The 63,108-nt window shown below is 46.7% G+C and overlaps 1 protein-coding gene, 1 long non-coding RNA gene and 4 other non-coding genes across 6 annotated transcripts; 2 read left to right on the plus strand and 4 right to left on the minus strand.

Annotated features, from left to right (window-relative positions):
- Positions 1-183: 183 nt before the first annotated feature.
- On the plus strand, positions 184-256 carry TRNAK-UUU. The gene has a single exon. It is a non-coding gene; the product is annotated as a tRNA-Lys (tRNA).
- A 950-nt stretch (positions 257-1,206) lies between these two features.
- Positions 1,207-1,279, minus strand: TRNAF-GAA. The gene has a single exon. It is a non-coding gene; the product is annotated as a tRNA-Phe (tRNA).
- Positions 1,280-3,477: 2,198 nt separating this feature from the next.
- TRNAK-UUU lies at positions 3,478-3,550 on the minus strand. The gene has a single exon. It is a non-coding gene; the product is annotated as a tRNA-Lys (tRNA).
- Positions 3,551-6,882: 3,332 nt separating this feature from the next.
- On the minus strand, positions 6,883-6,955 carry TRNAF-GAA. Its single transcript has one exon. It is a non-coding gene; the product is annotated as a tRNA-Phe (tRNA).
- A 3,189-nt stretch (positions 6,956-10,144) lies between these two features.
- On the minus strand, positions 10,145-46,078 carry LOC123601737 (oxysterol binding protein). The gene is made up of 14 exons (XM_045485342.1): positions 45,602-46,078; positions 40,503-40,711; positions 37,563-37,813; positions 32,348-32,546; positions 31,990-32,092; positions 31,613-31,667; positions 31,303-31,434; positions 25,285-25,530; positions 24,887-25,007; positions 16,242-16,345; positions 14,894-14,989; positions 13,952-14,133; positions 12,935-13,155; positions 10,145-12,836 (listed from the first exon to the last, which is right to left on the minus strand). The coding sequence occupies exons 1-14, from the start codon at positions 45,955-45,957 to the stop codon at positions 12,694-12,696; spliced, it is 2,418 nt and encodes an 805-aa protein (XP_045341298.1). The 5' UTR covers positions 45,958-46,078; the 3' UTR covers positions 10,145-12,693.
- A 300-nt stretch (positions 46,079-46,378) lies between these two features.
- LOC123601738 lies at positions 46,379-54,484 on the plus strand. The gene is made up of 2 exons (XR_006714247.1): positions 46,379-47,678; positions 53,848-54,484. It is a non-coding gene; the product is annotated as an uncharacterized LOC123601738 (long non-coding RNA).
- The last annotated feature ends 8,624 nt before the right edge of the window (positions 54,485-63,108 follow it).

Below are 63,108 nucleotides of genomic sequence, written 5' to 3' on the forward strand. Positions count from 1 at the left end.
TAGTCTATCTCTGATGGGAGAGAAAACGATTCCATTCAGCCCAACACCCACTGGATCTTGATTTTGTAGTGTCACCTTCAGGAAATCAGTAAAAGGACTTAGGGTATTAATTGAGTGAGAAAAGAGTGCAGCCACATGGCCTATTTCACTGCGGATAGGGTTAGGAGAGGGCCTCCCTTGCGAGCCCGGATAGCTCAGTCGGTAGAGCATCAGACTTTTAATCTGAGGGTCCAGGGTTCAAGTCCCTGTTCGGGCGGAGGTTATTTTAAATTCCAGAAACAAATTTGAGATTGTTAACACGACACTTAGCGAACAGGTGAGGGATCATGCAAAGCCCACTGGGCTCCCTTCCTTGCTGGGCGGGAGGGGCACCACCCTGCGGGCCAGACTGGCCTCGGACTTCGCGCATGCGCACAGTTCCTGATTACGAGCCTTCCACGCTCAGGCTTGTCTCTTCCAACTTTGGAGTGTTCCGGTGTCTTCGGCTGCTTTTTTCCTTGAAACTTCTGTGTATTACTTTTATATACAAAAGTCTATAGACCCACAACCAATAAACTGCACCCCCGTCATTCCCGACAGCAATGCTCCTGACAGTAATTGCGCAGCGTTTGGCCAGGAGCACTTGTTGGCGCCCCGTTTCTTAAAGGCGCGGTGAGAAAACTGAGGTTCCAAAGATTCTTTCAGATAGAGACACGTGCTTCTGAGTCACATTTCCGGCTGGGAACCATCCTTTACCAGATTTCTGACGCGCCCACGAGGGTCCCTGGCTTTTGGGTCTGGCTTTGCAAAGGTTTTTGAAGGCACGTCTGTCGCCCAGGAGAAAAACTTATGAGCCTGGCGCGCTGACCACACTGGGAACTGCGAACAAACACTACGGAGCCTAGTGTGCGGTAGTGCGGCTAGGTGCGGGGCATTCCACGGCTCGGAGCTTCCCGACGAGGACTAACCCTCCGAACCTTCCCTGTAACACCGTAGCCTCCGCCAAGCGCGCGCGCTGAGACCCGCACGGCCGCTGCGCAAGCGCGAGCGTGAGCACGCGCGTGAGACCCGCTTCCCCGCAACAGACACACAACCGCTGCGCACGCGCAAGGGTTGGCTCGAGCTCTGAGACCAGCACCGGTGCTGCGCAGGCGCACGCGGGGGCCCTGGGCGGGGCTCTACGGAAATGAAAGCACCCTAAGTCCCATTGGGAGTCGGCAAAAACCCTGCCGAAACCCGGGATCGAACCAGGGACCTTTAGATCTTCAGTCTAACGCTCTCCCAACTGAGCTATTTCGGCGGAGGCAGGAGCCCTCGCTACCCTGTTAAGGAAATTTAACAGAAAGAAAGAAAAACACTTTCTCTTATTTCCTCTGACTTTCCATTTCCTAATTACGTTCTGAGGTTTGAAGAACAGTGAAAATTCATCCCTGTCATATGAGGAGCATTTCGCGTTCTTCCTAATGCTTTCTCTACCTCTCCCCAGAGCCCTAAAAAGAGTAAACGGCCACTTACTAACAAGTGCCTACTGTGTTCCCAGCCCATGACTTACGTGGTCTTATTCGATCCCCACCCGCCTCACCCCTGCCGTAAGGTTGATTTCTAAATGAAATAACTGATTCGCCTCAAATCATCCAGAATGGAACCAGAGCTGTCCAGCTCCAAAGCCCAAAAGGTCTTGGTCAAAACAGATGTTAGGGTTTGGGGGTTTTTTGTTTGGTTTTGGTTTTGGGTTTTTGTTTTTTTTTTTCTTTTTTCTTTTTTCTCACTTTCCCCCCTACGGGGAAAGGCAGAGGGAGTGAACTTGAGGAGGGAGGTAAGAACTAGGAGTCCTCAATGCTCTCCACCCCTGTCCTCTCCTTGCCTCAGCCTGCTCTATTCTTGTTCAGTCAGGAAATAATTGGAGCAAAGACACTTCACTTTTCAAGGTTGCCAAAAGTGCACTTGATCACTTTCCAAGGGACTCCCTCAGAGAGAAGAGGATAAATTCGAGTGTCTGCCACAGCTCCTCGCCTTCTTTCTCTCCCTGGGATGCCAGGTTGGCCCCATGATTCAATTTCTTCAAGAAAATAGCCTGACTGGCCCAACCAAACCACTCCGCTCTTGCCGTCCCTTCAGCACCTATCAACCAACACAAATCACATGAACATGTGCTTATGATCTTGGGCATAGTGGGAGTATGTTTCCTTGAAATGGTTCCTTAACGTGTTTCCATATGTATCCGTTTTTCCTCCCTAGATTGAAAACTCTTGGAAAGAAAAATAATGATGGTAACAGCTACAATATTGAATGCTTACCTTGGGGCAAAACTCTACCAAGCACTGTGCATCCTTGTTACTCATTTAATCACACGTTCGTAAGTTAGATGCTATTGCTCTGATTCCCTTCTGATGAAGCTGCGCTTTGGAGACGGAGCTAATTGTGGGTGTGTGTAGGCACAGCATAAGGCGCTCCAGCGTGAAGGGTGAAGGCCCTCCCTTCCTCTTGAGTGCTACCTCCATCCGGGTCCTGCTCCACTAATCAGGACTCCCTGGGGAGCACAGTCCATCAGCTGGGGGGGGGGGGGGGGAGGGGGGCAGCTGACTCAATCAACCTACACTCCCATCCTGCTAAGGAGATCAAGATGGACTTTCTTCCGTTGCCTGGCAGAGACAAGAAAGGCTCAATCTCTAATGAAGCAAGGACGTACCTTCCCCTCCACCTACCAGGGAAATTAGTTTTAGTCTTTCTCTTTTGTCCACAACCCAACTTCCTCAATACTTCTCAGGAGCCGAAGGCTTCCCTTGTTAGACTGTAGTCAGTGCGAGCTGACTTTTTTTGTCTTTGTGACACCAGGACTTGTCCCACCCCAGCCCCTTGAAGGCACTCTTTCCAACACGCACGTTCTTCCTCCCACGGCAATGCTGCCATCTCCGCCTCACTTTCTCCCCTGTGTTCAGGGTCACACTTGGGGTTGGGGAGGAGAGAGAAGACTTCATTTAGGCAGAAGACCGCTCTATTTGGTGTTTCGGTTTCTAAATGGCCTTCTCTTCCTTTTCAGCGTGCAGAAATATTCTCTAGAAGGGTAGTAAAGTGGCGTGTAGGTGCAGGAACCGTGCAGTAATCCCGGACACCTAGCAGGACGGAACCCCAGAGAGAGGGTCAGCTGGGACCGCCCTCAGGACAGCGAAGCAGGACGGTGACCGGGGGAGTCCAAGGGACGTCCTGAAGCATTCGTTCCCCCTTCCTGTGAATACCGTGGTAATTGGGACCTCTGCGGCCCCGCCGGTGGTTGCAGAATAAAGCAGTGTATTTAATTCCCTCGAACAATGCACTGCGAGCCTCCCAGGGGCCTTTGCACAAGGGTTTGCAATGTGTGTCCTCGCTGGGACGCGGCTTTTCCTCGCAGCCTACAAGCTCCAGGATTTTACTCGCTTCTCGGAAAGCACCCGGATAACGAAAGCTGATCCTGAACGCTTGTTCTTGTTTTTAAATTATTAGGAAAAAGTTTTGTTGTCGCGCCCGAACAGGGACTTGAACCCTGGACCCTCAGATTAAAAGTCTGATGCTCTACCGACTGAGCTATCCGGGCTCACGGGAAGTTCCTCCCTTCGGTGCCTGAAGACCCTGTTGTCGTTTGCGCTGCGAGCTAACAGCACCGCCCAGAACGAGCTCCCGGATTCGTCCTCTGCGTGTGACTAATCCAATTCCGGCCCACGGACCCCGCGGGGACGGGAGGTAAAAAGGAGAGCATGCGGGGATGGTGTCAGGTCGTTCTTTGGCAGCTGAATGCAGATTTCTTAAATATAACAAAATAAAACGGGCCCCCTTTTATTTAGAGACTCCTTGGCAAACATGAATCTTCAGTTCTGCAAAAACCTGAAGAGAGAGGGGAAGCCATTGCTTCACTGCACACACCCGTCCCTCCACCCCGGCCCACGCATGTCTTTGCCCTAAAAGCAAAGAGCACAGGCTCGGAGACCACGGTTCCCTGTTAAAGGTGGCAGGTGTCCCTTCTTCCGAGAAGCACCACGTTGCAGTCCCTTGTCCTCAGGTGCCCACCTCAAAAGAAGCGCGAAGCGGAGGAGCTGAAAGAGGTGACCAGGGCTCGGGAGAAAGCGCTAGCAGCCACCCTGGGCCTGGGCCCAGAGAGCGCGCCCCCGCCCCGCCCCCTCAGGCTCGGCCTCTGCGCACGCGTGCTCCGCCCTGCGGGGGCAAACCCGTCTCCCTTCACCAGGACACGCTAGTATTTGCACATTACAGATCCCCTGCTACCTTTCGGTCCTCTGGGTCTTTACACACGTTCCCTCCAACTGGCATGCTACCTTCCTTTCACTCCTTCCCCCTCGCCCGTCAGTTTAACTGCCGTCCTCCCTGGGTAGCACCTTCTGGTGACCAGCACCATCCCTAGTCTTCTCCTTCCCTGCCCTTGTGGATCTGATGGGGAAAAAAACCAAACCCTGCCCTTGAGAGGGAAAAATCATAAGATGGCCCACAGAACTGATAGGGAATTCCAGGCCCCTCCTGAAGACTCTCCTGGGGTCTTCTTCCTGCCCCGCTTGCCTCGCACCATATTGCCACTAATGCGGAAGTAGCAGACTTTGGTGGCTCGGCTCTTTGGAGAGACCCGTCTCCCCTGAGCCCATCGATGTAAATTAACCTCCGATCCTCCAAGCTCTCCGAGTGCCGCTTGGTTCTTCCGTCAGCGATCCAGCCTGGTTCCATAACAGATTTACTACACCCCAAACCTTTGGGAGCCTCATAACCAGTGCTTTAATAGAGGAATATTCAAGTGCTTTGGCAACACAGATGGACAATTAAAACGCGGGCAGAGTAGAACGTGGTAGGGAAAAAAAGACATTAACTGGGTAGGTGGATGCCACCAGGGCAAGAATGGTGATTCAGGCAGACACCCTGTATTCTCTGAGCGTCTTGCTTGGATCCCAAGTACTTCCCGCAGAGATCCTCCTTCTCTCCTCAGGCTGCAAACTGGGGAGGTCCACAGTGAAAAAGAGATTTTAAGAAATTGGCCCACAATTGTGGGGGCTGGCAAGTGAAAGGTGGTTAGGCCAGCAGACTGGAAATTCCAGTAAGAGTTGATGTTGTAGTCTTGAGTTTAACTTCAGGAAAGCAGCAAGCTGGAAGCCCAGGCAGGTTTTCTATTTACCAGCTTGCAGACAGTGCCTTCTTCATCAGGAGACCCCATTCTTAAAACCTTCAGATGACTGAACAGAGGCCCAGCCACATTCCAGAGCATCATCTGCTTTACTCGAAGTCTACTGATTTACATGTTAATCACACCTAAACATCTTCACAGCAAGCAACATCAGGACTGGTGTTTGGCTAAACAACCGCAGCTTAGCCAAGGTGACCTATAAAATTCCCTGTCACGCATGCCAATGTACATCATGCAAACTCTGAACTACCCAATTTATTAATACATCATTTTCTTTTCCTTCTTTTTGACCATCATTAGATTTCAAGAGTCCCTCATCAAAATGCATCCTTCCACCCAAGAACCCAAAGATGTGGGGGACAAAGCCCCTCATCAGCTAGCATATTGACACAGATGAACAGAAAGGGGAGGGCATATAAATAGGTTCCAAAGCAGTATTTCTCCATGTTGCCTTTCATCACATCTAGGGTTTTTAGAATATGAGAACTGAATCACCATTCTCTCTCTCTCCATGTCCCAGCCTGGCACCCAGCCCAAAAGAAGGCATGCCTAAGTGTATTTTGTTCCATTGCACTACCTTGAGTTGAGTGACTCATCATCTTAACAAGTTATATTAATAATAATAATGACTATCATCATCATCATCATCATCATCCAGCCCAGAGCCTCCAAATTCCTCCTCTCCTCCACCCCCATCCCAGGCTAGTGTAAACAACTCTGGAAGCCTGGGTCAGGTTGGACGGTTTGATTCCCTGTGTTTCCTGGGAATCCCTGCTATGGCCTCCTCTGATGGTGATGGTCGCAAACCCATTTTGTGCATTTCGAGATTTTGAGAATAAGGAACTACCAGTCTGTTGTGCAAATCCGGATCATCCTGAGTAGTTTCTCAGTATATTTGCGGGGGGCGCGGGGTGGGGGGGGGGGGGGGGGGCAGGGGGCGCATCGAGTTCAGAGCGTATATATGTGTATGTGATGTCCAACAGCGGTTTGTGATTTACCAAATAAAAATTTAGTTACATTTAAGCTTCTGGGACACGAGTGTGTACTTCGCATGATCCACGCAGTATTTGGAACATACTTATACTAAAAAACATTTGTCCTTTCTTTGAATTTCAAATTCAGTTGCGTGTCCTGGAATTTGATTTGGTAACCCTGCTGTAGACGTGAACCAGAGAGGGCTGCCATACCACCGCACCATCACCACCACCACCACCACCACCACCACCAAAAGCTGACCCAGGTGCTTGTTTCTGTTAAACCAGGTGGACCAAACCGAAATCGAAGGTTTCCTTGGCGGAGAGAGAGCCCGGGATGTCGGCATCCCCATCGAGCCCCGCGCGCTCCGCGCCCCCGCGCGTGGCAGCTGCGTGGCCGTCAAGCCCCCTGCGGAGCCCGGGCGCGCCAGGGGCTCTGACCCGCGGGGAAAGGTTCTACCTCCAGCAGCTCCCGGAACGTCGCTGGAAACAGGAAAGAAGAGAGAGGGCTAGACTGATCAAGCAAGCGAGAGTTGTGTAGTACGTGCGGACAGCGTGGTCTCAGCCAGATCCAAGGTCAGGGAAGGGACCCTGACTTTAAACTGAGCAGTTTAAAAGCAATGACATAAAAAAAGGCCAGTCCCTCCGCGCCTACACCCCAAGCTCGTGTGCGTGGAGGATGCCCCCCAGGGTGGCCGCCTGGGATTCTTTCATTAGAAGACGTGTACTGCTCCTTGGAAAGGAGCTGCCACTGACAGTGACCTCTAAAACCACTGCCGAAACCCGGGATCGAACCAGGGACCTTTAGATCTTCAGTCTAACGCTCTCCCAGCTGAGCTATTTCGGCAGCTTATAAAAGCTGCTTTCCGTATTTCCATAATAAAATAGTATTTGTTCCGTTGTCACAGAAGAGGTCAGAATAGATTCAGCTGGAGGTAAGCATCTAGCAAATATTATAGAGGTGATAAAGCAAAGCCTCCCCGTGTATAAGCTAGAAATGACAAATAATTTGACTTTTCTCAGTTGTTTGGACTCAAGAAACGTATGGAACTGAACAGGACGGCCATGTGTAAAATGTGACTCTTCAGTGTCACCTCCAGATGAGGTATGCGTAGAGTCGCGGCATCTGTGTGTTAATAGCATTGATTTGCCAAACCTAAGTCGTGAAAATATGCCTCCGTTTTTGTAACCCCACCTGGACATCTTTAAACTCTCAAATATACAGACGCTGTCAAAACATGGGATTGGCTGAGACTCTCTCAAACTCTAAGAAGCAAGCTGTGGTTTAATAATATCTCCTAATAGGTTAATTTTATTCCACCTATTTCATAACTTTGCATCCCTAACATTCACATATATAAAATTGAGCTAGCCCTAGCGCTAACTGAATCAGTCTCTCTGCAGAGGGGGCTCAGGACTGTGTACTTTGTAAATTGACCAGGTGAAATTTAATGTGCAGCCTCCCTCAGTCTCACAAAAACTATTACCAAGAGATCTACACTTTCAATCGCTTACCCAACCTCTTCATGGGGACATCCAGCTCAGAATGTCCAAAAATGAACCGTCTTTCCCTCTAAACTCACCTTTCTATCACCTTCTGTCTGTATTTCCTGAGGCAGAAAAACACAATTTCTTCCCTCTCTGCTCGCCACCCATAATCAGACCCAAGTGCTGTTCATTCAAGTTCAGTATTTCTGGACTCCCTGCACTTCTCTTCATCCTCACATCTTCCCCAACCTCCTCATTGATCTTCCCACCTGTAATTCATTTTCCACACTGGAACCCATCACCCTGCTTAAAAATCCTGCACAGGCTCCCTACTTGAGAGCAAAGATGAAGACTTCTTTCTTCAGATAGGATATAGCCTTCCAGAAGCCCCTTCCTCTCTCCAGCGCCAGATCAGTGCTTTCTCCTTGACTCTGAACTCCAGCGACTCACGCAGCCACCCAAGCTCAGGATGCTTTCCTACACTGCTCTTCATCTTCGTCCACGCAGTGTTCTGTACATTGCCCTTCCCTATTAAACCTGTGACTCTCATCTCAGATACATTCTCCTCCTTCTAGAATTCCTCTCTGACATGTCTCCGTCATCCCCCCGCCCCTGCAGGCTGGTGGCCCTTCTCCAGTGCTTTCACCAGCTCTTATTGCCTGTTTGTCAGAGCTCTTTCTCGCCACGTGTATCCTTAATGTATGCTACATAGCAGACTGAAGTCGATGCTGAAAGAGAAGGAAGAGAGAGAGGAGAGATAGGGAAGAGAAGAAAGAGAGAGAGAAAGCAAGCCATATCTCAGGGCCAATTGTTTTTTGTTTTTTTTTTTTAATGTTTTTATTTATTATTTTTGAGAGAGAGAAAAAGAGAGAGAGAGAGAGAGAGAGAGAGAGAGAGAGCATGACGGGGGAGGGGCAGAGAGACGGGAACAAAGCTTCCAAAGCAGGCTCTGTACTGACATCAGAGAGCCCAAGGCAGGGCTTGAGTTCATGAACCCCGAGCCACTAGATCATGACCTGAGCTGAAGTCAGATGCTCAACCGGCTGAGCCACCCAGGTCGCCCCCCCCCCCCGGTTCTTTATTAACTTTTAAAATCACCTGGTTAAACTCAGATGTGATCTCTGCAAGGTTGTTTATAGGAGATTCTGAGCTCTTTAGTTCTTACCTTGAAAGAGACATCATCTGGCCACCCTGCCTCCGTGAACTGAAAAGGTAGTAGGGAGGAAGGCCTGAGGAGAATAGAACTACCCATTACTTTATGAGCTTGGAAGGGAAAACCATGAGCGGCTTGGAATGCTTCCCACAGGGCAGGGCAGATCACTGGGCAAAAGCTTTATAAACTTTTAGAAGCAAGCTCTAAATTTTGACAGCAATCTTAGAGTTTCACAGGGTATACGCCTTATAGTGAAAAAATTCCAAAGAAGATTTTTCTACACCTCTTTTTAGGGTTGGTTTTCATTTATCTTGCTGAAGGTAGAGGAGGCCCTTGCAATGTGTGGGACCTCAGAGGTCCCTGACAAGTGTACTAATTTGTACTTTTCCTGGGTCATCATTTTGAAGCATCAGTATGGTAGACCCTTTGGGATCCACATCCCAGCCAATCAGGTCACAGTAGCCCATGAAAAGACTAAAGAAAGGATTGTTACTATGTTCCGGCTACATTTGCCCCTTTTGGATGAAATTGTGTAGCACAGTGCTATTCAAGATTGCCGGATGTAGGTCTCACAAGTGCAAGGGTCTACTGCAATGTTTTTAGCTTGCCAGAAAAAAACCTGGTAAGTTGCTGAATTACCGTCAAGCCCAGCAGTGTGAATCAGGCAAATGACTTGAACAGATGAGTGGCCTTCCCAAGAACCAGGCTAGAACAATCCCTGGAGACACAGCTCATTTTTGTGGACTTGAGAGCCTTGGGAAATCAAGGAGCCTGGAGGCTGAACCTCAAGGCTGCTCTTTCCTGCAGATCGACCTCCAAGGTGGCACTCTCCACATCACTAAGCCTCTGCATAATATGACCTAATCCAGGAGGAAATGACTTAACTGCCAGCTGCCTTCCAACCCACTTTCTCTTAGGACACAAAGTTGTAGGGGGTCACAGACTCGGTGGTCAGACAACCCAGCTTTGGATTCGAATGACTGTGCCCAACCATGCGCTGTGTGACCTTGGGTTTTGTTTTTTTTTTTTGTGCCTTTTCCCAGTGCCTTTCTTCATATTCAACACGACGATTCTAACATTTACCTCTTAAAATTGTGTGTGAGCCAGACAATGTTCAGAATCTCTAAGTCAGCCTGCTGGGCCCAGGAGCAGATGCCCAGTCACAGGGCAGGGCCTGAGCCTGCCCTGATGTGCAGCCCATCTGGGTCCTTTGATTCCTTTGCCCACCTCCCCACTGCCCTGAACTTTACAGTGAAAACCTAACGAAGCCTTTTCACAGTCCTAATGCTCTCCAAGGCCTTTAAATCAATCCTCCATTGCTTACGTTTCAAAGTACAGAATTGAATCCCTACATGAAACAGCTAAGAATCTGAGAATCTAAATGGGCAAGAGAAATTACATTCAAGAAAACTTTTATTTTTGGAGGTGAAACAGGCTCAACATCAAAAGCACTAGACACGATTCCCCTACAACCAAGGTGGGACACTGACAGTTACATGCCATCGAAGCGGAAGGGCCTGTTGAAACTACTCTGCTGTCCACGGGCCCTTGAGAATGTTGCCAAATGCTTGGAACGCCTAGAAACCCGTGCCCCATTCTTCTTTCAATTTCTTGCAAAGATCAGCTGCCCGCTTCCCAAGAACGAACCAGCACTGGGTCCGTCCTCCAGGCCCTCCTCCACCACTGCTTCCCTGGTGGGAGTACAAGTGAATCAGACAAACGATATGACTTTTTAAAAATTATTTAATTTAGTAGTTTTCTTGGAAAAAAAAAACAATAAGGCAAAAAAAAAAAAAAAAACGAAAATATATATAGTTTTGTTTCAATGTGACTTCATTTCACCTGAAGGACTCAAAGCTTCTCCATTAGCAGGAATCTGACTGGGGATCAGGCTGGAAATGTAGTGCAGATGGTGAAGGAAGAAGGGGAGGGGTGGGGGGGATAAAGCAGAGCTGTTCAGTTTGGTTGAGGAATCCCCGCTCTGGCTGAAGTCCCTTGATTAGGTCACAGCCTTTACAGGCCTCCTTGCAAGAAGGCCCAGCGCAACCCCGCGCTTACAGTGGGAATCAGGGTCTTAGAGGAAACTCCCCCGGCGGCTGCCCCTTTCTCAAGTGCATCACAGATAGGAAGGGAGGGATGGCGAGGAAGGAACAGAAGTACTAATTTGTCTAGTGTAAATCCCATTTCCGTGCAGGGATGGCTTCCTCTGGAATGATATTTCCCCCAGGACCCACACTGGCTGAGGCTCAGCAGTTAAGGAACAGAAACAAAAAACACTAACAAAAAGCATACAAGGAAGGCACCTCAATTTGTGATCCTCAACCAAGGGTGGGCTGCACAGGGGTAGATCTCTGAACAGGACAGCTAAAACAAATACAGAATACAAAATGAAGGAAGCCAAGGCCCGACAGGCGTGGTTCTCTCACCCACCCCAACATGACGGCACTTTCGGCCCCACGTCCTGGGAAGAAGTTTCTTTTGGGAATCAGCTGTGTGTGCTGCGATTTGGACAGAGGCGGAATTAAACTGGAAATCACCGTCCTCTCTACCCACGCTCTTCCTAACAGAAGAAGGAAAAAAGGCGGGAAGAGTTAGGATTTCATTTTCAAGAGTCAGGCAATCAGGAGAGCAGAATCTAGACAGCAGTGGGCAGGTACTCCATGACACAGACCAGGGATCGAGTCCCTGCTCAGTAACTGCCAGATGTGACCCTACACAGGTTCTGGATCTGCCTGCCCCTAAAAGACGGAAGACAGGGGAGGCCCCAGCCCACATCAGTGTGTCCAAGAGAGAGTCCCAGGGAGACAAATGATACCAAAAAACAAGATTCTTAATGGGAAGGAGGAAGATCAAACAAAAAAAAAATTAGATTTTTCTCTACATATATATAATATACAGGTATTTAACACATTATTCGAGAGGTGGCTCCAGTCCGTAGGGCTTGAGAGATGGTGAAAACTTTTGTTCCAAATTAAGTCCTTCTCTCAAATTCTGAAGGATGTCAGAATAGGGCAGGTAGTGCTTTGCTCCGCACGGGGGCCCAGACCCAAACTGGTATCGTGCTGAGAGAGAGGGAGATGGGGGTGGGGGCAAGAAAGGCGATGAAGGATGGGGATGAGGAGGAATGGGGACGGCAAAGTGACTAGCGGTCTCTTCCATCCTGCTTTGTGTTCTCAGAAGTTCTCGGCCTGACGAAGTCCAGAAAACTCCCTTATGAGGATAATGTGACCCTCCTACCAACCACCAAAGCGGCCTCCGGTCGCTGTCAAAGAGGGAGGACCGCAGAAGGGTATTTTACACAAGATAGAAACTTCTAAGAATGTCACTCTGAATATTCCAACCTTACAGAACAAGCCCCCTCACCAGCGTCCCGATACCGCAGTTACCTCTGGGTGGACACCCCATTAAACTGACCCCGTCTGTGACCCCGCCTCATAACGCCACGCCTAAGCTCCACTGCAGTCATTCACGATGCCTCCGTTGGTAAGTCTTATGTGCTTCCTCTTTGAAGGAACTTCTAAATTCAGCTCTTGCTCTGAACAGCACCAAAAATGCCCCTGAATCATAATCTCATGCGGACCTTGGCTGAGCAGGATACTACAGGGGAGGGTGAATGACGTCATCTTAAAATGGGGGCAGAGGGAGAAGGAAGAGTCGAGAGTACTTGACTTTGCAGAAGGGCTGTAACGCTAACTTTCAGCCACTCACCCCCCCCCCCCTTACAAACATAGGTATCTAGTATGTCGATTTCAGTTTCAATCAGCTAAGGCAACCAGCCAATCACCACCACTGGTGTCTGCTTCTGGTGATTGATTTGGAAAAAATGATTGGTTAAGACAGACAAACTGGAGGAAAGCGCTTGGTAAGAGTCACAAATGCCAGCTTTCCCGCACATCCTCTGTCATCTTCTCCTTTGGATCCTCCTCCTTTTTGTTGCTGCCATTTCAGAAAATGTCCGGGCATGAGGTCCAGTCCTGTTTTTCTTTACATTCCCAGTATCCTCCCCTATAAATATGGGTTAACTCCTTGGTAACAGGGTCCTTCTTCCGCTCAAACCACAGTGCTTTATAGGGATCGTACGGTGTGCCTAAAGGGAAAGCAGGGGGAGAAAGCGGAATGAGAGCCAGAAACACACGAAGTGATTCTCCACGCATCAAGAAATAGAGTAGAAGGCAGGTTCGTTACCATCCTCTGTGGCTTTCATAGCTTCTGCTTCTCTCTTCTTTCTGGAAAGTCTTTGTTTTTCCTCCAGGCGCTGCTTCTCAGCATTGGCTTCATCCCAGCGCCCGTTTTCCATCAGTCTCTGGTCGGGCCGCAATCGGCTGTCTGTGGGGGCAGTGCCACTTTCCCAGGCATTGAGCGTGAGAGCGAGCTCTGAGAAGTAGTACATGTTTTCTGCGTTCTTCCTGCAAGTAAAGGATGGGGAAGAGAAACGGTGATGCCAGAGCCCAGGGCCTCGTTAAGGAGCAACGACCCAAAGACGACCTCCCCGAAGCTGTTCTACAGATGGACAGACTCTAGGACCAGGTCAGGCTCCCCTAGTTAAGAGACCCAGACAGGACCATCCCCCATCCCCTCCCCTAGCATCACTTGTACCAGCAGTCTGCTGGGCTTGTGCTGTGCTCAGCGGAGATTAAGAAGAATGGAAGGGAACATTCTGCTAAATGAACTTTCTTATTCCTATTTCCTTTGCTTTCTTTTTAACCTGTTCTGGGATAATCTTGCTGTTATTATACACTGGGTAAATGAGATGACAGGAGACAAATGGCCTCCGTCTTCATTCCGAATTCCCGTATATCATCTCAGAGACCTTTAGATGGCCACTGGGTCTCAGGCTAAATTGTTTTTTCTTTTAATGTTTTTTTTAACATTTTTGAGAGAGTCAGAGCACAAGCGGGGGGAGGGGCAGAGAGAAAGGGAGACACAGACTCTGAAGCAGGCTCCAGGCTCCAAGAAATCAGCACAGCTCTAAATTATAAATATTTCTTGGCAGATGTGACTTGCTTTGGTTCAGCTTTCCTGACAAGGCACACTACAACTCAAATCATACAATGACCACCTTCTGGTTATCTCTCCAAAAGTTCTGATTTCCCTGGCTGATCCCTCACATAATTCAGTGGGAAGGAAGGCAGAAATGCCATCAACACTGCTCCAAGGTTGAGGTCAAAGTGTTACCTGGAGAGCCGGGATATGGATACTCACGGTAAAGGGTTCCTTTTCCATAGCATGACCCTGCTTTCCTCTGCCTCATGGCCTCTCTGTCGAGCATCACCCCCATTTTCCCCAATGACTGGTTGTACTTTGAAACAATCCATTTTTTCATCCCATGTCCCCAGAAGGGCAAAGTGAACTTTTCCTGATGGATCGGTCACTTCTCCGGTCACCTGCAAGGGTGGGGAGCAGGGCTTTGGAGTACGGCAGTCAGCGTGATGTAGCTTACCTGACTATTCTGGCAACCAAAGTCCTAGGGTAAATACTGGTTAAATCCTGCTATGGCTAACACCATGGAGCCACCCAGATTATTTTGGTATACTTTTTTGAGCTGTGTAAAATAAATGGCCATGAGCTGGGTTTCATCATTTTGTGGTATAGGGATTTTTGTTGCAATGATATATGCAGGGAAAGGATCTGACTGGTACTTGGAATCATGGTATTTTCTTCTCCCTGGAAGTCAGACAGCCACAAGCAGATTTAATCCCCGACTCTTCTTCACTGTCCATCAAAACTCATGGCACAATTCCACTGTGGTGGGGACGCAAGACTCGCACTCAGACCTCACAGAGGTCAAACTGCCCATCCTTCTTCCTGAAATCCTTTTATTGGTCCTTCCTCTGTGCTTCCCATTTCCAATCTCTCATTGCTCTTGACTTTTCCTTTCTTACTCAATGTCTTTCCCAGAAAAGAAAGGATTTGGTTTGGTAATGCAATCTAGTCTCCCTTCTTGCTGACTTTCTCCTTTACCTCTCCTTCCCTGCCGCCCTCCCCCGCCCCCCACCCCTGCCAAATCACCACATACATATTTAGGAGATGTAGATATATGTATGTTAGACTGTCTATCCATCCGTTATCTACACCAACCCCAAAGGAGCAGGCTTTCTAAGAGATACACGCTAAGGAAAAACATTTAAACTCAACTTTTCTTACCTTTCTTGCTACATCACGAGAGAAGTAGCTATAAGGAACAAATTTAAGATTGCACTTGTCGCCCGTCTTGTGATTCACAATATCAATTTCACCGGACTAGAAAACAAAAGGCATCATGGATTGATTTCATTTATTTATTTGTTTGTTTATTTAATGTTTACTTATTTTTGAGAGACAGAGAGAGGGGGTGAGCGGAGGAGAGGCAGACTGAGAGGCAGACACGATCCAAAGTGGGCTCTGTGCGTGCTGATAGCAGACAGCCCGATGCAGGACTTGAACTCATGAACCGTGAGATCATGACCTGAGCCAAAGTAGGTCACTTAACTGACTGAGCCACCCAGATGCCCCTTATTTATTTTTAATGTTTATTTATTTATTTTGAGGGAAAGAGAGTATGCAAGCAGGGGAAGGGCAGCGAGAGGGGATCCCAAGCATGCTCCGTGCAGTCAGCACAGAGCCTGACACAGGACTTGATCTCACAAACCATAAGATCGTGACCTGAGCCGAAATCAAGAGCCAGGCACTTAACTGACTGAGCCACCCAGGTGCCCATGGCTTGATTTTATCAGTCCCAGGGGGATCTGAATGTCTGCTAGACCCCATGCCTCATAATTCCTCACTTTTCCATCTTACACTCTTGGACTCCCTTGCTTATGGCTTCCGGTCTCAGCTGACCCGAGAAGCCACGGAACCTTGGTATTCAGAACCTTGGTATTCCAGGTTGGGATCAGGACCAAATGCCTTCTGGTTTTCTTTCAATTGTGTGTCACGTTAGGTGGCCTATGATATGCCCCTCAACACATATGCTGATATTCACATAACGGTTTGCCTTTTCCAAACCAGGCCCTTGTCAGCAAACTGACAAGTAATTAGATGTTATTTTAGTACAGTTCTTACACTTGTGTATTTTGTTAAATACTTTTCAATCTCTACATATTTGTCATGGGTCTCCAGTGATACAGTAACTCTTTGAGGACAATGTCTTATCTGATTTTGTATCCCCAAGACCTAGACTCTGCCTGGCAGTAAATGTCTGATGAATACCGAAAGGATGAAGGGTAGGAGCCGTGTTTATTATTTTCCTGTACTTTCATAGTAGCCGACACAGTCCTGATAGAGCAGTCATTGAATGAGTATTATAAATTGGTCATTTACAAGTAAGAATTTGTGGTATAGAAACTCGGGAAGGTTGGGGTGGGGCTACTGGCTGAGAGCAATTCGTTGGGAGAGGCGGATAAATCAGGGGCAAGTTCAATCCGGGGCAAGTTCACATGCCCTGGACACTGCAAAGACGTACCTAAGAAGGTATTCTTCTGAACTTCAGTACACTTTGGGCACCTCTGCTTACCTGATCTATCCACAACTTGCCCACGATAATGTTGTGCACCGTTGTGGTAACTTTTTTCCAAGTGTAGTGGTGCCCAGTTGCATGGAAAATACAGTGGATGCTACCTGGAAACAGAGAGAGGTACACAAATTAAGCCAAATGTTAGGATAATAGCATCACTTTAGGTACAAATAATAATGGATTAACTTTCTTCTATTAATATTTCTCACTTTGAAAAGGAAAACAATAAACCAAAAAGGATTTATAATTTTTTTAAATGTTTATTTATTATTGAGAGACAGAGCGTGAGTGGAGGTGGGGGCGGGGGGGGGGGGGCGGGCAGAGAGAGAGGGAGACACAGAATCTGAAGCGGGCTCCAAACTCACAAACCGCAAGATCATGACCAGAGCTGAAGTCAGACGCTTAACTGACTGAGCCACCCAGGTGCCGCTATAATCTTTTTTTTAAGTTTATTTATTTATTTTGAGAAAGAGAGAGCACAAGCAGGGGAGGGGCAGAGAGAGACAGGGAGAGAGAGATTCCCAAGTAGGCTCCACACTCGGTGCAAAGCCCCAACACAGGGCTCAATCTCACGACCCTGAGATCATGATCTGAGCCCAAATCAAGAGTTGGATGCTTAACTGAGCCACCCAGGAGCCCTAGGATTTATAACTGTCTTAAATACTGGAAGCACCAATTGATTTTTTTCACCTGATTTTTAAATTTATGAATAAAATACACCTAAATGATGACAAACGCTGATAACTGATAGAGCTTAGCTAGGAAGCAACATTCTGCAATTGTAGAAATAAAAATGAAAGCAAAAGCTCCAATTCTTTTCACCAACTCTGCCTGCCCAGACCATCTGCAAAATTGACAGGAACAGGTCCAATGTGCCCCAATATGAAAAATGAAATAGAATTGTGGAAAGGAGCACACACTGGTCATCAGGACTGGGGGCCAGGCCCTCTTGTTAGTCACTAGCTGTATGACCATAAGCAAACACTCTTCTTAAGGCCTTAGCAGTAAAGAAGGTGTAGTGGATGGAGAAGGGCTCTGGAGCCAGGAAGAACTGGATTCAAGCCTGGCTCCACCACTCATTGGATGTGTGATCCTGGGTTGTGTAATAAAGAATTGGTCTGGCCTTCATCCATGGTTCCTGGGAGGGAACCTCTAAACCTTTGGAATTTCCTAAGTAATAGTAACGTCTGTGTTATTCATGGGGGCCCTGATAGTTTATGCCAAAGAGCCGACGTGGTGGACCCCTAGATAGCTTATGCTCAAGAGGAGGCCAGGCCAGAAAGGCCAACCATGTAATTAAGAGACTTGGGGCTTTGAATCACTTGAAATTAGCCAGACCACCCCCCCCCCCCAGCCCCGACCTCCTGGGAATGGTATTCCCTTCTCTGTAGGGAGGGAAGGAGGCCTAGATATTGAGTTCATTCATGTGGCTGATGATTCAGTCATGCCTACCTAATGAAACCCTAATAAAATCTCTGGACAGCGAAGCTTGGTGCAGCTTCCTCGTTGGTGAACATATCAATGTGCCAGGAGGGCTACGTGCCCTGATTCCACAGGAGAAGGCATGGAAGTTTATGTTCACGACCCTTGCAGACCTTGCCTTATATGTCTCTTCATTTGGCTGGTCCTGATTTGTACCCTTTGTAATAAAACTGTAATGGTAAGAGCAGCATTCCCCTGGGTTCTGAGTCATCTTGGCAAATTATCGAAACTGAAGCCAGTTGGTCAGAAGTACAGATGGCCTGGGGACCCCCAAATTCGTGGCTGGCATCTGGTGTGAGGGCAGTCTTGGTGGAGACTGTGCCCTTAACTTATGGGGTCTGCATGAATCTGGGTGGTTAGCAACAGAACTACATGAGAGTATTGTGTCCTGGATAGGTTGTGTAATTTCCCCAGGCCTCTGCTTTATAATCTGTAGACGGGATAAACAGACCTTGTTGTGCAGCAAATGTCTGTTTATTTGCCCAGTAAAATGCCTGAAACATCATGGGCACTCAGCAGATACAGTCTTCTCCTGTTCTTATGAGTTGATCTCAGACACCAAACCCAAAAGTGAGGTGAACAGAGGTGACTACAGATTCAAAACAATAAAAAAAAAAAAATGGAAAGATACGCAACAGATATGTAGATCTTCACGTATGTGCTGCGAATACGGTCACTTATGGGAGCGGAGAACTCTAAGCTCCCTCTGCAGCCACTAACGAACAGAAGACTAATTATGTGTCTTTCTCATACAAGAGACTAAAATAGCCCTGCTGGCTGCAGCAGCCATGATGACAATGACGCTAACGAGAACAGTAGCAGCCCTGCTGAGAGCACCTGCTGTGTCCCAGGCGGTAGGCTGAGCTACCGGTCTCTTCACACATGATCCCATTTAATCTCAACAGCCACCTTTCAAGTACCTGTGCTGCCCACACATCTCCTCAATCCCTCACTCAATACCTCCTCCACCAGCCCTGCCGTCTAAAGCCACTGTCATCTCTTGCCTGAAGCCAACAACTTTGTTTTGGTCCCAGCTTCCACGTCGGTCACCTGATAGTCTCTGGTCAAAATGATCCATGTCAAACATGCCCCATCAACGCTGTGTCAAATCTCTCCGTTTCTGCCCTCTGCAATTAAAACAGGACTCACCCCCTTTCCCTGGTGTACAAAACCCTACAAGAGCCGGCCCCTGCCGGTCCCTCAGATCGCACTCTGAGGCTGCTGGCGGCCTTGGTGCTTCTCGAGCATGCTGTGTCTGCTCCCCTCTCAGGGCCTTTCTCTTGAAGGGGTTCCCTTGCTGGGACACTTGCCTGCAGATCTTCTTCTGGTTGCTTTCTTTTTATTAGTTAGGTCTCTGCTCCAATTGTCTCTTCAGAGACCATTTCCTTGACGACCTTGTCCAAGAAAGCACAAACACACTTGTTTCTCCACCGTTCACCCCTGTCTCCACTTGCTCTATTTCTTTTTTTTTTTTTTTTAATTTTTTTTTTCAACGTTTATTTATTTTTGGGACAGAGAGAGACAGAGCAGGAACGGGGGAGGGGCAGAGAGAGAGGGAGACACAGAATCGGAAACAGGCTCCAGACTCTGAGCCATCAGCCCAGAGCCCAACGCGGGGCTCGAACTCACGGACCGCGAGATCGTGACCTGGCTGAAGTCGGACGCTTAACCGACTGCGCCACCCAGGCGCCCCTCCACTTGCTCTATTTCTTCATGGAATTACCACTAGATAAAAATTAAATATCCAAGGACAATAATTATTACGGAGGTGTTTTTGGTTACTTTTTTTGTCTGCTCAAGAAATGGATGCCAGCTAAGTGAGGGCAGAGTGGCTCTGCTCACCACAACACACCCACAGCACCTAGAACCGTTTCTGGCATACCGTGGGCATTCAGATACCTGTGGACACTTCAGCTGCAGGCACTGTTCTCCCCTGCCTTTGTTTCTACTGCTGCTGGAACGGACTGCCACAAACTTTATGGCCTAAAACCATGGGGTTGTTAAACTGTTACAGTTCTGAAAGTCAGAAGTCTAAAATCAAGGTGTCGGAAGGGCTGTGTTCCCTCTGAAGACTCTATTAGAGATCCGTTTTCTTGCCTTTTCCAGCTACCTGAGGCCACCCGCATCCTCCAGGCTGTGGTATCTCTCTAGTACCACTCACACCTCTTGCTTCTGTTGCCACCGCCTCTGATTCTCCAGCCTCCCACTCATAGAAACCTCTGGGATTGTATTGGGCCTATAGGAATACTCCAGAATTATCTACCCATCTCAAAATCTTTAACCACACTGCAGCGTTCCTTTCACTATGAGCAGTCGTATAGTCACAGGTTCCAGGGATTAGGATGTGGACATTATTCTGGGAGGAGGGAGCCTTATTCAGCCTATCATACCCCCATTTTACCAGTGAAGACTCTGAGCCCAGAGAGAGAAAATAGTTTTTCCAAGGTCACACAGCTAGTGAATGCCAGAGCTGTGGATCAAAATAAGATCAGAGTATCTGTACTGCCTAGTACCATATCCTTGTGCCCCACCCTGTTGTTCTGCAGTGTCCCTTTCAGCTCCCAGGGATAGTGGGAAAACAAAGAAAGCCCCACGGGTGCCTTCCTTTATATAATATTTGTGTCTTGGAGACTTGGCAATAAGTTAAAGATCTAAAAGTGGAGGTTCTTAAAATATGTGGAAAGGAAGATATCGCCACTTCAGAATGGTCAAGTAAAGGACTTCCATATTTCCTGTGCCTCAGGAAAATCAATTTTTTTCCAGTAAGATCGATTTAAGAACACTAGCAAAAAATTATCAGAATCAACTTCTTCAGAACTCTGGTAAAAAAAATGAGCTTTGTGGCATTTCAACTTGCCCTACTCCCATCCTCCTCTCCCCAGCTTGGCAGTAGCCTTAAAAACCAGTAGCCTTACAATCACGGCAGACGTGAAAACCAGGAAGCAGCCTAGCAAACACTGGAGGGAGCAGATGGTATGAAGCTCCCCAAAAGCCTGATCTCCAAGAAACTGTCACTATCTGATCTGTCTGGTGGTTCCTCTTAAGTTCCCACTCCTAGGGCTCTGACCTGACTCAGCCCCTGCTCCCCTCAAACAGCCTTTTCCTAGTGGCGATGATCAAAACAACCAATGGCAATTGTTTAACACAGTGGCTGCCTCAGGCAGTGTTCACAATTGGGGCAGTTAATAAATAGTGGACCCAAATCCCAAATCTGATGAAAAACATTAATCTACATATCCAAGAGGTACAACAAACTCCAACAGGATAAACTCGAAGAGTACCACACCGAAACCCATCACAATCAAACTACTGAAAGACAAAGAGAAAATCTTCAAAGTGGTAAGAGAGAAGTGACACATCACATATAAATGACCCTCAATAAGATTATCAGAAACCTCAAAGGCCAAAGGCAGTGGGATGACATATCCAATAATGAAGGAGAAAAAATTATCAAACCAAGAATTCTGTATCCAGCAAAACTATCCTTCATAAACAAAGAAAAACTTCAGACATTTCCAGACAAACAAAAACTGAGAAAATTCATAGCTGGCATACCTCCCTTCAAGAAATATACCAAAGGAGGGCCCCCCCCAGATGGTTCAGTTGGTTGGGCATCCAACTTCGGCTCAGGTCATGATCTCACGGTTCTTGAGTTTGGGCCCTGTGTCAGCCTCTCTGCTGTCAGAACAGAGCCCACTTTGGATCCTCTGTCTCCCAATCTCTCTGCCCCTCCCCCACTTTCTTTCTCAAAAATAAATAAACATCGGGCACCTGGGTGGCTCAGTCAGTTGGGCGTCCAACATCATTTCGGGTCATGATCCATGGATCGTGGGTTCAAGCCCCACATTGGGCTCTGTGCTGATGGCTAAGAGCCTGGAGCCTGTTTCAGATTCTGTGATTCTGTGTCTCCCTCTCTCTCTCTCTGCCCCTTTCCCATCTCTCTCTCTCTGTCTCTCTCTCAAAAATAAACATTGAAAAATTAAAACAATAATAATAAAAATAAATAAACATTTAAAAAAAGAGGAAGAAGAATGAAAGAAATACACCAAAGGAAGTCCTCCGGGCTGAGATGAAAGGGCACTGGACAGCAACTTAAATCTACTTTATGAAGAGACTGGTAAAGGTAACTATAATTAAACTATTAAAGAAGAAAAGAGTATGACTGTATTTTTTGCTGGCAACTCTTTTTTCCAATGCATGATTTAAAAGACACCTGCATAAAGCAACAGTTATAAAACTACACTGTGGGCATTCACTTTCGAGTGTCCCTTCTCTGTAAAGAGAGCTTTCCTACTGTTCTCCTTTTCTAATCTTATACTCTAATAGACTTTTGCCTGCTGCTAAAAACAAACCAAAAAACCTATACTGATGGGATTATAATGTATAAAAGTCATAATTTACATGAAAATAAAAGCACAAAGGAGGAAAGACATAATGGATCCATATAGCTGCAAAGTTTTTGTACACTATTGGAATTAAATTGGTATCAATCTCAACAAGATGCTTAGATGTTAACTGTACTACCCAGGATAACCACTAGAAAAATACCTTTAAAAATATAGTAAAAGAAACAACACGAGAATTAACATGGTAAATTGAAAAATATCTATTTAACACAAAATAAGGAATTAAAAAAGAAGAGACGAACAAAAAAGACAGAGGATATATAGAAAAAAAAAAAGCCAAAATAGCAGATGTAAATCCTACCTAATCAATAATTATATTAATTATAAGTAATCACTCTAATCAAAGAGTAGAAATTGGAAGAATGGATAAAATATATCGGGGGAATTTTTTTTTTTTTTACTAATGTGCCATTCAGGAGCAAATTCAGGGTCCATGGAGCCCAGTAGTGTGTCACTGATGCAGAGATCAACGGGCTGAGTTGAGTTGTTTCATTCATATTCCCAAATTGTGGTTCTTCTTGGGTTAGAGAGCTCCAAAACTACAAAATAAAACCCACTTAAACGTGTCTCTTTAGGGGCACCTGCCTGGCTCAGTCGGTGGTCATGATCTCGGGGTCATGAGTTCAAGCCTCACGATGGGTGTAGAGATTACTTAAAAATAAAAATCTTAAAATAAACGTGTCTCAACATTAATGCTACCACCTGGTTCCAGTGCCCTGGCACTTGATGAGCAGATTCACATGTATCCTCTGCCACTATCTTCACCATTTTGTACACTTCCGATATGTTTTCCAGAAGTGTTCTTCTTTCCAGACTGCAGGAGTTCTAACTTTTCTACCCTACTTTACAAGGAGACTCAGACTCTCTGCCACCACCTCAAAAACCATCTGTCTGCTTACTCTCTCACAACTCTGTCCATAAATCGTTCTTCAGTGACAGCTACTAGCTTAACAATTTACCCTAGGGGAGTCGAGTGCCACTGCAAATGCGAAAATTTCACTGCAGGATTCTCCTTCCAATTCACTGATCCAAAAATGTTAAATACAGCCATCCCCAAGGCCAATGTCTGGAAATCCCACTCTCTGTACTTCAGTTTCCGGTCACTATGTCAATTCTTTGTTCAGTCTCCCCATGAAGGCTGGGATCTTTGTTTTGCTCACTTATACTTCCCGCCTGGTCCATGGCGGGTCCTCAGTATCTAATGGATGAAGGAACTTAAGGCAACAGCACATCCTGGTGACCTGAATCCTTAAATAACCATAGGAGTGGAATCCTTTCAAAGGTAATTTTTAACTCTAAAAAATTAGATCCACCACATATATCATATTCAAATATTTACCCCTCAAAGGACTCCAGATTAGACCACTCATAGACAAAATGTATAGCAGATCACTGGTAGATTTACCGCTATTTTACTGCTATTTATTAGATTTATTGCTACTTTAAAAAATGAATACAACCCTCCTTAGAATTAAATATAACCTGTCCCTTTGGAGATCCTCACCAGGCCTCTGAAACTCTTCTCCAAGGGGGGAAAGTCATACTGCAATAGGACCACTAATACCCTAGTTGTGCAAATTAGGTAAGAACATCCCAAGCATTTACTACCCTCAACCTAATACTTGTGAAATGATTAGCATCAAAGACAATTAAGCAATTGGAACCGTTTTCAGGGCCTTGGTAAATAAACATTAAGAACAAAATCATCGTCACCTTTTCATCTAAGATCTTTTTGCATATTAACCATGAAGCGGTAAAGCTAACATTCCATTTTCTTTTCTCCTTTTAATATATTCCCAACGTTTCTGGGTTTGGTCTCTGGCTACTTTCTAGTTTCTAGGAAATTTCTATACCTGCTATATTTTGTATTTCTGAGAGAAAGGGGAATTTACTAAAGAAGACAACTCTAGCCACGTGCTACAGCTAGGCCTCATGGAAGACTAGAACCAGGAAATGGAAGGCCACCAGGAGCTCAGGCAGTTCCTGGCAGCTCTGTTTCTAGGGAGGTACTACTTGGTTTCTCTCTTTCCGCTCGTGTTTCTTTTTCGGCACTCACTCTTCTGGACACACACAGCCAAATGTGCCTACTCTGGTTCAAGTGAGCGTTGGAGAATCTCTAGGATACTTTGCGAACAATCTCATTTCCCCTAAAGTGTAGAGACTCTCCAACACTGCAAATCAGGATGCCTATTCCCAGGCCTGATCTTTCTGATCTCGGTGCAAAATTAACTTATAATCCAGTAAGATCTTTTAAAACAAAGTTTCATCCTACCTGGAGTTCGGCCAATACATCAATGATACCTAACCCTTCCGGTGGTGAAGAGAGAGGGGAGAAAGGAGAGGAAAAGGGGAGGGACCGTCTGAGAGACCTAACCTTGCAGTCACAAGACTTCTGATTTACTGAGTAAATGGACTGGTATGAAGTACATTGCCAGTGTAACACAGGAAACAACACTGGCTGATAGAAAAGGCGTTAAGCATGCGCTAGAATATGTATTCTAAAACAGTGCTTAAAGATTTACTAAATATAGCTAAGAAGATAAAGAATTCATGCCTGGATGGATCCTTAAAGAGCCTCCTGGCTCCTCACTCATTTGATAGCTGAGAAGTCAAACGAGCTGCCCAGAGCTAGAGAGGATGGTTCAGTGCCCAAATCAGACTTTCAGTCTCCTGACTCCTAAGCCAGGGACCACTTCCATCATGCCAGAAAATCTTTCCCTCCTGGAGGACTAATTCTTACAAGGATGGCGGCCTTACCGAGGGGCATAATGGAGAGGTATTTGCCTCGGAACTTGCTGGTGATTTTGATTTCCTGACGCAATGTCCAGCCATTTTTGGACTCGGCATGGTGTGCAGCAGCAGGGGGATGATGACTCACCTTGAAGAAATCAGTGGTTCAAATTAAAGAAGAAAGGAGAAGGAAAAGATGCTGCCTACGAACTGGTGATAAACACCCCGAATTCACACTTGACATTTTTATCCCCACAACAGTAGGTGAATACCAGGGCCTCCAGTGTTGAGCCCTGAAGGAAAAGAGACGGCAGTCTGGGATGACAAGGACCGAATTTCTGCAAATAGGACACCCAGGGGGATCAACTGAAAAGTCACCCCTTTCTTCAGAAAGTAAACGCATCACAGTCCCGAGGCTCCTTTACCTGTTCACAGAGGGATCGGTACCCGTTCTCCTCTAATCGGTCCAGCTCGAAGGTTTCCCCAAGGAGTGGGTTGAATGGCTTGCTGGTACGGAAGACAGTAGTGGAGTAGGAGGACACGGTGAAAGCTGCAACATAACAGAGCTGTTCTAGAGAGTTCTCACATTTTGCAGCTCGGTCTAACAGCTCATGGTATTCCAGATCTTCAGTAAGGCGCTGAAGCATGGATAAGGGCTCGTTAAAGTTCACCTGTCAGGAAAAGAACAGATATAAAAACTTTGCCCACACATCCATAAGAGACCGTTTCATTGTTTTGCAGGTGGAGAGACATATCAAGATGTCGAGATGATAAAGCAAATCACTGGGAAGAGAAGAGGCCTTTGCTCAGGAGACCAGCTCTGAGATCTAACCTACAAGCAACCCTCTCTCCCTGGTCGACTGACCCTGTCAATGAGCAAGATACATTACTGTTTTCATTTATTTCACTAACTGTATGCTCTTTGAGATGGGAACCGTGCCTCTCTGTTCATCATTGCATAGCCATAAGCTATCGATGCCTCGCCCACGGGAAACGGTCATCAAATAGGTGCAGAAGGAATGAATCAAAGAGGAAATGTATTTTAGCACAAGTATACCCAGAGAGGAAGTGAGGTATTTAAAATTCTTGAGGGTGAAAAGAGAGGCTGATAAATTATAAGTACAGGCACGTCCTGACTGGTGAAAAGAAAACATTACAAAAGTTAGCTTCTACACCCCAGAGGAGATGATTGTGAATTATTGATTGAGTTCTACATCAGGCCAGGATTCTGATTTCTTCCCTGAGGCCGGACAGTCGTGTTGTGGACCGGAGTGCTCATGATGGAGGCTGACAGGGGACTGAGTGTTTCTGCCTTTCAAGTTTTAGAGCCAACTTAGGACTTTCAACCACAGGATCAAGTGTGTGTGTGTGTGTGTGTGTGTGTGTGTGTGTGCGCGCGTGTGTGCGCGCGCGTTTCTGTCAGGAGGAAGATATTCATTCATTCACTTATGCATTCCACAAATATCTACTGAGCCCTCATGTGTTCCAGACCCTGTACTACCCACTAGGTACGGAGAGAAGTGAACAAAAGAGTCTCTCCATCCCCGCAGGAGTTAACTTCTAAACTAACCGTTTGGAATTTAAGATGACTTTACTACTTAAAAAATTACTGTAAAAACAGGTTAGGTTCCCAGGCTACCCCATAAAGCTGATTTAGCTTTATAATACAGCAATATCACTGAACAAGTGACATTAGCCTGAGTTCTGAATCCAAAGACAGGAAGGAAGAAAGCAACTCCCTTTTCACTGGGAGCCGGCCTAGAGCAATATTTCAGTTAAAACAAAAACACTTCTCTTTCCTATGCTCTTTTTCTCTATTTTTGTATTCTGTATTTTTGTACAACCTTCTACCCACCAACCCCTGAGCCACATACTACTATAATATTTGACTGTCCTCTCAATTGTGAAGTGTCTTATAATTTTTACTATAACCAACTTTAAAAACAAAGTATAAAGGAAAACATTTACCTGAGATATCGTCACTCAAAGAGAACCAGTATTAATATTATCATGTTTGTTTCTATGTATCTATACATTTAAAAATAAATAAATAGGGGCGCCTGGGTGGCGCAGTCGGTTAAGCATCCAACTTCAGCCAGGTCACGATCTCGCGGTCCGTGAGTTCGAGCCCCGCATCGGGCTCTGGGCTGATGGCTCAGAGCCTGGAGCCTGTTTCAGATTCTGTGTCTCCCTCTCTCGCTGCCCCTCCCCCATTCATGTTCTGTCTCTCTCTGTCCCAAAAATAAATAAACGTTGAAAAAAAAAATAAATAAAAATAAATAAATAAATAAATAAATAAATAAATAAATAAATAAATAAGCAAGCAAGCAAGCAAGCTTAGAGCCTACTTTTTCTCTGAGAAATATACCCAGCATTTATCTGGGAAAATTCCTCACGAATGCAGAGCCACTGGACCAACATTAGAACACTCCTCTTGGGGCACTTGGGTGGCTCAGTCAGTTAAGCATCCAACTTCGGCTCAGGTCACGATCTCATCGTTCATGGGTTCAGCCCTGCACTGGGCTCTGTGCTGACAGCTCAGAACCTGTAACCTGCTTCAGATTCTATGTCTCCTTCTCTCTCTGCCCCTCCCCCACGCCCCCACTCATGTTGCTCCTCTCTCTCTCTCTCTCTCTCTCTCTCTCAAAAAAAAAAAAAAAAAAAGTAAAAAAAAAAAACGCTCCTCTTTTGGGAAGCAGGATCTACCCCTGCCTCAACTAAAAAGGGCGCCACACTCCAAAACCATCTTCTCCACACTGAGAGACACTTCGAGAAAACCAGTGGAAGAAAAACGGACACTGAGGGGGTAATGGACTAACACAGCTCAAATCCTCAAGAGCCTTTTTTACAGAAGGTCCTTAGAAACTAGGCCAACAAAATCTCTCATCAGCAGAATTTCAGGCCACACGAAGTAACACTTCCGTGCGTGTTGAGGAAAACGAGACGGGCAATGTGTTCCATCGATGGCTACAAGACACATGGCACACAGCCTGGGGCTGGAATCGGTGCAGCCTTAAGCCCTCGCCGTTCTCACTCGCACAGCCCAGGCCCCCAGCAACTGTTCCAGGAACCAGAGTTTCTCTAAAAGCGCCAAACTTTTCATATTGGTCACTTTATCACCCAGAAGCCCAACAGGGAAACAAACGACCCTGCGGATTTAAAGCAGAAGGAAGGAGGGAATTTGGTACTAGGCTGATGGAGGCTCAGGCAGCCAACAAAGACAACCCTAGAGATTCCGACAGCAGGAAGCCACGGGCTCTGGGCTGGAGGAACAAAGGGAAGCGGTGGGAGGACCAGGGCTCAGAGGCCAGGGGTACCCGCAGAAGCTGAACCTGGGGGGGCGGGGTGGATGGGGCAGTACCCTGGGGTCCCTCCGCCTCTCTCGCTCCAAACTCGCGCTCGTGCCTTGCACTGGTGGAGCCCAACTGGACGCCAAGGCACAGAAGCCTGAGAAACCGCCTGGAGGAATCGACTCTCCTGTGACACAGCATAAAGCAGGGAAGGGGGAGGACTAGAGTTTCAGGCAAACAGGTCGAGGACTGCGCAGCCCTAGTGGCAATGTCAACAAGGAACTACTGGTAAAGGAGAGAGGTCACCGAGACTCAGAAGTTATTTCTAAGCAGAAACTGCACTTCTTTCTTTCTTTCTTTTAAAAAAAGGTTTTTTTTTTTTCAATGTTTATTTATTTTGAGAGAAAGAGAGAGAGAGAGGGGAGGGGCAGAGAGAAGAGAGGGAGACACCGAATCCGAAGGCTCGAACTCATGAAACGTGAGATCACGACTTGGGTCGGAGTCAGACGCTCAACTGACTGAGCCACCCAGGCACCCCAGGAACTTTATTTCTAAGGCTGCAATGGCCTGCCTTTCCAGCCCACCTTCCCACTACTTTCTGCAAGGCTCCAGGGCAGGTGGGGTTCTTTTTAGGCCCCTAGTGAACCAATTGTTTTATGTGTCTCTAACATGCTAACTCATGGCCTTTTCTTGTCTGGAGATTGACATTTTCTTACACACCTACCTATAAATCTATTTGTTTTCTTTTTTTTTTTTTGAGAGAGAGAGAGAGAGAGAGGGAGAGAAAGTGCATGAGCTGGGCAGAGGGGCAGAGAGAGAGAGAGAATCCCAAGCAGGCTCCATGCTCTGTGCTGAGCCTGATGTGGGGTTCGATCCCACGACCCTGGGATCATGACCTCAGCTGAAATCAAGAGTCGGACACTCAACTGACAGAGCCACCGAGGTGCCCCTAAATCTTTGTCTTCTAAGACCAGTTAATGAATCACTTAAACATCTACTGAATGGTATGTATGTATGTGCCAGGCACCGGCTAAGCATCAAAGATATGAAAACCAACAAGACACAGTCTCTATAGACCATGAGGAACACCGTCTGTGGAGAGGCAGAAACCACGCTCTGGTCCATAAGACCTAAGAGGGGAGGGAATACTTTCTGCATTTTCCCCGCTCTCCATTCTGCCCTTCTTCTGCAAGAAATAGAACCCCCCAATTTTTAACGAGGTCCTGCCACTGAAGGTAGGAGTCTTCACTTCCAGCCTCTTTTCCAGCTAGCTGTGGCCACAGAACTAAATTCTGGCCAAAGAGACTAAAGTGAAGATAGTTTATGTAATTTCCAGGAAGCACCCTGAAAAGACAGGACATGCTCTTCTCTTTCCTTCTTCCTTCTGGCTGGAATGAGAGACGCTGAGGGTCCCAGCAGGAGCGGCCACTGCAGACCTAGGAACTGAGGCCCTAGCAGGGCAACAGGACAGAAAGAAGCCTGGTCCTGAGAGTGTGGAGTATGGCACGGGCCCTGGATCACCTACTTCTGGACTTTAACATGAGAATGAGTTAAGCTAATATTTGTTTAAGGCAGGGGTTGGCCAGCTTTTTCTGTGAAAGGCTAGATAGTAAATATTTACATGGCCCTCAAAGCCTAAATGTTTACTATCCCATATGACACTGCCATGTGGCCTGTTACACTGACCCAACACGGCTAGTGCAGGATGGAAGCAGCCACAGACAACACATGATGCATGAATGAGCATCACCGCGCTCCAATAAAGCTGGAGGGTCACGAACATCGAAATTTTACGCAATTTTCACATCATGAAATCTTATCCTCCCTTTGATTCTTTGGAAATATTTAAAAATACAAAAACTACTCTTAGCTTGCAGGCTGCACAGGTCGCAGACAGATTCGCCCTTGAGGCCCACAGTTGGCTGACCCCGGGGTTTATGCAAACAGATTTGAGATGTTTCTTTACACTGACCCTATACCTAACTGACACACCGGCCCAACAACAGGCAGATTGTAGGCACACTCAGTAAATGCTTATGTAATGAACGAGCAACGGAGCCTGTTGGAACACAAAGGACAGCCCTCCCACCCTGACCGGACACACGGTGAAAGCTTGCTAAAAAAGATGATGCCATAGCTGAATCCTGAAGAAACGAGTATTAGCCCTGGGAAAAGAAAAGCGGCACGGGTGGGTGGAGAGCAGATGTAAGTCCCGGCAGAAAGAGCAGTCTGTGCAAATGCCCTGCGGGGGAAAAAACCAAGATGCCTCTGCATGTCTGAAGGTAACTGAGTGACTAGACGGCCAGTGTGGGTGGAAACTGGTCCAAGAGAGGAAGTATCAAGCCCACTGAGGAATCTGGACTATGCTCAAAGCAAAAAGGATCCAGCTAAGGATTTTAGGCTAAGGAGTGACATGACTACTTTTGTAATTTGAGAAAAGCCATTTTCAGGGGTGCCTGGGTGGCTTAGTTGGTTGGGCGTCCGACTTGGGCCCAGGTCATGATCTCACGGTTCGTGGGTTTGAGCCCCGTGTCGGGCTCTGTGCTGACAGCTTGGAGCCTGGAGTCAGCTTTGGATTCTGTGTCTCCCTCTCTCTCTGCCCCTTCCTTACTCATGCTCTGTCTCTCAAAACTAAATAAACATTAAACAAAAAATTTTTTTTAAAGAAAAGCCATTTTCATAACGGTGTGGACAGACTGGGGGAGGGCAGGGCAGGAGGCAGGGAGGTTAGCCCAAACACCGACTTCACCATGGAGATGGTCCTCATCTTCCCAGATGGAATGATGCTTCTGTGCTCCCCAAGCCTGTGTATGGACAGTACTTCCCGTAACACTACCACAGAGAGTAAAACTGTCTACCTGTTTTCATGTCCATCTCTTTTAAACTCTGTGCTTTTTGAAAAACAGAAACTATGCCATATTTATCTGTGCATGCCCCCAGGCACACCTAGCTTAGGAATCTGCTCATAAACATTATAAACCAATGCATCTGATTCTAAATGCTCTGGAAACACACCAGATCCATAGACTACACTAAGGCAGCTAATTTGGAGGGGCAGTTTATGACTATAAGGGTAACGAAGACCATGTCACGAGCTGCCTCTCAAGTGGGTGGGGCAGTCACGGGGCAAGCCCGGGTGTGTAAGAACCTCACCGGCATGGGGATCTTTGAGAGTTCTTTCCCAATGCAGTTCTTCATGATGCTCCATAAATTGAGGCTATAGTTTGGCTTGTAGGGTATCCTAGTTCTCTTTTCCTTCTTGGTCTCTTCCAGCTGATGCTTGTACTGAGGGCAAAAACAAAGCCATTCAATTACCCGCAAAGAACAGAAAACCCGGTACTTATAAGCTCCCCTTCCCCCATATTAAAGAATCAGCATTTTCTGTTTTTCTTAGCCCTTTACACGCCAATCCTTGGGAATCACACCCGAGTCCCTCACCCGATGGCTCCCAGGTGAGAGTTACCTGCTCATCCAGGCTGATGTCACTGCTGGCTCCACTGATGTTGCTGCCAGTACGTCTACACAGGCAGGAGACACACGAGAGTCAGAACACAGATCACAACTAGACTCCGCTCCTCGCCACGTCTTTACAGAGCGGAATGTTAAGCACAACTCGGTAACGTAACGGGTGACCGAGCGACAGCACTCAGATTCAAAGTGCGTGAATTTAAACATCTCTGGAGAACTTGCTCATGTAAAAAAGTTGACGGTGTTCCACTCGCTTAAGGAAAAGAGTCCGGATTTTAGTTAACCCTGACAACTACGATACTCCCACCTAAATATCTCTCAACATCGAAGGTCAGATGTGCTCATTTTTCGGGGGAGGCAAGGACAACTTACTTGTGGCCCAAATTTTCAGGCATGGTGATGATCTCAGGAGCATCAAAAAACTCATTCTCATCATCCTCATCGCTCATGTCTCCTTTGCCAGAGCAGCACTGATCTGCAGGGAGAAGCAGCCCTGTCGCTCACCGTGGCTCGGCTTTACCCAAACCAGGCATGGCAGGATCTTTATTGCGCGAACCACAAACATGGCCACGCATGATAGAAAGCAGTGGAAAAACCAGGAGAAGTAAACGGCTCCAGTTCCCTGTCACAGGAGTCACTGGTTCTCGAGAGTCTGCAGCTGTTCTGTCAAGGGCAGAAGACGGCCCTGGCTCACGTGTGAACAGGCGACCCCGAGGACCAAGCGTCTTACCTTTTCCGGAACCAGTGCTGCCGGGAGTGTTGGCAGGCAGCACGGTGGCGCCCCGGAAGGCCCTCTCCAGGTGATTATGTTGCTTCGCCAGCTGCTCCAGGGTCTCTTCCAGGCGGATACGCTGGTCTCTTTCATACTGGAGGGACTTCTGCCATTTTTTACTGTGGGTCTGGGCTAACATGAGGAAGTCTCTGCAGGCCTGTATGGGGAAAGAGTGGAGAGGGGTCAGCTCAACTCAGCCAGTCAGAGATTCCCCCCGCAGGCCTCTGCAAGCCCATTAAGTCACTTTATTCTAGGAACTTTAGCATATTACGGCCAAAGAATCCCTGTTATTCCACAGCCAGGACCGTGAAGCAATCAAGGTCAGCCCCAGGAGAAAAGCTCAACATGGTCATCACGGTTCTTTTATATATTCCTGGTCATGAGGCCTACACAAATGCCAAGTGAGCAGTAAACCTAGACGAAGTATTTGTGGCAACATCACAAAGGGCAGCTACATGAACTGAACCAAAAGAAGAAATCTATTGACTAAAAGAAAAATGAGGACAAGCAGAGGAAAACTGCTTTCAATACATTCGGGACCAAGCTCAGGTCACCTCAAGCTGAGGAATTCAGATGCTGAGAATAGGGAATCTGCCCTGAATTAGATCAAATATGGGGCAATGTGACTGATTTTTATTTTGGTCGCTAAGAGAAACAACTAACCTTAACAACTAGAAGCTACCAGAGGCATCCAAGAAGGGATCTAGAGACAAAACACAGATCTGATCATATTAGGCCCTTCATGGGCTCCCCACTGGGAACCTAACTATTGGCTTGAAAGCAAATGACCCTTCAGGTGTGGCCACCACCTGCCCTGTATCCTCCTCCCCAGGCACCTCCCAAGGGTGGAGCCACACTAAACTGCTCACCATTTCTTGGACACTTGTTTCTTTCAGGCCTGCCCACCACATGCACATGCTGTTTGCTTTGCCAGGAATGCCCTTTCCTGCCCGCTTCCTCTGTTTGGCCAAGTCTTGTTCATTCTCTGAGGTCTATGGCAAATGTTACTTCTTCTGTGACGATCTCCTAAGCGGCCAATCTCTCCTCTGCATTTCATAGCACTTTGCACATCTGTTTTATGCCATCCACAGCGGTATCGTGACTGATGTTCTGTCCTCCAGATGGATTATGAGCAACTTGAAGACACCGTTTATACCTTAATTATATATAGATCTCCAGCTCCTAACTTAGTTGGCTTTGCATACAGTAGGAGCCTGATAAAGTTTGCTTCATGAATAATGAAGGAAGGAAGCAATGTAAGCTTAAAAGTCTATGCCCTGTTATGGAGAAACTAAAAGGTAAACAGAATATCTACTTTCATGGTTTCAACCTCTGCTTACAGGCTAATGACTATTCCAGCTCTGTGTTCATGGAGACAGAATATCCAATTGTCCATCCAACGGCTCAAAGTAATCTCAAAATCACGGGGGCCCAGCGTGAACTCACCACATTCCCTTTCCGACTTTGCCTCTCCCTTTGGTGTTTGTTTTCCGTACCAAGAACAGTACTCCCTGCCCAAGCCAGGAAACCAGGAGGCATCCTTGATTCTTAATTTTTCTTCCCTTCCCATTTCCGATTATCAAGTGCTATTGATTCTTCTTTACTATTTCTGGGAGCCGTGGACATTTCTTTCCATCCTCCACCCTCAGAGGCAGTACAGAGTACCCACTGTACAGGTCCTCCGTCGGGGTTCAAATCACAGCTCCATCCTACTAACTAGCTATGGAATTTGGGGCAAGTTATTTAACCTTTTTGTGCCTCATCTGTAAACAGAGGATAACCACAGCAACTGTCTCAAAGAGTGGTTGCCTCACATGTAAAGCACTCAGAAATCTTGGGATCACAGTAAGCATTCAATAAGGTGTGAGCTATCATAGTTAAGCCTCCATCAAAATCGGTCTTATCCGCTTCTAATCCACTCTACCAAGCCCATTGAGTAGGATCTGCACCCCTCCCCTCCCCCACACTTAATCCCTGGCCAGCCTTATCTCTAGCTACTTCCTTGTTCTAATAGTCAATTAGTAGTTCCCAGACTTTGGGAGAGAGGGAGGGATCCACACAGCCAGAGCTGTGCCTAGATCTATTCTTCTTCCTCACTTCCCTCCATACTGATCATAACTAAAATTTAGTGAGACAATTATACATCAGGCACTTTGGTGAACACTTTCTGTCAATTAGCTACTAAACGCCTTTCAACAACCCTCTGAGTGGCTACTAGCATCGTCACCGTTTTATAGAAAAGGACAGGAGTTCACAGAGGAAGCAGGTTATGGAGGTGGTTAACCATGGCAGTTGGGACTTCAGGGCCCCAAGCTCTTAATTGCCTTTTTTCACAGGAAGATTCTCTGTGGTCTTTCAGAATTTAGTTGAGGAGTTACCTTCTCTAATCTTCCCACTCTAAGCTAAACACCTTGAATGTACTACACCATAGCAGCCTGTGTTCCTTTCCATCACGGCACTTAGCACCACTCTATGAAGATCTGGTTACTTCTCTGTCCCCTCACTAGAGAATAATCTCCCGGAGAGCAGGCACCACATCCACAACTGTTTTATATTCCCTAGCACAGGGCCTAGAGCACAGAGGGTGCTCAGTAGATGCTTGCCAAATAAGCAAATGGATACACTAACAGTGTCAAATTTACTTCCTTGGTCAGATTCGCTTTGGTAATAAGAAAAGCTATGTCCTAAGCAAACAAGAAATTGAGTGCAATGTACTCTTCGTTTGATAAAACTTGGCCTATTTTGAGATGTGAAGTTAGCATGTTAATTTTAAGGCCTTGCCATCATCACCTAAAAAATACAAAGGAAGCAACACAATGATAAAAAAAAAAAAAAAAAATGCACTGCAAGCAACAACCAGCTGTGAAGGGGGCACAGGAGGTACTGGGGAGAACAGAATGACAAAACAAAACTTCCCTCTCGCTTTCAAGGGATCATTCCCTTCAACACAAACTCTGAACATTTACAACCTGGGAAGAATTGCCCCCAAGGAACAAAGATAAGCATTTTTGCAAAAAAAAAAAAAAAAAAATCCAAACTAAGTTTCAGTTTTATGGGAAATCTTTTAATCAAGAGGTGTTTGATTTAGCAAAATTTTCACATCAGAGAAGAAGAAAACTTGGAGCAGGGTGTTCACATGACATGGATAAAAGGCAACACTCACTGTCAGGAGACTGTTGTGTCCGGAGCTATTCTATTTAAAAAATATATCTAGGGACATCTGGGTGGCTCAGTCGGTTAAGTGTCCAACTTTGGCTCAGGTCATGATCTCACGATTCGTGGGACAGAGCCCTGAATGGGGCTTTGCGATGATAGCTTGGAGCCTGGAGCCTGCTTCAGATTCTGCGTCTCCCTCTCTCTCTCCCTCCCCCTCCCCCACTTGTACTCTCTTTCTCTCAAAAATTAACACTTAAATAAATTAATTAAAAGTGTATTTATTGGGGAGCTCAGTCAGTTGAACGTCCGACTCTTGACCATAGCTCAGGTCATGATTTCACAGTTCGTGAGTTCAAGCCCCAGATTGTCAGCTCAGAGCCTGCTTGGGATTCTCTCTTTGCTCTCTCTCTGGTCTCTCTCTCAAAATAAACAAATAAATAAACAAAGTTAATTGACCTGAATGATTTGAGATTTTCCTGATCATAAAAGGACCTGAAAAACAGGCATACGGTCACTAAGAAGTGGGACAGTTTGGAAAAGAGCACACGACTAGACATTAGAAACACAAGCGTCCATGCTGATTGGCAGAATGGTCCTGGGAGACAGGTGATCTTCCTGAAGTCCTTAAGTGGACAAAAATAATTAGTCTCTTCTACCCGGTGTGAATCAGAGCACTGAAGAAAATGTTCAACACTTCAGAAAATGATAGGTTAGAACAACTTTCTATTAAGTAACAAAGGGGTTTTAAGTGAGAAAAACTACATTTTCCCTTGGTCACAGGAGAAGACCTTTGATCTCTAGAAGCCATGTGAACTAAACTAGTTCTAAGCAGACGTCTTAGTATCACTCTCTGAACAAGCGAAAACCTGGCCCTAGTGAAGTAATTTCATCCCATTTAATTAGAGGAAAAGCCAGCATAAGCCCTTTCTCAGAATACTCTTTTCACTTGCCTTAGGACACATACTCTGGTGTTCTCATGTGCAAGCTAAGTGAAACAACCAGCCAGGTGAGAATCGGTCACCAGCAGAGAAACAGCACTGTTCCAACCGTGTATTCACTTCAGAACTATCACCTCCTATCTGAAATACATCACTAATGCCCACAAACCAACAGCCACCCGAGGCTGGAGCCGTAAGGAGGCAGAAGGATTGGTCCCTTCTTTTTGAAAGCAAAGTACCCAAACTGGAGTATTTTGTTCTATCACCTGGAGTTACCCCTGAAATCAAGGACTAAAGATGGGACTAACTCGTATTATAAAGCTCTCTCTCCCTAGCACATGGCCAGCCCCCACTTACCACACTGTAGGCCAGAATGCACTAGCAAAGTACGGTAAGACCTGAAGCTCAAACACGACTGTAAAAAGGACCCATGGAGACCTCTCAGATCTAACAGATAAAGCTAGATTAAAAACAAATAGACAAAACCACAACCGGAGAGGTTAAGGGACTCAACTAACATCACCGGCAGATATCCTGCCAGCTGCAGAAGCAAGGCTGGACCTCTGGACTCCTAGGTAATTCCCACGCTGGGACGGTGGGCTGACCCATGGCTGGAGCAGAGCATGAAAGTCATTCAATCTGTGCGGCCTGTTCTATTTCATGCAACAAACAACGTAACTTAAGTCCCCTGAGCAGTGAAGCAGGACCTAATGTTCTGTGCTTTATCAATTACAATTTTCCGGCACTTGGGGAGAATGACTTTTCCAGAGCGCAAGAATCAAAAAGCAACACAGGGGACACCTGGGTGGCTTGGTTAGTTGTGTGTCCCACTCTTGGTCTCTTGGTTCAGGTCATGATCTCACGGTTCAGGAGTTCGAGCCCCACACCGGGCTCTACGCTGGCAGTGCGGAGCCGGCTTGAGGCAGAAATTCTCTCTCCCTCTCCCCACCCCCGCTAACGCGCACTTGCTCGCTCTCTCTCTCTCTCTCTCCTTCTCAAAATAAATAAATAACCTTAAAAAAATGATTTAAAAACATTAAAAAAAAAAAAAAAGCTACACAGGTGCCAGCTGCACTTACGTTGATCATGGCGTTGGACGTTATCCTGAAGAGTGTGGCCCGTTCATTGACCTGCTTGATCTTCTCATTGCTCTCGGCGGGCAGCCGCAGGGACTCCAGCTCGCTGAGGGAGCGCTGCAGCGCAGTGCCGTGCTTGGCGATCAGGTCGTTGCACGTGCTCAGGTCCTCCACCTTGCTGGACAGCGTCCGGAGGGTGTTCTGCAGCTCGGTCTTGTCGGTTTGTGACACAGACTCTTCGTCTCCCGACTCATCTGCAGGGGGCCCGAGGGCGAGTTAGAGGACTCCAGTTACGGGATGCTAGGGCTGAGGGTCGGAACCCTACCAACTGTCTACTACTAAACCGGCTCTCACGCCGGGCGATCTGACCCACCAGGTGTTCGCTCTTACCAGATGATTCGACTACAGTGCGGTTCACAGCCCCCCACCGATCTGACTGCGGTGTGGTGCCACGGACACCTGGGGTGGTTCTTCCTTTCACCCCCCTGCCCTGGGCCACAAAGCTTTTCTTTTTTCTTCCAGTTTTATTGGGTTATAATTGACATGGCACTATATAAGCATACTGATTCAACTTACATATATTTCCAAATGATTACCACAATAAATTTAGTTAGTATCCATCATCTCATATAGATACAAAAAAAAAAAAAAAGGAAAAAATGTTTATTTGCCTTGTGATGAGAACTTTTAGGATCTACTCTCTTAGCAATTATCAAATATAATACACAGTGTTAATTATAGTCATCATGCGGTATGTTACTTCCTCAGTATTTAATTATTTTATAACTTAAAGTCTATACCTTCTAACCCCTACATTCAATCCCTCCACCCCTGGGATTCTTCTAAAAGGTGCCAAGGAAGCTCTGGCCTCACCCCCAGAAACTGATTACACTGGTCTGAGGCAAGGCCCAGGACCTGCATTTTGAGTAAGTTGCCCAGGCCATTCCAATGCACGCTGAACTTTGAGAACCAATGACCCGGAGGACAGGAGGGAGAAATTAAATGGCCCCTGGCCTTGGGAATGAATTGTTGAGCCTTTGAACTCAAGCTTGAGGGTTCCAACCCAGTCTAAGCGACCATCTGTTGGGTGATGGGAGAACCCTGTATGAAATGGGTTGAGAGTTGCAGTCTGGCTCTTGGTAAACAATGTCCACATCACCAAAAGACCCATTGATTTATCTTCTCCAAAGGAGAGCTCGGGAACTTTGTGATGAACTCATTTGACACGAAAGCCATCATAGCACTGAAAGCGACGCAAGGTCTTGTGTTAAATGACCTTCCAACAAAACATCCAACAGAGAGCTATGTCGTACCCTTCGCTAGCAGTTTTATACCTAACACTCTGCAACAGCAAAACGCTTTTCCAGCAGTGTCACTTTCTTTGGGGAAGCTAACATCAGCACTAACATCAAAACAAAAGAAATAAGGAAAGCCTGCCCTGTCTGCTAGACCGAGAGGCAGGACCAAAGTCAAAATATAACCCGTTACAAGGAAACTTACAAGCAGAGAATTTTCCTTTCACTGACCAACAGATATAAAATCCAGTGTGGGAGGTGACAAGGGATAAGAAAAACAGGAGATGAACAACAGCCAGCAGGTGACCATCTTGGTCAAGGTCTGAGTGAATAAGCTCAGTGTGATTAAACTATCAACAGCTGGGACAGGGGAAATCCTAGCATTTTCCTTGAAGAAAAAATGTTGAGACTAATCTTTTTAGTGAAACTAAGGTAGCAAAATGAAGATTTTTCACAGAAAGTATCCCATGTAGGGGCACCTGGCTGGCTCAGTCGGTGGAGCGTCCAACTCTTGATTTCAGCTCAGGTCATGATCTCCCAGTTCGTGAGATCGAGCCCCACGTCCTGGCAGTGCAGAGCCTGCTGGGGATTCTTTCTCTCAATCCCTTTCTCTCTCTGCCATTTGCACAGAGATCTCTCCCTCTCTCAAAGTAAATAAACATTAAAAAAAAAAGAAGTATCACATGTAATGATTTTGGTAATCTATAAAGATGGTTTGTTTCAACTCAATTAAGAAATAAATGAGAGAGGTGCCTGGGTGGCTCAGTCGGTTGGGCGTCCAACTTTGGCTCAGGTCATGATCTCACAGTTTGTAAGTTTCAAACCCACATCAGGCTGTGTGCTGACAGCTCAGAGCTTGGAGCCTGCTTCAGATTTTGTGTCTCCCTCTCTCTCTGCCCCTTCCTCACTCATGATCTATGTGTGTCTCTCTCTCAAAAAAGAAATAAACATTAAAAAAAATTTTTTTTTAAACAAAAAATAAGAAAGGGGCCCCTGGCTGGCTTAGTCGGTAGAGCATGTGACTCTTGATCTCAGGGTTGTGAGTTCAAGCCCCACACTGGGCATGGAGCCTACTTAAAAAAAAAAAAAAAAAAAAAAATTGTAAAAAATAAGTAAGAAACTGTCAGGGGAGAAAGAAAAAAGTAAAGATAGAACCAAATTGTGAGTTGTAATCATCTTCACACTGCCCTAGCCATAAAATAATTATTTCTCAAAATGTTAAGGTGGTCAAATGGCATTAAAAGCCAAAAGACACCTGTCACCCCTCCAGGATAGTTTCTCAACCTCGGCACTACTGGCATCTGGGCCCGGATCCATCTCTGTTGTGAGCGCTGTCCTGTGCACTGCAGGAGGCTTAGCGGCATCCCTGGCCTCTACTCACTGGATGCCCGCAGTACCACCAGGCCTCAGCTGTGACAACAAAAATGTCTCCAGACACTGCCTAGTGTCCCCTGCAGGGCAGCACTGCGCCCCCCCCCCCCCCCCCCGTTGCAAGCCACCGCTGCAGGGAGAGACACCGCGTGACGAAGTGAAGCCGGACACACTAGGGGACGGTTGATAACTGAACGACAGCGAGGGAGAAGGTAAGATTCGTGCCTAGCAGGGGCGAACAGGACGCGTCCCCGACGCGGCGTGCCTTGCTCCCTACCCGATTCCGCTAGCATCTTCACGGCCTTCGCCTTGGCCAGCTCCAGGGCTGTCACCCAGCGCTGTCGCTCCACTTCTGAGCTCGCCTTCAGGTGGTAGGTCTGAGCACCCCCATTGGAAATGATGAAGTTACAGGAGTCCTCCACGGTGATGTTGGCTGTGGCGAGGTTGATGGTACCACGGCAGGTGTGTCTCATTTCGGCCTTTGACCTACAATAATGAGATGAAGACAAGCTAAGGAGAAAGTTGACGGATGGAGTATCCTTCACCACGTTCCTTGTCTTCTCATAACCCTTTTCAAAAATACGGTAGTCCTAGGCAACAGCAAGCTCTACTCTTTCCCTCAGATGGCTCCCTCAAATTCCAGAAACCGTCAGTAGGGCTCTCCTTTCACGGCCAGTAAGTGTTGTTTCGGAGTTCTGAGCTCTCTCCCTTAGCCTTTTGGAAATAGCCTTCGCGGGAGCATTCACGACATACAACGGCAATCCAGCAATGCTAAGTGTGTAAGGCAGTGAGTTTTGACAAATGTATACAATTGTGTAGCCGCCTCCACAAATTGTAGAACATGTCCATCACCCCAACAAGTTCCCTTGTGCCCTTCTGTAGGCAGGAATTCCTTTTTATTTAGCGGGGTATAGTTATAAAATAGTGGTTTATAAACTCACGCAACAAAATTTCTTGTAACAATCTCATCGCCTTAAAGAATAGCTCCATTTTGGGGCGCCTGGGTGGCGCAGTCGGTTAAGCGTCCGACTTCAGCCAGGTCACGATCTCGCGGTCCGTGAGTTCGAGCCCCGCGTCAGGCTCTGGGCTGATGGCTCAGAGCCTGGAGCCTGTTTCCGATTCTGTGTCTCCCTCTCTCTCTGCCCCTCCCCCGTTCATGCTCTGTCTCTCTCTGTCCCAAAAATAAATAAACGTTGAAAAAAAAATTAAAAAAAAAAAAAAAAAGAATAGCTCCATTTTACATATACTGCACCCCCCCAACTGTAACTCAGCCCTAATGAGAACTGTCACACTACGCTTAGAATTATATTGCGTAAGTGTAAGGAATGCTGAGATGCTTAGGGTATTAAATATCGACCACAGCTCAAATGACAGGAAAGAGAAATGACTAGCTTTCTGTGGGGGTAAAGAATAATCCTAAAAGAATCACCAGGTAGTATACCCTCTCTGGAATATGTTCTCGCCAAAGGTCCGCTGGCCTCGCTTGGCGGGAACTCCTAAGCCATCCTATTAATAGCTAAGAAAGATTCAGCAAATCTGTTCTCGGAGGACTGGGTGTAAAAATTTTCCCCATCTCTGACTGACGGCTCTATTAATAGACTAACTTTTGAACTTTACATCACTGCTTGGTGACAACAGGCTACGAGCTACTTCATGTAAAATACCAAGCTACTAGCACGACTCAGTATACCTTGCAAACTGAGTGCATTTCCCCTCCACCCACCCGCTGCTTCTGCCCAGAGACCTGCATGGTGAGACCACAGTTCCCTGACCAACTTGGAACATAAAGAGGTCAAAGTCCTTGGCCAACTGCCACAGGGCAGAGCGGAGCCATTTCCTTTGCACTGGAGCCAAGCGGCCCAACACACCTGGCACGTCCAGAGCTCCTGCGTGCCAGAAATGACACACACCCCATCTCCAGAAACGAAGACTTGGTATGTTTGAGAAAGTCTGTTTACTGTGCTTAGGAAGACAGATTTGCTATTGTTCAGTGTGTCACATGAAACTGGTTTTTCTTCCTCAAAGGCACAAATGAGCAGTAGGGGATGGCCAGGGGGGTCTCACTGGACTGGGCCATTTTTCACCCCCTGCACCTGCCACGATGTAATGTGAATCCCTGTTTTTTCTATCCTTACCTCCCCTCCCCTCCCCTCCCCCGCCCCCAGGCTTCAGTTACATTATGAATAATGCAGGCTGAATTTCAGACCCGCGGCTGACAGGCCAGCTCACCCTGGCTTTCTACTCCAAAGGTGCTGCTCGGACCCTGTACTGCGTTCCCCACAACGTGCTGGAACTTTTCACAAGCCACTTCCTAGGAATCTCTTCTGCCTGGGTCATCTTCATAAACTAAAGAAGTTTCTCAAATCACCTAAAGTCTGTAGCAGTTGCAGAAATACCAAGGAACCCTAGGAGTAAGGCAGGCTTGACTCAGGAGCTCTTGGGTTCAGGCCGATACACCTCTGTTTAGAAATGATTAGTGCAGAGGCTGGAAAGACATGGTTTTGAGAGTGCAAGATAAGTTCTTCAGGCACCACAGTATTAATTAGGTGGTGCCTTCTGACCAGAAAGTTCCCTTTAAGGCCAGCAGAAATAGTAACTCAATCTCTGGAAGCTAGTCAGGAAGACTAATGCTATGGCCCTGTCACCATGTGTCTGGGAAAGCCGGGATTCTACATACGGCTTTAAGTAATGGGACATCCATGTATCTGTGTATGTAAGGATGGGTAAAAAGAGGGAAGTGGCCCGTCAAAGCCTATGAGGACAGTTCATCACAGGATGGGTCTAGGAAGTATATGGTCTCAGTTAAAAAGAAAGCAGTATTTTGTAAAAGGCATATAGAGGAGACGACTGGTTTTGGAGGCATGAAAAGCAGGAGAAATGACAATTTAGCTAAATAACTGTAGGGAGACGGGGACACAGAGAACGCTGTCAAGAAGAATAAACCACCAGTATAGTTGGGAGGAAGAACTTCACTGTGATTTTGAAGGTAGTGCATAGATTTGATAACCCTGGTTCCTGTTGCTTGGTTGGTTTGTGGGTGGGACCATCTTAGTTGGCAAAGACAGGCCTATGGCATATTTCCCAATATGTGGTTCAGTATGCTTTGGAAGCAGTTTGATTTGTAGTCAGATAGGTGCTCCTAACTCTTGTAAGACAGAAGTTAAAGGTGGTTACAAGTACTTGAAGAGATAGCAACAGAGAAGTTATTAATGTCCAACCAAGATCAGTACTAAGACTGGTACTGATCAAAGAATCAAATGGCCTGGAAAGATGATCTGATAAGAATTTGGAGAAAAAAGACCACACAGTAAAGTCCTCAGCTGATACACAACTTACGAAAATGAGCAGTGTTAATAGTGACTTACAAGCCAAGTTAGGATACAAATCAACCGAACTTTAGGATGATGGTCAGTATAACAGGAAAACAGGAACTTGAATAGGAGAAAAACTTTGGAACACACATTAAAACTTTAGATGTGTGATCGAACCTTAAACCGATCACCCTGGATGCGTACTGAGGGTTAAAATTAAAATCAATTCTGAATATAATAATGCAAATGACCCACACAACTGTTCACAATGTGGCAGGAACAGTGAGGATGTGCTAAGGCATTTTTCACCCTCAACAACCTCCAACTCCCACCTTCAATTTCCCCTCAAAATCCTCTAAGTGCTGATACAGTGGGGTTGAGGAAGAGATTCATTCACCCTACTTCTCCTGGTAGCAGAGTGACTACGTGCAGAGGAAAAGAAATACAGTGAGCTGCTCTTAACAGCATTTTGGGTCTCAAATAGGACTTTTTTACAAGAAAGATTTCAATTAGAAGTGCCATTATATTAAGCAAAGTCTCCCTTAAAGGAAACTTTAAAAACAAATTTTTTCTTTTTAATGTTTATTTTTGAGAGAAAGAGACAGAGCATGAGCAGGGGAGGGGCAGAGAGAGAAGGAGACACAGAATCCGAAGCTGGCTCCAGGCCCCGAGTTGTCAGCACGGAGCCCGACGAGGGGCTCGAACTCACAAACTGCGAGATCATGACCTGATCATGAGCCAAAGTCAGGTCAGATGCCCAACCAACTGAACCACCCAGGTGCCCCTCCCTTAAAAGAAACTTTTATACATTTTGTATAAAGTACTGTGATCTAGAAACTATATACATTTCGTATATAGTAACAGTGGAAACTTTTGTATATTTTGTATAAAGTACTGTGATCTAGAAACTATACACATTTCGTATATAGCAACAGAAATCTAGAAACTTACTTGCTATAGGCAAGCAATTATCTGTTATTTGATTGATTCAAGTAACACTAACTTGGGTTTTAGGTTATGATGGTGTGAAGACAACCGGTTTCAAATCCTGACTCCTCAAGACCTTGGAATAGTTGCCCAGACTAAGTCTCAGTTTCCTCATCAGTAAGATGGGAATATCTCCTGATCCCCAGGGTTATTGTTGGGAGTCAATGAAACTACCCAAACTGTCCAGTACTCAGGAAATGTTTATGTCCTGTCTCCACATCCAGCATCTTAACCCCTCTATCTGGCGTAACCGGAGTAGCCAAAAGCATGCTACAGTTATGGCAAGCTTGTGAGCTGCCACGAATATATATTAAACATTCCAAAACAAACACTGTTGAACAGAAGTAATCGTACCAAAGACATGGATTCTTCTTTTAATAAAACTTAAAGCGAACCAACCAAAGAGACCCCGGAAATACCGGAGAGACCACTGGAATCATTCCCATGGTGGGAGGTGGGGTCAGCGTAAATAAAAACAGCACTGGAGGGCACATCTCCGTTATGGGCTGTTCAGAAGGCGAAAGCATATGCCAAGTCTGGGAGACATAAAGACAGGGGAGAGATACGGAGGCCACCCTGTGCCTGGTGTCCTTGTGCCTGAACGTGGAGAGAGCAACGGCGGGTACATCAAAGGCTGCTAATAACCTTGAATTCTGGAGACAGCTAAGACAGCACAGACAGCTAAGATTTGGGACTTTCACAGTAAGTTCCTTGCGAACCATGCCGGGGCTTTGCTCTCCTACATGTGCCCCTTAGCACCTACGACAGCGCCTTCCTCGCAGAATTCATCATTGCACCGCCGTGCTGGCGCAAACACAATGGAAGAGTAGATGCTCTCCGAACAACTGGAAAGGCCAGGGACGGAGGGGAAGGTATTGCACCAAGAGCGGGTAACCCAGGTGGAGAGGGAAGCCCCGGGGCGTTCACTTTCGTGCAGGTGGGCTCGCGTCACGGGCTGTCAGTGCGCGCAGGTGACGAAAAGGGGCCTGGGGCGACCTTGGCTGCGGGGCCGGCTCCAGAGGGTGACGGCGCGGGGACTGTGGGCTGCGGTGGGGGACGGCGCCCCGGAAGCAGTTACCTGTAGTAGCTCAGGAGCCCGTTGCTCAGCACGAACCACCGCCGCTGGTAGCCTTTGATATAATTGGTCCATTTGAAGAGCCAGCCCTCTCGAGCCGAGCCCGAACCCCCGGCGCCAGAGCCCCCCGCCGGCGGCGCAGGGGCCGGGCCCGCCGCCGCCACTCCCCCGGCGCCGGAGCCCGGGCCGCCCGCCGCCGCCGCGGCCACCGTGCCCAGCGCGGCCCCGGAGCCCGGCCCCGAGTCTCCGCGGCCGCCGCCGCCGCCTCCCACCACGGGGGGACCAGTGCCGCCGCCGCCCGGAGCTGCAATGGCCGCCGGGCCCGGCCCCACCACCCCTCTCAGCTCCGTCGCCGCCATGAGCCGCCGCCGCCCCGAGATACAGGACCGGAACCGCCTACGAGAGCCGCCGTCGCCGCCCGGAGCGCCCCACACGGCTAGCGCATCAGCCGCGGCCGCGCAGCGTCCCCGCCCCGCCAGGCCCGCCGCGGGAGGAGGGCTCGGCCGCCGGGAAGGAGGCAGTCGATTGGTGCCGCCGAGCGTCACTTGCGGAGGACCCCTAGGACATTGGCATTTCTCTCGGGCCTGTCATCCCACACCGCCCAGTGAGAGCCCGGGGTGGGACGCGTCCTCCAGGCACGCCGATGATTGGCTCGAATGAAGGCCAATCAGACTCATGTTCAAGCTCATTGGTGCTTTCCCGAAGTCTCCGGCGCTCGGGGAGGACCCGAGAATGCAGAGTGCCCGGCCAATTCGACGACCGATTGGCCGGGGTTTCCGCCACTCATTTCAGTGTATGTCCCCGTCACTGCCACGTCACCCCCTCCCATCACTCTTCTCTTCGTCCCCGTTCCATCCTTACGGATTGGTGGTTGGTATCAGCTGCTCAGCCTTTTCTACCATTTGCTGAACAAGCTGAGGAAAAGGGGAAGGAGTCTCGTTTTCTTATCCCCACTTTCATTTCTCATTGGTTCGCGTGTATGTCACTCACAGGTTGGCGGAGAGACGGGGTGGGGATTGGAGACGATTGGTTCCGGATATTGTCTGTGACTGCCGATGCTTGGCAATGCTGACCAATAACAGAGACGTACTGAGAGAGGGGCTGGCTGGAGGCAACCACTAAAATCCGGGAAAGAGCGTGGAGGCGTGTTCTTCTGCTTCTAGCTTTTCGGAGTGGGCAAAGAGCGAGTTCTCTTCTCCAAACGCGTTTTTTTGTTTTTGTTGTTTTTTTTTTCCACTTAGGTGCAGTGTTGCATTCCCTCTTCCAGAGTTAAGACCATCGTAGTTTCCCGCTGGGCAGAGGGACTCTCAGCAGTTAGCCACTGCCCGAGAAGCTACCTTGTAGGGCCTCCTGCTAGCAGCTGGATCTGAGCTGGAGACCGGGATTCCTGGGAAGTCCAGTAATAGCTTCCCCAGTTCCTTCCTGGATCCAAGATCCTCCTAAGTCCCTTCCCTGGTTTGTTCATCATCGCACCACACCCCTTATCTCGTGATTCTAGGTTGTCCTGTGCTCCGGTTAGGGTAGGAAGCTAGTTAGCTTTTAACAGGATACCTGGAGGCCAGGAAAGGGGAAGTCGTGGACAGCGCAGCTCTAAGAAAGTCAGAGGCCCGTCCTGGCAGCAAAGCCACAGGAAGCCGGATCAAACTGGACTGGCCCAAAGTGTCTGACAAAGAAGGCTGGAAACCCCTGACCAAATAAGGAAGGAAAGGCGCGAAACGCTGCTTTCAACACATCCCCGCCTCGGGTAATAAATATCCCACCCCTAGTTAACAGCTGTCGATAGAAAGTAGACATCCAAACCCCCAGTGTGCAGTTCTCCCTGGAGCCGGCCCGCTCTCACCTCTCCAGAGCATACTTTCACTTTAATAAACTTTCCTGCTTGCAACTGCTCATCCACTATGTCTGGTCCGTCCTTGAATTCTTTCTTGCGATGAGACCCAGAGCCTCCAGGGACATCCTTGGAATGCACTGGGTGGAGGCCTCAGGGGACGGGACGGGTCTCGCCAGTCCACCTGGCAACATCTTTTTGGGGAACCAGTCAGAAGGAGGTAACCTGCGTGTTGAGGGACCCTCTTCATCGGTGAGTCTCAACTTCCACCACTGGGGCTGGAGTGTTGCTTAGTCAAGTCACCATTCCTTTGTTCTCTCTCTCTCTTTCTGATCTACCTGGGAACCGGATGGTCTGGTAGCATTTATGAGAAACTAATGTTCAGCTCCGAAGAATAAAGGGACACTTGCTCCTTCCAGCCGAAAGGCACTCTTAAGTGACTAAAAGTTGTATGGAAGTGTCCGAGATTATTTCTCAGGAAGCACAGCAATCCCATAGGGCTTTCCATCTCACTGGTAATTAAAACTTTGGCTCCTCTGGGTATGCACACACAGGACTGTTCCTTAGTGCTCCCAGACATGTAAGAGAGTGCTTCATGGCCCCTCGTGGAAGCGACACCAGCGATCCTCTGCACTGGTCCCTAGGTGACTGATATTCCCAGGCTGTCTCTGCAGGAATCTGCTTCTTGGTCAGGGACACTCTGACCCCTCCTTGTGTGGCTTCAGCCGCTTCCTCTTATACCTACATAGGCACTCTCTTTTGGTGGCGGGGCACAGGGACCTGGGAGATATTCTGTCACCCATTGCACAGGTGCTGCGTGATTGCCAACTCAGACTGCAAAGATCACTGTATAATAAGCTATAACCCTTTTGCTCCCTGGCAAGGGACCCCACTTATAGAGAGCTCTCCCTGTGGATCTGTGGGTAGGCCTTATCCACCACTTAATTAAATGTGGCTCCACCCAAATAATTCAGGGATGCAAAGAGAACTGGAAAATAGAGGTTAATTTCCCCAGAGCTAACCACCAAGTAGGAGACTTCAACAGGTCAGGCAAGAAATATTTAGACACTCAAAGGGACCCCTGTCTCTGGTGGCTGTTGTTTGCCACCAACTGTTAAGAGGCCTATCAACAGAAGGAGAGTGGGATATTCAGTGATCTTGAAATCATGATGATCTCGGTTCCAAGGGATCCATCCTGGGACATCAGGGTGAATTATCAGGCATCATTTCATTTAGGGTCGTCCGGAAGGCTGTCACTCTCCGGATGGCAGACGCCAGGAAGAGACGTGGGCCCTGGGACACCAGGGCTGTTGTTGGGTCATCACATGGCATGCTGGCCACAGCCATGATGACCGGGTGAATGGACAGCAGGCTGGGGATGCCCACAGTCCACTCGCCTTTGGAACTCTCTAGAAGAGTTCCCAATTGAGATCCTATTAGGTTCCAGAGAGAGAGAACTAATTCCCCTCAGGGAAATAGTACTCCAGGCTTCTAGTAGTGGGAGGCCTGGTTTAGTTGTTCCTTTTCTAGTTAACAGGAGTCAATTCTCTCCCTGAAGACAATGGGAGATTCCACTTCCATACCCAAAGACTTTCTTCTGGGATATATTTTGAGCCACTGGGATCAGTTCCCATTAGAAAGCCTAAATAGGGGCACCTGGGTGGCTCAGCGGTTAAGTGTCCAGCATCCTGCTCTGAATTTCAGCTGAGATTCTTGGATTGAGCCCTGCATGGGGCTCTGTGCCACAGTGTGGAGCCTGCTCGGGATTCTGTGTCTTCCTCTCTCTCTGCCTCTCCCCAACTCACACTCTTGTCTCTCTTCTTTCTCAAAAATAAACATTAGAAAGAAAGAAAAAGAAAGAAAGAAAGAAAGAAAGAAAGAAAGAAAGAAAGAAAGAAAGCAAGCCAGCCTAAGTAGGAAAATGCTCGTTTTCTTTTGTAACATTCCTTGGCCTCCATATAAGCTAGAGATCTAGTCAGAAAATGATAGTCCTAACTATAAAACTATATTGCAACTTGATCTCTCCAGTAAGAGACAAGAAGAGTGGGTAGGGATCCCTTACATCCAGGCCTTTATGGCCCTCAGGGATGACCCTGAGAAATGTAAAACATGCACAGTGGGGAGGGGTCATTTACATGTTTGGCCCCAAGAAAGAAATTCTCCCTGCAGTAGCTCCCCTCAGTAACCCCCCCTCGAAACAACCCAGGACCAGATTAACACCCCAACAGCCATTGGCTCCTCAGCCTAAGCAACTAATCCCCCACCCTATCAATCCATCTACCCTCCATTACCAGACTCAGGCCAAAAGAAAGAGCTTCTTTGCCCCCTCCAGGAGATGGCAGGTGGATCTTAGGGGACCACAAGAGTGTGTGTTCCTCTTTTTGTTTGGTTTTAGTGTTTATTTTTGAGCTTGAGTGGGAGAGGGGCAGAGAGAGAGGGAGACAGGATCCAAGGCAGGCTCTGTGTTGACAGCAGAGAGCCCAATGTGGGGCTAGAACTCACAAACCCTGAGACCATGGCCTGAGCAGAAGTCCGACGCTTAACCAACTGAGCCACCAGGTTCTCCCCACCCCCTTTATTTTGTTAAAGTTTGTTTATTTATTTTGAGACAGAGAGAGAGAGAGAGAGAGAGAGAGAGAGTGCACGTATGCAAGCAAGCCAGGAAGGGGCAGACAGAGAATCCCAAGCAGGCTCCACTGAGCATGAAGCCTGATGTGGGCTTGATCTCATGACTGGGAGATCACAACCTGAGCCAGTATCAAGAGTCAGATGCTTAACCGACTGAGCCACCCTGGTGCCCTTCTATGTTCCCTTTTTGATGTCCGATCTCAGGCAGTGCCATGAGTGCTTAGGCCAGTTTTCTGAGGATCCTAGCAAATTTACTGAGGAATTCCAGAACCTGACTCTAGTCTTTTGATCTAACCTGGAAGGACCTTGTGGTCATTCTCTCTCATTGCTGCAGTACAGAGGAGCGATTCTACATCTGGGCAGATGTCCTTCATGCTACCTAGCCTAACAGATGTCCCATTAGAATGACAGCTGTCCCTCAGATAGACCCTTATCAGAATTATCAGCCCAGGTAGCAGGGACTAGCCTTCAGAGACCACATGGTACTGTGCCTCCTGGAAGGCATGAAGAGATGTATCATCAAGCTAGTAAACCATGATAAGGTGAGGGAGATCACCCAAGGACCTGATGAAAATCCTGCTCTTTTTCAGTCCTGTCTGGTAGCAGGGCCACAGAAGCACCCATGTAGATCTGGATACCCTAGAGGGACAGTTGGTGCTGGGAATTCATTTTATAAGCCAGGCAGCCCCAAATACGTGTAACAAGCTCCAAAAGATGGTTTTAGGGCCCCAAACTCCCAGTAGAGGTAGCTTTACTCCTTCATGGGCCAATCCTCCCACAAAGGCCCCAATATACAAAGAGGGAAATAAACTGGGCTCAGCAGAAAGACCACCAACTACATCTGGAGGGATGGCGGACACAAGACAAAAAGGTGATGCTTCCCCAGGCATTCCAATGGAAAATCATCAAGGGACTACGTGACTCCTCTCATGTGGGAAGAGACACATTAACCTCCTTAGTTAATAGAGTCTTTTGAGGAATTAGCCTGTCAAGGGTGATCAAGGAAGTCACCAGGACCTGTAACCTAGGTCACAAGAACACCTCTGGGGGAGGGCTTAGACCACCTCCACTCCTCCAGACCATCCAAAGACAAGGCACATACCCTGGAGAAGATTAGCAGATAGACCACACTCAGATGCCCCCATCAGGGATATAAATACCTCTTGGTCTTTGTGAACACCTTCACTGGTTGGGTAGACGTTCATCCTGGTAGAATAGAAAAAGCTCAAGAGGTAATGAAAGCTCTACGAAAGGAAATCATCCCACACTTTGGGCTCCTAAAGTCTCTGCGGAGTGATAACAGCCCATTCTTTACTGCAAGAGTGACTCAACAAGTATCTTCTGCCTTGGGAGTTCATGACCACCTCCATGCTGCCTGGAGACCCCAATCCTTGGCTAATCAAACCCTTTAAAAAATCTTGGCCAAAAATCTTTCCAGGAAACCTTAGAATCCTGGACAAAACTCCTGCCCGTAGCCCTCTTGAGATTGAGAATGGCCCCAAAAAGGAACCTCCAACTCAGCCCCTTTGAAATTCCTTTCTTAACAGCAGATCTGCTACTTGATTCAGAAACCCACGAATTTATAAGACATTTAATCAGTTAGGACCAGTCCAGTAGATCATCTTTACTTGTGCCCAACCCAAGAAAGAACCTGTCCCTACCCAGATCAAGCCAGGGGACATGGTTTTATTAAAGACCTGGAAGGAGGATTTACGTTCAGCTCAATTAGACCCTGAATGGTAGTGACCCTTCCAGGTTCTTCTCAGCACCCCAACAGCAGCTAAGCCCTAAGGTATAGCTAGGTGGATTCATTTGTCGAGAATAAAACTAGTGGCTCCAGACTACCCACAATCGACGACTGAAGACATTCCATCCTATTCCTGTGAGCCAGTGGAAGATCTACGCTACATCTCCAAGAAGATAAGTGATTGACATCTTACTATGAGTATCTGCTTTATAATGTTAGCTTTGACTGGATTTTCCTTATACTGCTTCTCCTGTTTGCAAACCTTTGTCTACTTGGACCTCTGAGTTGCTTTTCTTGCTACCTTTAAACCACCTCCCTTCAAACAAAGCAAAAGAAAACAAAACAATGACATCTTTCTGTTGGGTCTAACCCTCCGATATGGCCCCAAAAGTCTTGTTTTTGTTTTGTTTTTTTTTCCTCATTCTCATTACTGTTGTAACCCGTGCAGGTCCACAGAATGGTTCCAACATAACCTCCCAGGGAAATAACTTTTCCAATTGCCAGATTTGTCATTTATGTTCTCAGAAGGACCTTTCTTACTCCCTATTTTATCCACTCATTCTCCTAATACAATTCTCCATCAGAAAAACTACACTGGACCACGTTCCCCTTCCCAAGAAGGGATTTTCATCTGCCCTAATGGGACCTGTGTTGACCTATCCACTCCCACCACCCATTTCAGGGATTTGGACCCCAATTATTCCTAAGCTCCAAGTCCATGCTTTCAGATAACTCCCAATAATTCAACCCATAAAAACAGATCCAGAAGATGGGTCAGCTGCCAAATAGCATCACCTCTGGGGGCAGTCTGTACAACTTTGCCAACAACCCTTGGACCAGCAGACAGTTTTCCAGTGTCTCAGTTCAGGGCTCCGAGCATGGAATGCAGCATGCCTGCTTAGGAAATCTAAATGACACAGATAAAAACCCAATACACCCATGTTTTGGATCATGGCCTAGCTGGACACCACTCAGCATTACTGTTTAATTTCTCCCTTCACAACCATTACTTTCCAGTTACCTAGGATATGGAGCCATGGGGAAATCTCTATTCCCCAGCTGCACACACAGTAACTCTTCCAGGTGGGCCCAACAGCTCCAGGAGATAGGAATAGTAAATTACCCCACAAACTTTTGTGCCCCTCCCAACTGTCTCCTTATCTGTGTACGTCCTTCTCCCAACCTACAGGGACCAGTCTTTACCCAGCCTGTATTGGCCCAAGGATTTCAATGCATTGATAACCTCAAACATCAGGCAGTTGTACCCCAGGATATGTGGCTCCCCCAGGAGTCCATGTATATAATTCTGCCCACTCCCACAACCAGAACTGGAAGGGCAATAGGCTTTATACTGGCTGGAAGAGTAGATACCACTGGTGCATTAGCTCTTTGGGGGTGGGGGTGGGGGGATTTGCATATCAAATTTGCATGTTGGAGAAATCTGATGGGAACATTGGATAAACTAGCTTTCCCACCTCATTGTATTTCTCCAATCTCTCCAAAGTCCTTTCCATCTTTGGCCAATGTGGTTATGGCTGGCTTTAAGGTGGGGTATGTGCTGTCATTAACAGAGCATGTTGTACCTACATCAACACTACTGGACCGGTGGAGGAAAACATCCCAAAATTCTATGATCCAGCCACACGGCTACACCAAATGGGCAAAAGGGCTGATACTGCTAATAATATTTGGGATGCTGTACACGAGACCCTTCCATCTGTAACCTGGTTCTTGCCCTTTTTAGGGCCACTAGTGGCTATATTGTTATTTTTGCTTTTTGGACCTTGTTTGTTTAATTTTCTTGTCAAATATTTATCTCCCAGGGGTGCCTGGGTGGCTCAATTGTTGAGCATCTGACTCTTGATCTCGGCTCAGGTCATGATCTCACATCGTGAGTCTGAGCCCCGTGTCAGGCCCTGCGCTGACACTGAGGAGCCTGCTTGGGATTCTCTTTCCCTCTCCTCTGCCCTTCACCTGCTTGCTCTCTCTCTCAAAAGAAATAAATAAACTTAAAAAAAATTTTTTTTTTTAATTTGTCTTTTCCAGACTCCCAACAACTTCATCACTTTATAAGTGATGGTTGCACCAGGGATTCCAATCTATCTGCCTTGAAGATGAAACCTACCAACACCCTCTGGACCAAGCCTGTGACTTCCTTTTACTCCCCACTGCCCATCAGGTTTCCTAAAATTCAGATAGCAAGGACTTCTGGAGCCCTCAGGCAGGGTCAACATCCCACAGCAGCATAAAGTATTTACAGAAGCTGTACCATCGCCCATTTTCCCTGAAAAGATTGTAAGGGCCCAGAGTCCATGATGGGGGAGGGGAATGTTAGAGTAGGCAGCTAGTTAGTTTCTAACAGGATACCTGGAGACCAAAAAAGGGGAAGTTGTGGCCAGCGCCGTTATAGGAAGGTCAGAGGTGGGTCCTGGCCCAAAACAAAGCCACAAGAAACCAGATCAAACCAAGCCGGCTGACAAAGAAGGCTGGAAAGCCCTCACCAAATAAGGAAGAAAAGGTACGAAATCCTGCTTCCAAGAAATCCCCACCTCAAGTAATATTCCATCCCCTAAGTTAACAGCTGTCAATAAAAGGTAGACACCCAAACCCCACAGTGTGCAGCTCTCCCTGGAGCCCAGAGCATAGTGTCATTGTGATAAACTTTCTTGCTTGCAACTGCTCATCCACTATGTCTGGTCTGTCCTTGTATTCTTTCTTATAATGGGACCAAGAGCCTCCAGGGACATCCTTGGGAAGGGCTGGGCAGAGGCCTCAGGGCCCAGGGTCTCCCTAGTTCACCCGGCAACACTCCTACTTCCGTCCCACGAGTTTCTGACGTTGTGGGGAGACAAATAGACTTGACAGGACCTGACTGTGTGTGTTCCTCCTACCGGTGGGTGTCCCTATTTCTGAAAGTCACAGATCGAGTAACTCATGTAACATTTAGATGTCTCGGGGTTGCCTGGATGGCTCAGTCAATTGAGCGTCTGACTCTTGATCTCAGCTCAGATTTACTTGATCTCAGAGTCATGCGTTCAAGCCCCATGTTGGAGGTGGAGCCTACTTAAAAAAACAAAAATTAGGGGCGCCTGTGTGGCTCAGTCAGTGAAGCATCTGACTTCAGCTCAAGTCATGATCTCGAAGCTCACAAGTTTGAGCCCCGGGTTGGGGGTCTGTGTTGACAGCTCACAGCCCGGAGCCTGCTTCGGATTCTGTGTCTCCCTCTTTCCCTGCACCTCCCACACACTCTCTCTCTCAAAAGTAAATAAAAAACATTTTTTAAAAATGTAAAAATTGGATGTTGTGAACTATTGTTACAAAGGGAGCTTTGGGGAATCCTGCACCTGTTACATTTTGCTAATTTTATTTTATTTAAAAAAAATTTTTTTTTTACGTTTATTTATTTTTGAGACAGAGAGGGACAGAGCATGAAGGGGGGAGGGTCAGAGAGAGGGAGACACAGAATCCGAAACAGGCTCCAGGCTCCGAGCTGTCAGCACAGAGCCCGACGCGGGGCTCAAACTCACGGATCGTGAGATCATGACCTGAGCCACCCAGGCGCCCCACATTTTGCTAATTTTAAACCCACAATAGAAACAGCTGTTAGGACAGTGTAAAACAAATTGCTTTTGCTTGGCAAAGCCTCTCTGGTATCAAGAAAGTAAAGGGAAATACTTTTTCTTTCTTTCTTTTTTTTTTTTTTTAAAGAAAATGTTGATATAGGGGCACCTGGGTAGCTCAATCGGTTGACCGAGCGTGCTTTGGCTCAGGTCGTGATCTCGTGGTTTGTGACTTCGAGACCCATATCAGGCTCACTGCTGTCAGCTTGTCAGCACACAGCCCACTTCGAACCCTCTGTGTCTCCCTCTCTTGCCCCTCTCCCACTTGTGCTCTCCCCAAGACTAAATATTAAAAAATAAGAAGAAAATGTGATACATAAAGGAGAGAAATATTTATTGAATTCTGGAGAAAGGATACACTTTGAAACAATCTGCAATTAGATGTAGGCTGTGGTTTTTTAAAAACTGAATTAAAGTGAACTCCTTTATGCTGAGTCCTGCCTCTGCTACTTATTGGCTCTGTGACTTTGGAAAAGTCCGGTAAGCACTGCCAGCCTCCGTTTTTACTTCTGTTAAACAGGGATAAAACCTTACCGGGATGCTGTGGTGATGAAATGCACTTGAACATGTTTGCTAAATTAAACAGCTACGAAAATGTGAGCTGGGTGGCCAGGTACGTCCCTCAAATTACTTGCCAATCACAAAGGAGAATTACATTCTGTAAATCTGGCTGTTCCCACCTTCACCCAGTTCTCTGACTTAGCATCATTCATCCTGGGACAAAATGTGTTTTTATGAGGTTCCTGGTGTGCTGAGGCATGAAGCAGACCAGCGTCCCTTAATGAAGTTTTCTCGCCATACATGCTGAAAACTCCTGAATGCAATCGAGCCCTTACATCTAACCTTCAATTTATAGAGGCTGAGGGAGCAAGTTCAACAACACCCCCAAGGAGACCATCAGATCAATCAGGAATGTGAGGCATTCTGCAACACAACAGGTTTTATAGAAGACATAAAGATTAAGGAAATGGATGTCAATAAAAAGGGTCCGGGGTGATTGTTTTAAATTTTTAAAAACTTAGAAGACACAACCACATGCTTGATCAGATTCTGGTTCTGAAAAAAAAAAAATACCCCAGCTTTTTAGACATTTTGGGGTAACTGGGGAAATTAGAAAATGGCTGGTATTAGATGATGTCAGGCAGTTATATTTATTCAATGTGATGCTGGTATGATGGCTATGAAGGAAAACACTTAATATTTGGAGAAATGATTAGGAGGAAGAGTTCTAATGTCTATAATTTCCTTTGAAATGATCCAGAAAAGGAAAGAAAGCAAGCAAGCCAAGAAAAAGTAATACATACTTTGAAATATATTTATGTATCTGTATATATATAAAAGCAATATGGCAAAATGTTAATTGTTGAATGTTGGTGAGAAGTATATGGGTGTTTTTTATACTATTACTTCTACTTTTCTTGTATATGTGAAAAGAATTTTTTTAGTTTAAAAAAAATTTTTTTAATGTTTATTTATTTTTGAGAGAGAGAGACAGAGCATGAGCAGGAGAGGGGCAGAGAGAGAGGGAGACACAGAATCCGAAGCGGTCTCCAGGCTCTGAGCTGTCAGTACAGCTCAGATGCGGGGCTCGAACTCACAAACCCAGAGATCATGACATGAACACTGAACTGACTGAGCCACCCTGGGCACCCCAAGAAATTTTTTTTTAACATTTATTTATTTTTCAGACAGAGAGAGAGTGTGAGTGGGGAAGAGGCAGAGAGAGAGGAAGACAGAATTCAAAGCAGGCTCCAGGTTCTGAGCTGTCAGCACAGAGCCTGATGTCAAGCTCAAACTCACAAACTGTGAGATCATGACCTCAGTCGAAGTCGGAGGCCCAACCGACTGAGCCACCCAGGCGCCCCAAGAAAAATTTTTTTTAATGTTTTCAACGGAGTCATTGTTGTTTCCCACCACTGCCTCCAGAATACAGCCCAGATTTTTTTTTTTTTTTTTTTTTAAGTAGGCTCCATGCCCAACGTGGGACTTGAACTCAAGAACCTCAGATTAAAAGTCAGATGCTCTGGGGTGCCTGGGTGGCTGAGGCGGTTAAGTGTCAACTTCAGCTCAGGTCATGATCTCACGGTTCATGGGCTTGAGCTCTGCGTCAGGCTCTGTGCTGACAGCTCGGAGCCTGGAGCCTGCTTTGGATTCTGTGTGTCTGTCTCTCTCGCCCCTCCCTGGCTCACACTCTGTCTCTCTCTCTCTCTCTCTCTCTCTCTCAAAAATAAACATTAAAAAAAAAAAAAAAAAAAGAGTCAGATGCTCTACCGACTGAGCCAGCCAGGCGCCCCTACAGCCCAGATTTCTTAGCCTCACAAATCAGGTCCTTGACAATCTGGTGTCACTTTTCTTTTCCAGCCAGTCTCTTACTCTTTTGTCTTGATGTATTCCATGCTCCAATTAAATTGGCCCACACGTCTTCGTCCACATTTGCCCTGCACTTTCCCACACTGGTGGCTTCGTATATGCTTTTCCTTCTTTCATTGCCCAGCACAATATTCTCCTCCTACAGGGTCTCCTGATTTCCCTGTCTAGACGGAATGCTCCTTCCTCAGGATGTAGAATTTCCTGTGACATTAGTTGTCTCTCCTTAAGTCATTTATGTTCCTGACATATCACAGCTACCAAGGGGTGCGTTCCCCCAACGTGTGATCTGTAGCTCTGTATCTGGTTCAGCTTTGGTTCCCTCACACAGCCTAGCCTATTCACCCATGTAACAAATATTTATAGAGCATTTACGGGAGCAGCATCTCCAGGCTTGAGCCAAGTGCTGGGGACAGAGCAGTGACTGTACAGATAGGTTCTAGTTCCTCATGGAACACAGAGGATCTTGGGATGAGTATTAAACAAGAAACACAGAAATGAATATATATCGTATTCACATAGAGAAAATATGTAATTATGTACATACATACAGTAACGTGGAAGACAACCCAGGTGCTATGAAAGAGAGTAGCAGGTGTAACCCATTTCAAACAGGGATGAACTCTAAAGAGATCTGGGGGCTGGGGAGGAGTTAGAGGAGGAAAGAATGGAGGTAGTCATTCTTTTTTTTTAAAGTTTATTTATTTATTTGTTTTTTGAGAGAGGTGAGAGAGAGGGATCATGGGGGAAGGGCAGCGAGAGAAGGGGACAGAGGATCTGAGCCTGATGTGGGGCTCGATCGCATGACCTTGAGATCATGACCTGAGCTGAAATCAAAGTCAGACGCTTAACCAACTAAGCCACCCAGGTGCCCTATCCTAATATCTTATTTTTTTTAATTTTTTAAGTGTTTATTTTTGAGAGAGAGAGAGAGAGATGGGTAGGGGCAGAGAGGAAGACAGAATCCAAAGCAGACTGCAGGCTCTGAGCTGTCACCATAGAGCCTCACACGGGGCTCCAACCCACGAACCATGAGATCATGACCTGAGCTGAAGTCAGATGCTTAGGATGCTTAACCAACTGAGCCACCCAGGCATCCCGCTCTTTCCTAGTCTCTTAAAAGGACAGTCATATTGGGTTAGAGCTCATCCTAATGAATTCATTTTCACTTAAACTTTTTAAAGACCCCTCTCCAAATACAGTCACATTCTGTTAGGATTCCAACATGTGAGTTTTGAGGGACACATTCAGCCACTAACAGACACAAGATGCATGATATGTAAAAGCCATGAAGCACGACAGTAAAACTAATGCACACCAATCTACCACCCAACATAAACACAAAACAACCATTTCTTGTATCGTTATCTGAATCCCATTCCCCTAAACACTCCCAAAGGTAAGCGCTGCCCTAAATCTAATGTTAAAAAAAAGGGTCCCTCAGTCACTTTGCCTCCTCAAGGCCCAGCCTTCTCCTGCAGACCAGGAAGCGTGTTGTGAGCCCTCCCCCTGAGGGTCCCCTTCTCTTGCTTATTTCCATTTCCACACGGCAGTGATTTTCCAAAGCATAAATCAGATCGTGTTTTGTGCTTTTTCCTGAAAAATTCTTCAGAGGCTTCCCATTACAACGAGAGCAAATCCCTTCAAGGCCCTGGGTGGTCACTCCACCCCCCACTTCTTTCCGGACACATTAGCCTTCGTGGTTCCTCAAACTCCTCATTCTCCTCTCAGGGGCTTGGGGATCTTCTTTTGCCTCGCGATGCTCTTCTGAGCTCTTTGCAGGGCTGTTCTCCTTATTCATGCACCTACTCACAGGGTACCTGCTCATCAAGGCCTTTCTGGACCGCGGCCTGAAGGGCCAATCCTGCCATCATTCTTGATACCTGTAAGTGTCCTCCTGAGACCACAGGCTGCACCAGAGCTGGGCCTTCGTTCGTCTCTGTCAGCACTGCAGTAACACAGCGTTACAAGTGCTTGCCTACTTTATGTTGTCAACTTGCTCCTGGCCTAAGACATGTTGGGATACAGCAAGTGACAATGTAGTTTGAAACAGGTCCTGCACAGGCAGATGAATTTATTACACTAAGGGGCCATACAGATGCTTGATCTTTACGTAATGCAATCGGTTCCGATAATTACAACCTGAATCACCCCCTTTTTGACATGACTGAGAGGCAACTGCTTGGTTTGCCTACTGAGAATGAATGCATTAAGATCCCTTCGGGAGACTTTGCGGAAGTGTCCTCGAATGCTTGTAGCTTTTCAGCTGCTCCCCCATAAAGCAAGGACCTGGCGCAGGAGGCTTCTTGTGGCCAGAACACTGCACGTGCAGCTTAAAACTTAAGGTTTAATGTTTATTTATTTTTGAGAGAGAGACAGAGTATGAGCGGGAGAGGGGCAGAGAGAGAGAGAGAGAGAGAGAGAGAATCAGGAGCAGGATCCAGGCTCTGAGCTGTCAGCACAGAGCCCAACGTGGGGCTCGAACCCACAAATTGTGAGATCATGACCTGAGCCGAAGTCGGATGCTTAACTGACTGAGCTACCCAGGTGCCCCTAAAACCTAAGGTTTAAATCCCAGTGTGGTTAGCCCTTACCAGCTGACAGTCCTCTGGGCTACATACGGTTTTGGTGCTGTACCATCCAAGTGCTCCATCCTGCTCCAAAAGGTTACAGAGAGGACAGATTAGAAAATGAATGTGAGTGTTCTTTGTACACTACAAGATAGCTATAAGGTGATATTGGGGGTTTATCTTTGTTCACTGTTGGATGAACAATGATTGACATAAAGTATCTTAAGATGGAATCCTATTAGGGGCGCCTGGGTGGCTCAGTCAGTTAAGTGTCCGACTTCAGCTCTGGTCACGGTCTTACAGTTTGCGGGTTTAAGCCCTGCATTGGGCTCTGTGCTGGCAGCTCAGAGCCTGGAGCCTGCTTCGGATTCTGTGTCTCCCTCTCTCTCCGTCCCTCTCCCACTCATGCTCTGTCTCTCTCAAAAATAAATAAACATTAAAAAAATTTAAAAAAAAAGATGGAATCCTATTAGTAGGGGAGCAGTTAAATAAATCATGGTACAATAGCACACAGTGGAACAATACACAACCATTAAAAAGGCAGGGTAGCTCTTACACAGTGACAGGAAGATGTCCACGATGTATTATGGGGGGATAAAGGTAAAAATAGTTATAATTCTAATTGTGTATGCATATGCATAGAGAAATCACTTGGAGGACAATACACTAAACTGTTAGCAGTATGTTTTCTGGGGCGTGGAATTCGAGATACTTTCCCTGCATGAGTTACATGTAGATTTCTCTGCTTCTTTAGACTGGTTTAACATCTAAGCAATTTAAGATTGTGTATTCACAGCCAAGTACACACATCACTGATTCTACCTCGCTCCCTTCTGGATGTTTCCCAGCCCTCAGGTCTGATCTAGGGTAACGTCGCCTTAGAGAATGAATTTGGCTGAGTTGGGAGGCTGCAGAGTCACACTGAATAACAGGTGACAAGCTCCTCAGGACAGCCTTATGTGCAACATTCGCAAAATAAAAAGCAAAGCACAGACTTCAAGCTGTATTACAAAGCTGTAATCATCAAGACAGTATGGTACTGGCACAAGAACAGACACTCAGATCAATGGAACAGAATAGAGAACCCAGAAACGGACCTACAAACGTGTGGCCAGCTAATCTTTGACAAAATAGGAAAGAATATCCAATGGAATAAAGACAGTCTCTTCAGCAAGGGGTGCTGGGAAACCTGGACAGCAACATGCAGAAAAATGATCCTGGACCACTTTCTTACACCAGACACAAAAATAAACTCAAAATGGATGAAAGTCCTAAGTGTAAGACAGGAAGCCATCAAAATCCTTGAGGAGAAAGCAGGCAAAAACCTCTTTGACCTTGGCCACAGCAACTTCTTACTCAACATGTCTCCAGAGGCAAGGGAAACAAAAGCAAAAGTGAACTATTGGGACCTCATCAAAATAAAAAGCTTCTGCACAGGGAAGGAAACAATCAGCAAAACTAAAAGGTAACTGACAGAATGGGAGAAGATATTTGCAAACAACACATCAGGTAAAGGGTTAGTATCCAAAATCTATAAAGAACGTATCAAACTCAACACCCAAAAAAACAAAGAATCCAGTGAAGAAATGGGCAAAAGACATGAATAGCCACTTCTCCACAGAAGACATCCAGATGGTCAACCAACACATGAAAAATGCTCAACAACACTCATCATCAGGGAAATACAAATCAAAACCACAGTGAGATACCACCTCACACCTGTCAGAATGGCTAAAATTAACATCCCAGGCAACAACAGATGTTGTCGAGGCTGTGGAGAAAGAGGATCTCTTTTGCACTGCTGGTGGGAATGCAAACTGGTGCAGCCACTCTGGAAAACAGTATGGAGGTTCCTCAAAAAAATAAAAAAGAAGTACCCTACGACCCAGCAATTGCACTACTAGGAATTTATCCAAGGGATACAGGTGTGCTGTTTTGAAGGGGCACATGCACCCCCATGTTTATAGCAGCACTATCAACAATAGCCAAAGTATGGAAAGAGCCCAAATGCCCATCAATGGATGAATGGGTAAAGAAGATGTGGTATACACACACACACACACACACACACACACACACACACACACACTGGAGTATTACCCAGCAATCAAAAAGAATGAAATCTTGCCATTTGTGACTACGTTGATGGAACGAGATAGAGGGTATTATGTTAAGTGAAATTAGTCAAAGAAGACAAATATCATATGACTTCACTCATATGAGGACTTCAAGAGACAAAACAGATGAACATAGGGGAAGGGAAATAAAAATAATATAAAAACAGGGAGGGGGACAAAACAGAAGAGACTCATAAATATGGAGAACAAACTGAGGGTTACTGGAGGGGTTGTAGGAGGGAGGATGGGCTAAATGGGTAAGGGGCACTAAGGAATCTACTCCTGAAATCATTGTTGCACTATATGCTAACTTGATGTAAATTTAAAAAATAAATTAAATAACAATTAAAAAAAATAAAAAGCAAAGCAGAGGCTGTTAAAAGACCAGCAGACAATTCACAGCTGTCCTCCTGCTGGACAAAGAAAAAATGTCAAAACAATGCTGTAAGGTGGTTTTAAGATACTGATTCCTCAGATTAAAAACGTGCTTCTTAAAAACCCACATGGTAGGGATGCCTGGGTGGCTCAGTCGGTTAAGCGTCTGACTTCACCTCAGGTTGTGATCTTGCAGTTCATGAGTTCGAGCCCCATGTCGGGCTCTGTGCTGACAGCTCAGAGCCTGGAGCCTGCTTA

This window comes from Leopardus geoffroyi, chromosome D1, assembly GCF_018350155.1.
Source record: "Leopardus geoffroyi isolate Oge1 chromosome D1, O.geoffroyi_Oge1_pat1.0, whole genome shotgun sequence".
NCBI classification, from domain to species: Eukaryota; Metazoa; Chordata; class Mammalia; order Carnivora; family Felidae; genus Leopardus; species Leopardus geoffroyi.

Bases quoted from the DNA above. Each gene is read 5' to 3' on its own strand.
- LOC123601737 (XM_045485342.1), bottom strand. From the start codon at position 45,957: ATGGCGGCGACGGAGCTGAGAGGGGTGGTGGGGCCGGGCCCGGCGGCC. The intron at 40,712-45,601 runs GTAACTGCTTCC...TCATTATTGTAG, and splicing joins GGGCTCCTGAGCTACTACAG to GTCAAAGGCCGAAATGAGAC. The intron at 16,346-24,886 runs GTAAGGCCGCCA...CTCTGTTTCCAG, and splicing joins CCTCTCCATTATGCCCCTCG to GTAGCATCCACTGTATTTTC.